This window comes from Scomber scombrus, chromosome 15, assembly GCF_963691925.1.
Source record: "Scomber scombrus chromosome 15, fScoSco1.1, whole genome shotgun sequence".
In the NCBI taxonomy this organism is placed as follows: domain Eukaryota; kingdom Metazoa; phylum Chordata; class Actinopteri; order Scombriformes; family Scombridae; genus Scomber; species Scomber scombrus.
In genome coordinates, this window is record NC_084984.1 from 23,946,868 (window position 1) to 24,004,076 (window position 57,209).

At 38.4% G+C, this 57,209-nt stretch overlaps 1 protein-coding gene across 1 annotated transcript; it reads left to right on the forward strand.

The window, feature by feature from the left end:
• The first annotated feature begins 24,721 nt into the window (after positions 1-24,721).
• On the forward strand, positions 24,722-51,751 carry LOC133995525 (fibroblast growth factor receptor 1-A-like). The gene is made up of 15 exons (XM_062434956.1): positions 24,722-24,875; positions 31,329-31,501; positions 31,588-31,711; positions 33,490-33,680; positions 36,693-36,837; positions 38,070-38,260; positions 38,345-38,490; positions 39,953-40,074; positions 41,124-41,234; positions 43,797-43,987; positions 44,878-45,000; positions 45,110-45,180; positions 46,859-46,996; positions 48,758-48,863; positions 51,496-51,751. The coding sequence occupies exons 1-15, from the start codon at positions 24,761-24,763 to the stop codon at positions 51,571-51,573; spliced, it is 2,025 nt and encodes a 674-aa protein (XP_062290940.1). The 5' UTR covers positions 24,722-24,760; the 3' UTR covers positions 51,574-51,751.
• The last annotated feature ends 5,458 nt before the right edge of the window (positions 51,752-57,209 follow it).

Here is a 57,209-nt window from a genome sequence, read left to right on the forward strand (position 1 = left end):
GTTCAAATGATCCAATGTATATAAACTGTATGGTTTCATTTCAATAAATGTTCAAATGATCCAATGTATATAAACTGTATTGCACACTATGATACGATACAGTATACTCTGTCCCCGTAGGATCTATCATGCAGGACTTTTACTTGTAATGGAGTATTTTTACTGTGTTGGTACTTTTACTGCAGTAAAGGATCTGAGTCCTTCTTACACCTCTGCACGTGTCTTCATTTTGATGAAATCAAACATAATTTTAAGTTGTTATGAAAGACTGTAAATTTCCAAAGAAACAAATCAAACTGTCATGACTTCTCCAACATAAAGTCATCGGTCACATTTGAACTCCTCGATGGATGCGCTCCTGGTTATTATAAGTTTCACAAGACATGACAGCAGCCCACACAGATGTGAGCTCATATGAATAAATGGCTGAATCACCGTCACGCCTGTTCCGCTGAGATCACTGGAACAAGAACATCTGTCTGCCATGTTGAAACTATCATCCTTTAATACTGTCTGTGTTATTAATTTGACGAAGTCGTTGATTATTATAGAAAAGGAAACAGCTCACTGCAACAACAACAACTCCAAATGGAACAACAGAATCTGTGGTTGGTCCGAGCTCTTTAAATATGTTTTATGATGTGAAAATGGTGCGGTTAGGGTTTGGTTATGTTCAGGGAGAGATCGTGGTTTGGGTTAAAATAAGATCGTCCTCATGAATAAGAAAGACATTGAAACATCCGTATAAATTGCAGTGATGGCCCTCTAGCAGGTGTTGCAATTATGATGGGATTAAAGGAGGACATCAGGTGACATTATTATTAAGAGGTTGGAGTGAACAAAATATGGGGTCACCATGACGAGTTAGCAGCTATTGCGTTAGCAGTTCTTACAGTAGCAGCTACTATATTAGCAGCTATAACGTTAGCAGTTATTACATTAGCAGCTTTTATGTAAGCAGTTTTTACATTAGCAGCTAATTACATTAGTAGTTATTAAGTTAGTAGCTATAATGTTAACAGCTTTTACGTTAGCAACTTTTACGTTATCAGTTATAATGTTAGTAGTTATTACGTTAGCAGTTATTATGTTACTAGCTATTACGTTAGTAGCGATTACGTTAGCAGCTATTATGTTAGTAGCTATAATGTTAACAACTTTTACGTTAGCAGCTATTATTTTAGTAGTTATTACGTTAGTAGCTATTACGTTAGCAGCTATTACATTAGTAGCTATTATATTAGCAGTTATTACGTTTGCAGTCATGTTAGCAGCTAAAAATAAAACGTGGGCTTTTTTGTATAGAAGTGAGCGCCCTCTAGGTGAATCGCAGCCAAGTTCGGTATAATGGCGTTTTTGCTGAGATTCTACAATTTACAGTTTCTTTTAGCAGATGCTTTTATTCAATGTGAAATCTGAGAGTTAATACAACACAAGAAGGGAACAACACGAGGAAGTGCCATAGAGTTATGTTTGTTTGTTTTTTGTTGTTTTTGTTCAGTCTATCAAATGCAGAGCAGGGTCGGAGTTTGGTTACTCGTTCCACCTCGATTCTCCCCTTTTTAAACCATACATTCTTCCTTCTTGTCAAACTGTGGTGCCTACATTACCCACAATGCAACTCCATTTGATGCACATGATTGTACAGATTTGGGTGGGTCGTGGTTGGTTTTATGCTCATACATACAAAGAGATTTATTTGTACCATGTTTTTTTTTTTTTACATGAGGTTAGAATAGATCAGAATTTGAATTTTTATAGAAGAATGAAAGATTTTTTCCCTGAAAAGGATAAACGATTATATTTGCTTTGCCCAGAATATTTTTTTAAAAGTCAGTTTAATGCAGAGAAAGAGAGAAAGAGAAGAGGAGGGTTTTATTTTCCCTATTTCCACATTTTCCTACAGTAAGCAGAAACTGTGCGAAACTCAATGTCAGTCTTGTGCAGATCTTCGAAAGTGTGTGTTTCTCAGGAAAACACACACAAACACACACATACACATATACGCGCGCACACACATGCAGCCTCCTCCCTCCATAAAAGAAAGAGAGTTTGAGACAGACACACCGCAAGCTCAGGAATGTGGAGTTTACATGGGCAGCTTTATTTGGCCAGAAGAGAATGTTCCTTCATTCAGCTCCGAAAGCCACATCCACACACACACACACACACACACACACACACACACACACACACACACACACACACACAGACACACAAACACGCACACTGACACACATGCACACACATGCATTAACTGTTTTGTCCGCTAGTTTTCAGCAGAAACAAGAAGTGAACCAAGCAGACACACTTAGCTGTAGACTAGCTGGTGAACATAGTGGAGCATTTAGATATTTCCCTCAGGAGTTGGTAGAGAGTAAAAACAGAGCTAAAAGAGAGAGAATATTTGACTTTACATTCAGCAGGTGGAAGAAACACGACTCCTAATGAATGATATTGTGGATCAGTAACTGCTGGATGTGGAAATAAGTTCAACATATCAACTTAAAACATGATGAGATGTTAAAGCAGCAGTCTCCCACTTCTGGCTTTGAGAGTAACATAAAACAGAGTATAAATAGTTTTAAGCATCACATGGAACCTGCAGCATTTGATGTATTTGGTCCGATAACATTTGGAAAGTCTAGAAGATGCAAGATTAAATTATTTTGTCCCCATTCGAGAGCTAACTGAAAGTCTGTGTGTGCACATGCTCAGTATGAATGAATCCTGCCAACATGGGAATGTTTAGTTTAGTTTGGTCATTAAACTCAAATACACATGTATAAATAAAGTCAATAATCATATGTTAATATTTTATTCATCTCCCTTTGAAATAGTGACAAACCAAAAGGGTTTAATAATAAAAGTGAAAATAAATGTTAATTAAATAAAGCAGTTTCTGACTGAAAAGTTGTAGACTGAAGCATTTGCTTATAAAACAAACCTTCTTTTTTTTTGCATTAGTCTTTCAAATAAATCACAATGTACATAACAAACACAAAATATTTATAATAACTGACTATGTACAAAATGCACATATAATAATACAGTGAAAATATGCACATATTTCCTTAAATATGCATGGTCATATATCCCCAAATGAGATGTCCAAGCTCCTAGAAATAAACAGACGCACACGTGAACATATGCAAGCACACGTTCACCACTGAGTCACAGGTGTGTGTGAGCAGTAACAGACCACACAGCTCGTCCTCGTCCTGAGGAGTATAACATCATCTTCACTTGATTCGAGGCATTTCTGTAAATACATACTATCACTCACACGCATATAGCATTAGTGTGCATGATGGTATTGCCCAACCCTGAACCAGGACCAGGACTGTCATTAGAGAGGAGCTCAGCGGGGTTTCACATCTCCACCAAATTACACACTTTCATTACTGAGCCTCAGAAAGCCTCGAGGATGTCCCTGTGTTCAGCAGCAAAGATACAGAGAGACGCACACAGGAGGTGGGGCTTGATGTAAATTAACTTAGAGGTTAATTCAACTGTAGTTTGCATAAATGGTTTTGGGCTTTACAAAACTGAAGTGGGTCTAAGTGATGGAGGACAAAATTCAATCTTAATACAATTAAAAGTAGATGATCAGCTTCTATTGAGCTTCATCAGTCTGAGTTAGTCATATCAAGTGATATCTGACACATTTAAAGTCTTTTTAGCATCAGATTCCCTCTCAGTGTTTCCCTGTTGAGCTGTGGTGGAAGTATAGTAACAAAAAGACTTTGGTACTAAAAACACTGTAACATTGAAACATAGAAGATGAAGATTTGACTCATTTGGACACTGAAGCTTCATATTAGCTTCAGATCAACTTTTAAATCCACGTTTACACAGAAGGAGGACTGTGGATTTAGTCCTCCATCACTTCCATTGTAAGAGCATTATGAAGGGATTTTCTAATGGTCTGTATGAACAGGAGGATTGATTACAGCAAGAATAACACACTTCATGTTCATTTGGGCTCCTGAAAGTTTGTATCTTATTATTATCATTATTATTAATTTATCACCATTATAAATCAAGTATTGGACAAATTAAAAGTCAGAAGATTACTAAAGGTTTTACAGAACATACTGATGTTTATCAAGTAATGTTCACCATCTTCTTTAATCCTGGTAGCATGCTGGCAATTTCTAATTAGCTCTTAACTTTGGCAGCTTTGGCTAAGCAGGTAGTGTTAGCTAAGTGTTAGACAAAAAAAACTTTTACCTCATGGTGGCGCTAGAGGAAAAGTCAGAGTAACACTAAAGTCAGTAGGATTCATCGTCCCGGGAGCATGAACGTGTGTACTAAATTTCATAGAAATCTAAGAAATAGTAATACGAGTGTTTAAGCTTTAGTGACATCTAGTGGCGAGGATGTAGATTGCAGCTGAATACTCCCTCCAACCCCCTTCCGGAGCATGTAGGAGAATCTATGTGACCGGGAAAACTTGCGAAAGGCCCTAGAAGACGACCTGCTCATTCTGTAGATGTAAATGACTCATTCTAAGCTAATGAAGATTCTTATTTGCATGTGATTAAACACTGATTAAAACTTAACTCATGAATATTTAAATTTCTACACACTGCACCTTTAAAGTCTGGACACCGCAATCCCCTACGGCCAAGCTGCTAACGTGGCTGAAAACTAAATTTGGATGAAATAATGCACAAGACTTAGTTTCTCTGGCTCTTGGTCTCTAAGAGGCACCTCTGTATTTAAATGAGCTGCTGACCACTGATCTTTTCGGGGGGGGGGGGGGGGGGGGGCTCAGGACTGAAAACTAAAGACAGTGGAGCTTTTGCTGGTTTTGTAACTTGACTCTGACAAAGTCTCAGAGACAATCAGTCACATCTTTAAAAAGCTTTTCCATTTTAAGGCAGCAAGTTAACTCTAGTATCTGAAGTCAGCTGTTATTATTCCACTAAAAATGTCATTTACAAACCAAACTTTCCTTCGGAAAAGGTTCAAACGATTGTAATAGCATTAAAACATCTGGTTATATTACTTGGATAAATTGCTTTAAAAAATCCCTTCAAAAATGGCTGCAAGCAAACAAGGATTCCAGGAAAAGTAAGGGTGAGTTATATGGGTCAGTTTCTGCATAGTATCCAGAAAAGGTCTCAAAATACAGAAAATTAAACTACATGAGATGCAAAAGTGAAGAATATGAGACAGGAATCTTTGGCTTTCTTTCTGATTTTGTTAGATTTATTCCTCCTTGTTTTATATATAGTGCATTTTACCCCCCTCCTTCCCCCATCTCTTCTTCCTGCAAAGCGTTTCTTTGCAAAGTTCAATGGAAATAACGTTTTGTTTGTTTATTGGGTGAATCTGATGAGAGGAGCACCTGTGTTTGCTGCTGCAGGAGTTAGAAGAAAAAGTCTTGAGGCCGGGTTTGGTGACGAGGAATGTGCTTTTTTTTTTTTATTGGCCTGGCAAGTCCTGGCTCTGCTCTGCTCTGCTCTGCTCTGTCCAGAGTCTGGGGTTTGGCTCTGGCTCCAGGTTTGGGTGGGTCCAGACTGGTCTGGCTGTGTGGTTTAACAGGGTCAGTAGTTAGCGCTGGGCTGGGGCTGGGGCTGCTGCGGCTTTGGCTCACCGAATCACAGAGACATCTGCTGAACGCTTACAGGGAATGTCCAAAATAATGACTGAATATAACTCTCCTCTGCCTGTGAGGAGCCTGCAGGACTGATCATTGCCTCATACTGATGCTGTTTGAGCTGCTTCCCCACACTGGGAAAATAACTTTAGTATCAGGGAAACAAAAACATATTCAAATTTCCTTCAAATACTTTCCTGGGGTTGTTGAAACTGTCCCCCCATCTGTTCTCGTGAAATAAAAACAGTGCAGGCATGTTTGTGTTTGTAGGTTTTTCTCTCTGCATCCCTTTCCTATGCATTCATTTTAAACTTTATGCATTGTGTATTTTTTTCAGCACAGACTTTGCTACAAGTATAATAAAGTATAAAGCTCCCAGGATTAACATCTAATGGAGAAAGTGTGTTGTTGGGCCTCAATCGACCCTCCCAACACCAGACTGATCCTTTAACCCTTATAATAAGTCTCTCTACCAAATATTCTGAACCACAGATCTATTCTTCATTCATATATACCGAATCATTTTTTGATAAATTGATGATTAATGAAGTCTTTGCAGATTCGCCCTCAAAATAGGTCAGGCAACAAACTTGTACTCGTGTCTAGTTTAATGTGTATTTAATTGTGCTTTGTACCATGTTTTACTTTGCTTATCTTCTTTATCCTGTACTGTATTATATTTATTGTAAAGCTATATTTGGTTAACCTCCTTTTTTATTCTTTTTTTAACTATTTTAATCTCTTACTTTCACAAAACCACTTCTATGGACTGGTGATGCAAATTAGAGTTTGTCTGACAACAGCTACCACAAACTCTTTTTGAAGATTTTTGTGAATAAAACTCGCCCCAAAAACTCAGTGGAACAGATCGCCTTATACAGACATTTTAGGGACGCTGATGAAGATGATGATGATAATGATGAAATCTCAGGAACATCAGCTCCTCAAAAACAGGTGCTGTTCATGAGGGTTACTCCAAGTTTGTGACATTAAGAGACAAAAATCCTCACAGAGAAAACGTCAGTTTTAGGAGAATGTTGCATCATGACATCTCATTGCATTAATTTGCCTGGAGACTTACTTTAACCATAAACTTAACTTTAAACCAATTCTTCACCCTAAAATTTAACGATTTACATTATGGGCCTTGCTTTTTGTTCCCAAAAGGGAGGCAAGTCCCCACAATTTATATACAGACTTATGTCCCCACAACATATGTAAAACAAGCACACTAACACACACAATCAGACAAAGTATGTATTCAGTATTCACAGCCACTCATGAAACAATGTGATGAAATGTGTGTTGTAGTTCACTGTGTGTACTTTCTATACTGTTTATTTCACCCACATTGACACTTCACATATACAGACACATTTAATACTGTATATATATGTGTGTGTGTGTGTGTGTGTGTGTGTGTGTGTGTGTGTCTACTTTATACAGACAGAGGAAAATAAACAGCCTCGACACAAAAACACTTATAGCACCCTATAAATAAGTTATGTGGAAACTGGGTTACTAATGGATGTTGAAAAGAGTTTTGAGTGTAATTTGAGGAAAACAGGAAACAACAGTCCGAGCCGAGCCTCACAGTTCATCCATCACTCTTTACATTTGTTGTGTGTTTACAGCATGAGAATGTTTCACTTCAGAAGATATCTGCTTGATTTGACTCATTTGGTCACCTAAAGTTATTTTCAGATAAACATTCGGAAGCGCTTTTTTCGACGGTCAGTGTGAACAAGAGGAATGATTACAGCAAAACAAACATGTGTCACTGTTCATTCGGGCTCCTGGCTGTTGTCTTAAATATATTCTATATTAATATTCTGTGTCTCTACTGGAATATCTTTGCATGATTTCCAGTTAAAAACTCCTTATTTATCTTCTACTGGTCCTTTATGCAGCCGCTCAGTTCAGCCTCTGTCTGAAACAGGCCGTTTTAGCTCCTGTCTCTTTAAGGGAATCCATGTTGGAGCTGAATCACATCTGAGATATGAGAGTGGAGACACCTTAGCAACCGCCTTAGCAACCAGCTTAGCAACAAAGATTCCGGAATGGATCGTCATTGCTAATGAAGCGTTCAGAGCAGGTTGAAGGCCACATGGAAACACCTTAGGAACCACCTTAGCAACCAAGATTCCGGAATGGATATGCCCCCTTTAACACAAACTTGATCTTTTGCAAAAATTTTAAACCTATCCTCAGCGAAATGCACTTTGGGTTTTGTGGTTTACTTCCACCCTGAAGTCTTTAAGTCCACAGTCTTGTAAATTGAACTTTTTTTTTTTAAACCACAGATATTTTCTAGCACATCTGTTCATATTTAGCTCTGATGATTCAACCAGGAGAGTTTCATGTGGATCCAAACTGTAGAAACTGCTCCCACTTCAGCTGTCTGATGTCCAGGTTGGCAGAAACAGGTTTTTGGTTTGGTGGTTGTACCAAACTTTACAACCTTACTGTGACGTCGATGCCTCAGAAATCTGCACACACTGACTGTTAATAGTTAGTTAACCTTAACAATGTGATCATTTTAACCCAAACTATAATCTTTCCCAAAACTTAATCAAGTTGTTTGATTAACCAAACCAAATTAAACCAAACCAGACTTTCCAATCAGGAAATGTTTATTTGTGTCACACTGGATGATGATTAGAAATTATCTATTTTGCCTGAGAAGAGTTAAATAAACAGTCGAAACTGGAGGAAATTCAGGTTTGTAAATCGTGTCATCACTATGGCAACATGATCAATAAATGATGCGAACATAGAATTTATGTAGACGACATATTTTAACTTTGGGATGTTTAAAAACTTGGCTAAAATGTGAAAAACCTGATGTGACTTTGTGTACATTAGATATCTAAACAAAGCAAAGAAAAAGCTCAAGTTTCAAGTTCAAGCAGGTTTCTTTTTTGTGTCACTCACCTTTTTAAATGTTAGTCTACGGGTCAGTGACAGTTGGCAAGATGATTAATTCAAACATATCTTTAAAAATAGTTTTAAAGCATCATCAGGTTTGTTAAAATGTACATTTAGTATTTTTGTTGGTTTTATATCATTTGAAATGACATTTGCACCATTTTTTTTTTTACCAAAAGTAAGACTGAACGCTCCTGAAAATGTCAAATGAATGATAAATTCCTGATCTCCATGCTTCCCCAGATGTAATGTAATATGTAGAACAATTGTATTCCATTACCTTTATTTAATATAAAAAGTTATAATGTAAGATCATGCCAAACTAGTTGATATGGTGTTTTATTGAGAATTGTTTTTAAGCAAGTTGAATTTTAATTTTTATGGTTACACCACTTAGACATTTTTGCCATAATCCTCTAATATATTCTCTCAAAATGGATTAAAAGCAGAAATTTGATGCTGGGTCCACAAAAAAAGAATGTTATTCATACGTTTATTTTCACATTGTAACCCCTTTAAATTTGATTAAACCACATGGACAAAATAAAACCTAACTGACTCATATATCAGCATTTTTATTCTTCCTCCATCTTCAGACAGGTTGACCGTAGCTCTTCATTAACTAGCAGTAAGAGGTTCAACAGTTGCGTTCAGTAAAGTACAAAGTCCTGTCCTGTGTGTGTTTGTCCTGTAACAGCACAGGTGCAGAAAAGCTCAGTCGGGCCTCTAAAAGCAGAATATAACACACACAAATGTAAAGACAGAATATTGCTTTTTAAGTCCAGACCAGCACACAATCGACCCACATCTCAGGAGGAATCAAACCCACATCCTCAGGCTTGTGGGCAGCAGGATGTTAAAAGTTGTGTATGATTCAATGAAAATATTGGTTTTCCTGTAAATCCTACTCTCCCCTTAATGTTATTAATGTGTGCCAAAAAACACTGTTTCTCTATTAAACCGACGATGGATGGAATAATATTTTCTTTTGCTGCTTTTAGCTTATTCATCACATATAAAATCTACTGCAGCCTGACAAATTTATCTCACTGCCAGCTGACATACAACAGCTTATATGTGCTGTATTTGAGAGATTCAGCAGTAAAAATACACTTATATTAAGTTCACTGGCAGCACACCAACAGTACAGTACATGATCTCTCATAAACCTTATTGATAAGAACTCCAACTTGAGCTCTGAAAGCTCAAGTTGGAGTTCCCATTCAACTGCTCTTATAAAACCCCTTCATATACAGTAAAAACTAACTCATAGCACGAGGCTTTCACAGGAAAATGATGCATATACTGCATGTAAACCAACTTAGAGCTGCAGGAGAGTGAACAACAACAATCATTTGTTAGGGCTGGGCAATATATGGATATTATATTGCTATCGGGATATGAGACTAGATATCATCTTAGAATTTGGATATCGTAATATCATGATATAGCGTAGGTGTTTTTTCCTGGTGTTCTAGCTGTTCTGCCTTTTACCCACTTTGTCATTATACTGCCCTTCCTAGGTGTAACTGACTGGCTAGTTTGGCAAATTGTAATTGGCATAAGAGTGTTTTCCTGGTTTTAACCCTCCTGTTGTCCTCGGGTCAATTCTGACCTGAGAGGACAACAAGTTTAATTTAAATGAAGCTTACTGGTTATAATTTCCATAAATATGTGTAAAACCTGTGGTAATAAATTGGAATGAAGTTGGCTAAAAATGTCTAACACAGAACTGGGTGATAATTTATACTTTATGCTTTATAAACAGTCAAATCAGACCGGGTCAATTTTGGACAGAAGTTGCAGCAAGACAACAGGAGGGTTAAAGGCTGCTTTACAGTAAAATTATGTAATTTTCTGAATTTACCAGATTTTACTAGCTGTTTTATTATTTACCTTTTACCCACTTATCACACAGTATTTATCAAAAATCGCATTGTGAAGGCATCGACAGTCATCCCTACAATATTGATGCAATATCGATATCGAGGTATTTGGTCAAAAATATTGTGATATTTTTATCCATATCACCAAGCCCTATCATTTGTTCATGTGCACATAATGAGGAGTATTGGTGTAAAATAGCTGCTAAACCTGATTTTTAGCCTCAGAGGATGAATCGAGACGACTTTGGTGATCATCTGACTTTCCCCTTTAGCGCCACCTTCAGGTTATTTATCAATCAATCAATCAAACTCAATTTGTAATGCACTTTTCATACATCATAATGTAACGCAAAGTGTACAAATGAAACGCTATCATGAATATCATGAATCTGCAATGAGGAAACACCAGAGGTAGGATAAAAATGTAAATAAATAAATACATTAAGAACCCCCAAATAAAATAAAAGGTAATAAAAGGACAGATTAAAATAAAGTCACTATAAAATAAAATGGATAAAACCAGAAATGTTAGGAGGGGCATTTAAAGACAAAAGATAATAGGAAAATAAAATGACAACTAAGAGTAAAAGTGATTAAATAAAACCAGACGTAAAAAGATGAGTAAACAGAATAGTCCAAGTAGTAAAACAAAAGACTGATTAATAAATAAATAAAAATAATTCAATTTAATTTAATTTAGTTTTAAGTAACATATTTTGACAACTTTAGGATGTTTTGAAATTCCAACAATTTGTGACATTGAGCAGAGTCAACAGGCAAGAGAAAAAGCCTCCGTCCACTTCCTGTTTCAGCCTCCGTCATAGCAGGCAACAGGTGGAGGAACCCGAAGACTCAGCGAGGGAGGAACCCGAAGACTCAGCGAGGGGAAGAATGACTCACCTCCAAATAAAATCTGAATGAATCATTTCAGTTTAAAGACAGAAAACCAGCTGATAAAACAGCATTTTGTTGTGTTTTACTCAAACAAACAATCAGCAGCAACACGTCCACAGCGCGATGTGTGTGTACGACTGATTTAATGCTAATAATAGTTCCAGTTGAAATGTCTCACTGGGAACTCAGATATTCCGACTTCTGAGTATAAATGCAACGACGCACCATTATAGTTTTATAGTCTCTGAGAGTAGTTCTTTGTAAGGCAGACATCAATGAGCATGTGCTTTATTTTGAAGAGTTTGTTCCTTTATTATCCGTCTGTGCCTTTATTTTGAAGTGTGTTCCTTTATTTTGAAGAGTTTGTCCCTTTATTATGAAGAGTTTGTTCCTTTATTTTGAAGTTTGTTCCTTTATTTTGAAAAGTTTGTCCCTTTATTATGAAGAGTTTGTTCCTTTATTATGAAAAGTTTGTTATTTTATTATGAAAAGTGTGTTCCTTTATTATGAAGAGTTTGTGCCTTTATTTTGAAAAGTTTGTTCTTTTATTATGAAGAGTTTGTTCCTTTATTATCCGTCTGTGTCTTTATTTTGAAGAGTTTGTCCCTTTATTTTGAATGGTTTATTCCTTTATTTTGAAAAGTCTATTCCTTTTTTGTTCCTTTATTTTGAAGAGTTTGTGTCTTTATTTTGAAGGGTTTATTCCTTTATTTTGACGAGTCTATTCCTTTTTTGTTCCTTTATTATGAAGAGTTTGTTCCTTTATTATGAAGCATTTTTTCCTTTATTTTGAAGAGTGAGTGACGTGTTATTAGTAGTTTTTAATCAACAACAGAGCAATAATATATATCAGACTTTGATACACACACAGTAACTTGTAAGTAGATCAGTTCCTTGCTGGTTAGACTTTGCACATGAGATTAGTTGCCAAGAGACAAAATATATTAAATAGCCAGACTTTAATAGAGCAACTCACCACTTACTGCTCTGTTTTAATTTATTTTCATATTGTGAGTTTTATCCTCTTGTAGTTGGATTCATATGATGTTTGTGGGCGAACAGGAACTTACACTCGTGTCCTTGCAGTCGCTATGAATTACCTGCATATCAGTCAGCTGAATGAAACATAATAAATGATGTTGAGGTTTGAGATTGGGTGAAAGATCGGGGGCCGTGCAGATGTGTGTGTGTGCGTGTGTGTGTGTGTGTGTGTGTGTGTGTGTGTGTGTGTGTGTGTGTGTGTGTGTGTGTTGAAACGGATCACAACAGTGTCTCTGTGCTGTCTGTCTCTGCTCTGCTGTGCATTGTTCACAGCCTGACACTCTCAAACACACATTATGCCAGTTTGCCAATGAATCCACAATGGAATCCATCTGTTTCTGTTTCTGTGTGTGTGTGTGTGTGTGTGTGTGTGTGTGTGTTTGGGGTAGTGGTGATGTAATCAGGACTAAACAGCTGATTATGATCACAGGAAAGTGATACAGAGACATTCAGAAACTTTCTCTGCTCATTCTCTTCATGCATGTCGAGTTTTTAGGTCACAGACGGATTATTTCTGCAGTTTTAATAAAGTTTTACAAGCAGATATAAAACTAATTCGTTTTTATTTTTAGTAATTGCTGTCTGAGTCTGTTTTTAATTGTTTGCTTCTAATGTAGTTTTTATTTAACAGCAGTGGTGGAAAGCAGAAAACTGTATTTACTCAAGTATTTAAACTTTACTAAAGTATATTGAAGACTTTTTCTCCACTACATTTGCAGATTCAAATTTGAAATTATAGGATTAACAAATAAAATATAACGTTGTTAAAGATTAAAATACATTAAAATTAGCCCCACCTCGACCTGCTACACTGAAATGCTGCTTAAAAATGAAATAAAAATATATTTAAATATATAAATATAAAAATTACAATATAACTCTAAAACAAAGACCATTGTTCAAAATGAGCAATCATATGAAACTATTATTATGTATTTCCTTTCTCTTCTTGGCACTACTAGTCTTCCATAAACTTAATTTTCTAATATCTAACAATCAATCAATCAAACATTATTTATATAGCACCTTTAATACAGACTAGTGTAGTTTAAAGTGCTTTATAGTTATTTCATTGACAAGCTGATAATAAGAAATAACAAAAGACACAATTAAAAAAGAGAAAAATAACAACAATAATAATAGTAATTTAAAAAAAGTAATAAAGCATAGTACAATTGCACGCAAGAGAAAATAAAAATTATAAAAAAAATCATAAAAATTTAAATAAAATATGCAGAAATAAATAATTAATTAGATAAAAATAATTTTAAGAAAAAGAGAGAATAAGAGAAAAGGTTTAAAGTCAGAGTAAAAAAAAGGTTAAAATAGATTAAATAGATAAAAGAAAAGTAAAATAGAAGAAGTTTAATAAAAGCTAGACTAAAACTATGTTAAGAAAGAGACTAAAAGACAAAAGAAATATACAAATAAAACTGATATGTAGATAAAACTATAGAATGATAAAAATAAGAGTGTTAAATAAAGTAGACCAAAAAAACAAAAACAAGCACTATAGAATAAAATTGAAGGCTATAAACTATTACATTTTCAATCAAAAGTCAACAAATCAATGTTTTTTAAGACTTCTCAAAACCTGCAGATATTTTGATTTTAATACGTTTTCTTTGTTTTGTTCTTTGGCACTACTTGTCTTCCATAAACTGCTATGTAAAATTACACAGTTAATTTTCTAATCTCTAACAAATCAATGCTTTTTAAGACTTTTCAAAGCCTGCAGATAGTTTGTTTGTTTATTTTTTAGTTATTAGGTTTTTTGGCACTACTTATCTTCCATACACTGATCTGTAAATAGTGCAGTTAATTATCTAATCTGTAACCAACCTTATTTACTAAATGAAAACAAATCAATGGTTAAGCTGGTCAGACCATGCACAGCAGGAATTTAAAGGAGAGGAAATCCTTTCCCTTCCTGCTGATAGAGGAGGGGGGGGCTGCTCCTGGGGGAGGGAGGTCCGTGCATGAGGGGGGGAGGAGATCCGTGCATGCATGAGAGGGGGAGGAGGTCCGTGCTTGAGGGGGGGGGGGGGGGGGGGGGGGGGGGGGGGTGGCTGCTCCTGGGGGAGGGAGGTCTGTGCGTAACGCTGGACTGCGCCACTCGGAAAATGGAGTCAATGAATCGGTGCCACAGGGTTATTAATCGAGTGGGGGGTTAACTAGTGTGTAGGAGGAAACTCCCACTGTAGGCGTTTCTTCTCTGCCAGTGTACATGGAGACAACACCGACAATGAGCTGCACTTTTCCCACGTTTCTCTCCTCAGACAGGCGAAGCCATTTAAACGCGTTACACACTCAGCTCCACGTCTGCTGCACAAGTTAAAGCTTGCCCCCCCCCCTTTTTTTCTTTTCTTCTTAATTAGGCCACACACACACAGAGAAAAAAGTTGTGTTCAGTAAGTGTTTTTTTTTTATCCAGGTGTTGTCGTTCAGCACCGCAGAAACATCTGGATTTATACGCAAGTCTTTGATTCTTCTACTCGGATACAACATCTGGAGCCACAGACTCAGGTACAGCTGCATGTTCTCCTAAAATCATGTTTTCTCTAGCAGCAGCAGCAGCAGCAGCAGCAGCAGCAGTAGTTGTGCTTCATCCAAACTGTTTGAGTTTGGTGGTTGTTTCTTTGTTGAAGCTGTGAGGCTCAGTTTAGTGTTTTTTATCTTTATTTTACAGTTGTGTAAGAAGTATTCAGATGCTTTTGGAGAGTAAAAATTACAATACTACACTGTCAACCTCCATTACAAGTAAAAACCCTGCACTGAAAGTCTGTTAACTACAAGAAAGTATAAAGAGGCTAAGTAGAAGTATTTGCTTAAAATAGTAAAAGTGACCTAAAACAGGAAAAGGCTGATTTCAGCTCCTTATTATATTATTATATGTTGTAGCACTTGTAGTTTGGGGCAGTTTATTCTGTAATTAAACATCAGATTTTATAAGATGTAAGTATTGTATGTTAATATCATTCTGTAAAGTAACTAAACTCTGTATACACTGTAAAAATACTCAACTTCAAGTCAAAGTACTCCATTCAAAATGTGAAGTATTGATAGTAAAATGTACTTAAAGTGTTAAAAGTAGAGGTGCTCAATGCAGAAAAAGAGTCTTATATTCTTTTATGTTATATCATATAACATTAATAGTACTTTTTCTGTTAGGGTTAATATGGTACTGCTTTATTGGGGAGTTTAATCAATACCAATTAATTATATGTTATGAGCTCATCACGTGTTTCAGTGAAAAATATACATCTGCAAAGTAACTCGTAGCTATTTGTGGAAAATATAGTTCATTCAGATTATTTACTAAAGTGAAAGTAACGATACCACACTGTAAAAATACTCTATTACAAGTAAAAGTACTGCAGAGGAAGTTTAAGTAGGAGTATAATTAGCTAAATGATGTCATAAAGTGTGTTTTATATGTGTAAGCAGTGATGCTCTGATTATGTTACATGTATTTTTCTGTAGTTTTACTTGCGTGTGTGCAAGATTTTTTCACTTTTTTACTTTTTAGAGCTGCAGCAATTAGTTGAAATCACAGAAAATTCATCTTTATTTGTAATTTCTAAGCAAAAAAAACGCCCTGCTCCACACAGATGTGATTTACGATGGTAAACTTGAAGGAATTTTATGTTTTGTTAGTCAGCCAAATAAAAAAAGACGTCATGTTGGGCTTTGGGGAACAATAAAGGATCATTTTCACTATTTTACAAAACAATGAATCGACTTATAAAGAAAAGTACATGTAATTGAATCAATAATGAATATAATAACCAGTTTTAACCCTAACAAGTGAATGTTATGTCTGTTTTTACTTCCCTAAATGATCTGTATACTTCTTCCAACACTGTAAATACCCTACAGATGACATCACTTGTTATTAGTTCAATATAACAGCTGCATCTCGTAGTTAAGGCTCAGTGTGTGTGTTTCATGTCAGCTGTTTAACCCCACAGCTCTGACTTTTAATGAGAGTTTTAACTCTAATTTATAATAATCTGTTGGTTAATCTGAGCCGTTAAGTCAATCGTGCCCATCGCCATCGGTAACAACGTAAAGTATGTAGAGTATGCACACACAAGGAGTCTGATACAAAGGTAGGGGGGTTAACCTGCTTCCTGCTGTGCATTTACCCCCAATAATACCCCATAAAGAAGTAACCCTCCTTCTATATTTGACATGCGTAGCTCCTCTCAGGCCAGAACAGGCTGGAAAAGTTGATCCTCTACTTTGACCTCCCTGTTATTTCTTCCCTCTGGCTTCTTCTCGCCCCTCTACCTCCAGCTCAGCATGGTGTCTCTTCCGGTTTGGCACTCCCCTGTACTGTACTGGATGGTGTGTGTGTGTGTGTGTTTTAGTATGACGATAGTTTTATCAGAGCTGCCAGCCGGCTGCAGAATCTGGTGTGTAGGTGAAGGCTTCGACACGTGAAGTTTTGAGGAAAGTGTTAAAGAGAGAGAGAGAGGTTTGTTATTAGAAACTTACATACAGAGAAAAAAGTCAACAGGAGGCCGGAGGGATGTTGGTAATGTCATATATAACGGTAGTTTTGGTTAAATCGATGACTTCTTGATGATATTACAGCTGAGAGAAATTTAATCAGCAGCTATTTTGATATTGATGAATCGTTTTGTGTCATTTACTTAAAAAATCTCTTATTCAGTTACTTAGATCTGAATATTTTCTAGTTTTTTTCGTCCTCTGTGACTGTAAATTGAATATATTTGAGTTATAGACTGATGGTTGGGATGTTGTTGAGCTTTTGGGAAACACTGATCAACATTTTCTGATATTTTATAAACCAAGCATCTATCGATTGAGAAAACGATCAACAAATGTTCTTAAAAAATGAAAATAATCATTAGTTGCAGCCTGAATTCAGTGTATAAAATGACAGACAATAGTTAAAAATGTAGATTAGTATTCCTTGAAGCCCAAACGAACATATTCAGATGACAGAGATGTTGAGTTTACTGTCACAGAAAACTGGAAACCTAGAAAGTATTCACATCTGAGAAGATGCTGAGAGAGAATTTAAGATGATTTAGTCCTCTTTAATCCTCTATAACAGTAAACTGATTAACTCCATCTGATTAATCACCAACTATTCATATATAACCAATTAAATCAGCAGAGTTCAAACTATTCAGTCAGACAAGAGCTGCAACTATTTACTGATTAGTTGCCGACTATTTTGCCAAACGATGAGCCAGCAAAAAGAACAGCAAAATTCTCTGTTTCAGCTTCTTAAATGTGAATAATTTCTAGTTTCTTTCGTCCTATGTGACAGTAAACTGAATATATTTGAGTTGTGGATAAAACGAGACATTGGAGGATGTCATGTTGGACTTTGGGAAAAAAATGTTCTGACATTTTATAGACTAAAAAAAACTAGTCCATGAATCTAAAAAACAAGTGACAGATTAATCAATAAGGACAATTATTGTTAATTGGAGCGCTAAAGATGATAAACATTTTAACCCTGTAACACCAAGTGAATCATATCTGATCCATGAGTGCTTGCTTATGTGGGAATGTTGGGTCTCTTTAAAATTAAACCTGAAGAGTTCGGTTTAGACCTGCTCTATGTGTAAAGTGCCTTGAGATGACTTTGTTGTGATTTGGCGCTATACAAATAAAAATTGGAGTTCCGGTCCTCTGAAATGAGGCCAACGCGGGAGTAACTTAAAACTGCATTCTATCAAATGGCCACCAGGGGGCGACCGTTTTGGTGTCAAAAGGACTTCCGTCTCTATACAAGTCAATGGAAAATTCAGCAACTTCTCACTTGATTTCTAACCTCAGTAAACGTTTTCAAAATGTGTTTATGGTCTCAATCGCTAGTTTAAAGCCTTCTTCAATGCAGTATGATGTTCATTTGTGAAATGCTGGCCTCCCTGATTTTATATTTGACGATAAATCAGGGTATGCATAATGGCGGCGTGGCTACGTCGTGATTGACAGGTTGATTGATTCACAGGTTCAGGAGCGCGGACAGATAGACTGCAGGAAATAGCCGTGAACTTGTTTCACACCGACAGTTTTCTCCGGAGTTTTGTGGTTATAGTTAGTCGTAACAGCTAAATTGGTTAGCATCACCAGGTTGCCGGTGTAGACTGTGGTAGATCCAGCCCTCGCAACCTCCCCCGCTCCGTCCTCTTGCTCCTCCTGATGCCCATATAAGTACAATCCGTGTTTTTATTTTTCCCGGCATGCACCTGAAATTTTCAAGATGGCGCTGCTCAGATCCGAAACTATTGGCCTCCGAGCAGCAGTCCACAAACCAATGGGTGACGTCACGGATGTTATGGGTGAATGTGACATGTAGTGTAAAAGAGCTTTGAGTGGTGATAACGACTAGAAAAGGGAAAGTAATGTAAGGTAACTTTATTTGTACCTGAAGGTAGATTTGGTTCACAGTTTAAGTGACAAAACAGACAAACAGGTCAGACACAGAAACATAATAACAGTAAAAAGGTAAAGTGCCATCAGTGCGTCATTAATTCAGTTTACACACACAGATAAACCACCAGGGGGCCTTTTATTTTAACGCTGTCAATCAGTGAGACACAATTTAGAGGACTGGATATTTTTTACCAGTTTAGAAACATTGAAATAGTTAGTGATACTTCAATAGGAATAGTTAGTGGATTGATGCAATGTTGAATTACTGAATATTTAGTCGCTTATTTTATGGTAAATTCCTGTTGAAAATGTGTGTATCAGATTAGTTAGCGCAGGTATAGATATGAAGATATATAAACCAAAACGCTGCACATGTATGACATTTTTGCATCTTTTAATCTTTTTGTGAGACTGTAGAGACGCAGCGTTTGTGTACACGCTACAGAGTACAAAGTAATGCAGCAGGAATGTCACATCGTCACATCGCAGCGCATCAAACAGACGGCCCTCATTCATCTTAATGATGTCAGTCTGAACGCTGCCTCAGGCTTGTTCTGTCATGCCCACTTTTAGGAAGTCAGAGCACATTCCCGCTCCGCCAGGGCTGCAAATAACAATTATCCTCATTATTGATTGTGCCAATAGTTTTTTAGGCCATAATATGTCAGAAAATTGTGAAAAATGTCCCAAAAACCCTACGAAAATGTTGAGTTTACTGTCATAGAAAGCTAAAAACTAGAAAATATTCACATTTAAGAAGATGGATGTTTGACTCAAATTAGTCTGTTTGTGAAGGTTTAGTGTTCAGGTCTCATTTTACAGGCGAGGAAACCAACACAGATGAAGTTATGTGGTTCAATTTACAGCAAGAGAGTTTATTTTTCTCAATTAATCAATTAGTTGTCAGGAAATGGTGAGAAATGTCGATCATTGTTTCCCAAAATCCCAATCTGACGTCCTCAAATGTCAAAATTATTCAGTTTAGTGTCATAGAGAGAAAATATTCACATTTAAGAAGCTGGAATCAGAGAATTTGGATGTTTTCTCTTTAAGAAAATGACTCAAAAGATGAATTGATTATCAAAATAGTACAACTCATCAATTGATCGACTAATCGTTGCAGCTCTTTCTGTGGATGTAGATTAGACAGACGACTATTCTGAGAATCAATGCATTGTTTAAGCAGTTTTTTTAACTAAAAAATGCTGTTTTCAGCTTTTCAAATATGATGATTTAATGCGTTTCTTGTCCTATGTGAAAATAAACTGAATCCAAAGGCACCTTCCACTCTGGGAAAGTAATTTTTCACTATTTTATGACATTTTATGGAGGGAAAGATCAATCTATTGAAGAGATGAAAGTTAAAAAATATCAATCAGTGTTTCCTAAAACGCAACATGACGTCCTCAAATGTTTTTATTTTGTCCACAATCCAAAAATATTCATTTTAATGTCATAAAGGACAAAAAACATTTATATAGTTGGCAATGAATCGATAAGTTGACTTATTGCTCTAGTTCTGATTTTACTACTTTTATTAACACTGGAGAAACTATATAATATAAGACATAATGAACTCATGTTTCAAGACAGACGAGGCTTTCCTGTTGTGTAAGATCAAGCTCTTCATGCTTTAGCTGCTGGATGTGAAGCTTGTTTGGAGTCTTTACATCTTCTCTACACGCTGAACGTAAATGTGCATAAAAAGCTGAAAATCATCGTGTAACATAAACAACAGCCTGCAGCTCTGCACAACTGCAGCTTTGATTCTGCTGCAGGACGCCACATCTGAATCTGCTCTCTGTCTGCGACTGTTTGCCGGGTCTGTTTGTGTTTGTGTGTGTGTGTGTGTGTGTGTGTGGGAGGGACGAGACCAACATATAATATGTATTACACACTGCTTTTCAAAGAGCTTTCAGAGAGAAAAAGCTTTTTGTGTCATGTGCAGCAAGCCCATAAAACCTTTCCGTGCTCATGAAGCTCTTAACTGTTAACTGAAGAGACGGCTGGTGTCTGTAGTTTGTCCTCTGTGTGTAGATGTAGGTTGTGTATTAATTATGTCTTCATAAAGCTGACACGCTCCAGAGACGCCACCCTCCACCACACGCTGGTCTGTGCGGAGGGTGAAGCTGAAGGACGGAGTCTGTAATGAAGAGATGTGTCCTCTGTGTGAAGATTCAAGCTGAAGGCTCTGCGACGCCCGAGACAATTTAGAGGCTCAGAGGATGACGAGTGTCCTGCTTTTACTGTCCTGTAATGCTCACTTTATGTCTTCTTCTTGGTGAAGTGAAGTCTTAAGGCTGCAAATATTCAAATTGAGTGATACTTTTCTTCTATAAAACGTCATAAAATAGTGAAAAATTGCTTTCCCAGAGTGCAAATTGATGCTTTCCAAGTCTACCAACAGCTCAATCTCAAACATATTCAGTTTACTGCAAACCTGTGACGATAACTATTTTTATTGGACGATATATTGTCTCAGAAATAATCACGATAAACGCTATAATTGTTATTTGAAGATTATTTTATACCACTGATATAATGATAATATAATAGCATAAAATACACAGACTGTCATTATGGTTGGGGACAGAGTTATTTACCTTTAATTCTTCTCTAATTCGAGCTTCTTAAATGTGAATATTTTCTCTCTATGACAGTAAACTGAATATTTTTGACATTTGAGGATGTCAGATTGGGATTTTGGGAAACACTGATCAACAATTTTCACCATTTCCTGACGACTAATCGATTAATTTAGAAAAATAAAGTGTCTTGCTGTAGATTGTAGCAGTCGGCTTCATCTGTGTTGATTTCCTCACCTGTAAAATAAGAAGTCAACACTAAACCTTCCCAAACAGACTCAGGAGACGACAGCTGCCTGTATGATGAGATTTATGGCGCTTTTCCACTACAGAGTTTCAGCACGACTCGCCTCGGCACGGTTCCTTTTCCATTACAAAAAAGTACCTACTCAACGTGGGCGGGGTCGTCATAGCACGGCTCCGCGAAACTGCCGTGACTTCGTTTTATACGCGACACAAAACACATAAACAATGGAGGACATTGAGGCAGTGGTGTACTTGCTGCTGTATTTGGCTTTTTGTCACACACAAAGCAAGAAAATTGAGCCGTATGGCTGTAACTATGGTTGTAACGCTGCTGCCGGTATTTAAAAATGCCGGGTTTGATTCTTGTGTGTGACGGCTCATGACTCTTCCAGCGACAACTACCAATCAGCGGCCAGCAGTGTGTCGACGTCACATTTTAGTACCGGCTTGGCTCGCTTGGAACCTCACCAGAGCAGGTACTAAAAAAGTATCAGGTACCAGGTACTTTCCCTAGTGGAAACGCAAAAAGAACCGAGGCGAGTCGTGCTGGAACGGTGTAGTAGAAAAGCGCCATTAGATGAATTTGTGACATTGAATCTGACTTGGAGCTCTGAGTTTAAGGCTGCGTTCACACTGCAAACCAAAATCCGATTTTTAGCCAATCTAGATTGGAACCAAATGGCTCTAATGAAGTCTGAACAGTCATAAATCACACGAAATCTGATTTTTGCAAACCAGATGGAAACCACCTTTGGGAGGTAGTTTCAAATCTCATTTGGACAGATGTGTCTGAGTCTGAACAGCTCCAAACACTCAAATGGGATTTGACTGTCCGTGACGTCTCTCTACGTCTCCACGCTACGTCACCAGACCCGCGCTTATTCCAGTTGTTGTTGCTAGTTGATATCAATGGAGGCAATGGAGGACGTCGCAAACATCAGTCCTTGGACAGAGGACCAAACCAAATTCTTAATCTTTGGGGAGATGGCTCCGTTCAAGCAAAGCTCGAGGGTTTGTTGTTGCTGTCGCTGTCGCAATTATATGACATCACACAATACACGCTAGATGACGCCTCCGCTCCGACGACGTTGCCACAACAACCTGTCAGATTGGTCATTAATGTGGCCCAGTCTGAACAGAGCCAAATCCGATTTGGACACTTGCTAAAAACAGTGTGGACAGTCAGGCCTAAAAATTGGATTTGAGAAAGAATCAGATTTGAATCAGATTTGCCTGCAGTCTGAACGCAGCCTGAGGAGAAGACAATCCAGTTTATTCAGTTTTACACAACCATAATCTGAGTAATGTTGTTTTTCGGACTGTTTTTGGACATTTAAACATATTTAAACATGTCATTCTGGACTTCGGGTGGTCGTGATGTGGAATTCCTCACCATGTTCTTACACGTAAAGACCAACAAAAAACATAGACAATAATTCGTAGTTGTGTTTGCCAGAGGAGGAGGATCACCTCACACCTCTGTGATGATTCACATGGAGCAAATGGTGGAGGTGTGTGTGTGTGTTTGCTGAGTGCTAAAAGTTTAACATCAACATGTCTTCACCTCTCAGAGAAACAGCTGCACACGTGTGGAGTCGTGTTAGCGTGGTGGGAGTTGGTCGTTGGATGGAGAGCTGATAATTTTCCCTCCATGCCTGAGTCTGAAATCACTTCCTGTTTACCTCATAGTGCTCTACATTTACCCTCCACCATTGAGTCTGAGTGTCTGAATACCGAGTGTGTAAATATCAGTGTGTAGAATTTAGCAGCATCTAGTGGAACAGATTTGGCAGAAATTACATATAATATTCACCAGTGTGTTTTCGTTGGTGTATAATCCCATTAAAATAAAAATTGTTGTGTTTTCTTTACCTTACAATGAGCCTTTTATATCTACATATGGAGATGGTCCTCTTCCACGGAGCCTGACATATTAATACAGTAGGTGGGGTATTCAATCAGTTGCAATCTACAACCTCACCACTAGATGTCACTATATTCTACACACTGGTCCCTTAAAGAAAACTAGCATCAAGCAACTATTGAGTGAACTATTTAGAGAAGTGAATGAATGAGTAAAGGAGTGTTTTGTTTATGGTTCAATGATGTTTATTAGTGTCTATGTGGTTTAGTCAAATTTAAAGGGGTTAAAATGTGAAAGTAAACGTATGAATAACTTGGACACATTCTTTTTTTGTGGACCCAGCATCAAATTTCTGCTTTTAATCCATTTTGAGAGAATATATTAGAGGATTATGGCAAAAATATCTAAGTGGTGTAACCATAAAAACTTTGTACCAAATAATTCAACTTGCTTAAAAACAGTAAATTCTCAATAAAACACCATATCAACTAGTTTGGCATGATCTTACATCTTACATGATCTTCTATATTAAATAAAGGTAATGGAATACAATTGTTCTAAATATTACATTTCACCTGGGTTACATGGAGATCAGGAAACATTTACATTTTTGTGGTTATACCATTTGACATTTTCAGGAGCATTCAGTCTTACTTTTGGTAAAAAAAAAAAAATGGTGCAAATGGCATTTCAAATTATATAAAACCAAAAAAAATACTAAATGTACATTTTAACAAACCTGATGCTGCTTTTAAAACTAGTTTTTAACATATTTTTGAATTGATCATCTTGCCAAACCTTATTTGTCACTGACCCGTCTACATGAAGTTGGTAGCTGAACATTTAAAATGCTGTTTTTGGGCTGCGTCCACATTAATTCTCCTACTGAGCATGTGCAGAGGACAGCCACAGAAAACCAGTGAAGAAGAAACTGTTTCTTGTTTCTGTTTCCGCTGTGGCTTCCTGACATTTAGTTTATTATTACGAACAGATTACAACAGCTTTATTGTTCTAAGTGAAATAAAATCACCACAAAACAACAACAACAACAACAAAAAAGAAAGTAGCAAATCTTTAATGCTTTAATGGGGATGAATCATCATTATTTCCAGACTCCAGTGAAATGAATAGAAATCATTGGCAGTTAATTGATGTTAAAACTCGTTGTGTGACTGGAAAATGATTATCAGTAAATGTCTCCAACCAATGAGGATAATGAGCATCTTGTCTTCTGTGTTTCCAGTGTGGAAATTCTCCGTACATTGATGTATTAGCTGTTGAGGACGAGATGTCTTCTTCTCCTCGCCACCGCTGCCGCCTGCTGCTGCTCTTCTGGATCCTGCTGGTTCAGTTTCCTCAGGCTCAGTCCAGACCGGCCACCGAGGACACCGACACCGACACCGGTAAGATACTTCTTCACACACTTCCCTTTTGTCCCTTTTGAGACATGTGAGGACGTCATCTTGGATTTTTGGAAATGGTTATCGACATTTTTCACCAATTTCAAACATTTTATAGACCAAACAAGTCAAATCAATGTGAATAGAGAAAATAATCAACATATTAATCGATATTTGACTTGTAGTCGATCAACAGAAGTTAAATCTTTCTTAATGAATCAAAAAGTGTCAAAAATGTTCAAGTTTCAGCTGCTCAAATGTGAAATTCTCTGTTTTAAATCTTTGTAAACTGAATATGGTTTTGGACATTTGGAGACTTTGGAAAAGATTGATGGACTTTTTTTAAAATTTTCTGATATTTTATAGATGAAAATCAATTAGTTGAGATATGACCCATTGAGCCTTGAGCCTTGTTTCCACTGGAGGAACTTTGGGGTAATTTTAGGGGGCCGGGGCCGTTGGTGAGTGTCTCCATAGCAGGAAACTCCCCTAAAGGACAATCTCCCCTGGAACTTTTATGGAGGTTTAACGAGTCCCTGCCGAAAAGCTCCTTGGTGGGGCTTCAGGTTGACTCGTGCTGATTGGGTATACTCAAAGCGGGATGTGGCCATAAACTGTATATAAGAAATGGACTTAACATCCGTGACGTCACCCATTGGTTTGTGGACTGCTGCTCGGAAGCCAATAGTAATCTGGGCCCCCTGGTGGCCTTTTGATAGAATGCAGTTTTAAGTTACTTCCGCGTTGGCATCATTTCAGAGGACCGGAACTCCCCGCCTGGATGTGGCGTCAACAGAAAGCGCTAAAATAAGCAGCATATTTAAAACCCAGCAGAAGAAGAACAGTAGTAGAAAGCGTCTACCTACATGTACACAAACACACAAACCAGAAAAGCGGCAACCAGCTCAGCTCCTTCCATGTTTACCTCCTCGTTGTCGCTTTCTTTGTCGCCTAGGTGACGTCACGGTCAGAGTCTGATGGGTCCTATCCTGGTCCTACTCTGCTATGGAGACACAACGGCCTAGAGGACTAAATTTTACTGGGAACTTCCTTAGTGGAAACGTGGCTTTGGACAGTGTTTCCCTATTGAGCTGTGGTGGAAGTATAGTAACAAAAAGACTTTGGTACTAAAAACACTGCAACGTTGAAACATAGAAGATGAGGATCTGACTCATTTGGATGATTGAAGCTTCATATTAGCTTCAGATCAACTTTTAAATACATATTTCCGCAGATTAAGGATTATGGGTTTTGTAAATACATTATGAACGGATCTTCTAATGGTCAGTATGAACAGGAGGAATTATTACAGCAAGAAAAACACACTTAATGTTAATTTAAACTCCTGATTTGTTGTTATTCTTTTCTTTTAAAAACTCACCTCCTCATCTTCCTCACTATGCTTTTCTTTTTCTTTCCTCATCTTCATCCTCCTTTCTTTCTTTTTCGTTCTTTCTTTCTCTTCTTTCTTTCTTTCTTTCTTTCTTTCTTTCTTTCTTTCTTTCTTTCTTTCTTTCTTTCTTTCTTTCTTTCTTTCTTTCTTTCTTTCTTTCAGACAACTGAAGCTTCATATTAACTTCAGATCAACTTTTAAATCCATGTTTACACAGATGGAGGACTGTGGATTTAGTCCTTTATCACTTCCATTGTAAGTGCATAATGAAGGGATTTTCTAATGGTCAGTATAAACAGGAGCATTTTTAATGCTTTTTCCATGTAAATATTCACCTTACATTAGCAGCTCTTGTGATTTGAACCAGTTTCACTCTTTCAGATGGTGACTTTGATATGAAGTTGATTAACTGTTCAGCCCTATTGTTCAGCACATCCTCCCGCCTGAGACTCTACAGTTACTGGTCCTGCTGGTGTCTTTTTATAAACTGGCGTGCCGTGTTGTTTTGGGGCTTTTCCTCTTCTCTTTTGTTCGAGGTCTCTTTCATGTCTGATCCCCGGCTTCTGCGGTCTTGGTGGGTTTTTTTTTTATTTTTGTTTTTTTTAGACGCCGTATTATATAAATGGTTATAAAACTTTCCAATGAGAGAATTTCTTTAATAGGAAAGTGACTGTTTTTTCTTCTTTTAAAGCTTTGGTTGTTTTTGGGCCTTGTGAAGCATCTGAAACTGGTTAGAGTTGGTTTTTCATGGTGTAACCGAGGCTTGGCTCTCAGAGTGCTGGTTATGGTCTGTATATCCTGTCCAGACACAGTAACACAGTAACAGATGCACACAGTCTCAGACACAAGAAACCCCTTCCAGAAAACACTGTTTGTGTTTATATGCATGTATTTGTATATATATATATTATTTAAATACTTTTTTGTGTGCATGTTTGTTTTATTTTCCTGTTCAGACCATCTGGATCACAGCTGATACGGTTGTTTTTGAGCCTGTAAATTCTTCTTGTTTGCCTCTCAGTCGAAGAACACATCAAATTTAGCCTCGCTGCTGCAAGCCTCTTTTCTTCATAAACAAAGCCTGCTTTCAATTTCCCACCTCTCGCTCGTATTCTCTTCAAAAATGAAGGTTTAGGAAGTAAAAAACACTTCCCTGCCTGCACACTAACAGTCTGCAGCGAGACAGAAGATATTCCTGAACTCTGCTTGTAAATCCAAACTCCTACTTTTTTATAAGCTTTATAAGCTTTTATCATAATGTTTATTTTTGTTTGTTTTTTTAGCAGCAAAACACTCACAAAGATTCCCCAGCTTGAGTCTCAGTTGTTTTTGTGTGGTGGGTTTCTGCTCTTCATCTTTAGGGACTGAGGACAAATCATTATTGAGGGTTAAAGAAGGTCAGAAAAAAGGAGGATAGTCTCCTAACTCCAGATTTATTGTGAAAAAACAAATTAAATTGGCTTTATTTTTCTTTGTGATAATCATTAGCTAATAGGAGCAACATGTCAGCTGCAGAAACACAGAAAACATGTGTTGTTTTTAAGAGATTTAAAGACGATCTCGACACGCAATCATAATCGCCTTCATAAAAACAGTTAAAAGTCGTATATATATATATATATAAAGTTAAAGAATAATATAATCCAGTTTGACGTCGCCTTGTTATTTAACTAACAGGAAATAAAACATGTGGCTGTTTAATGCTGAGGTTACTGATCAGGTAATTAGAGCTGATTGGCAGAAAATTAACAGCTTATCAATCAATTAAGTAAATAATCAGCATAATTTGACGCTGTAGTTTGTTGGCAGTTATTAATATCACTTCAGATATGAATACTGGCAATTAATTGATAAGTCAGTCAACAGAAAATGAATCTGCAGCCATTTATGATAATCAATTGATCATTTAAGTCATTTTTAAAGCAAAAATAGTAAAACATGATTTGGTTCTGTCCTGTTATTACAAATCAAATCATTAGAGAGTTTAAGCTTCTTTTACTGGTTTTTAAAGCTCTAAATGTTTTTTGGGGACTCTCTGTCATTTTACAATCCTTCACGAGCTCTCAGATCATCTACTGCCGAGTTTTTAAATACACAAAAGAAAAATTTAAATTATACTCCAAAATAGTCTTCCTAAAGCTATAAAAGTTGCAGGCTCTGTTGAACATTTCTAAACCGCTTATCCTTAACTTATTTTTACTTAATGTCTAATTTTATTTATTTATTTGTATGTTTGCTGTTGTTTTATTGTATTGTATTATTTATATTTTTCTCTGTAAAACACTTTAAGCTACATCCCTTGTATGCAAGGTCCTCTATAAATAAGGTTTATCGTTATTGTTATTATCAAATATGAGGATTTGCTGTATTATATTTGTGTAATCTTAATATCTTTAAGACATATCCAATAATTCTGAGAAAATGTGACTTGTTTTTGTTTGATCTCATTCAATAGAGAAATGAAGGTTTATTTAAAATTCCTTTTAGTTATTAATTGTTAGTTGCACTCAAACTTTCATTTTATTTTCATATATTAGAGAGCACGGTTTTTTCCATGTTGAGGGGAGTTTCCAAAGAATGTATAAATAACTCTGGGAAGTTGAGCCCCCCCCCCTCACTCTAATAATTTTCCGGCGGTCCCTGAGCGAGCACAGACTGCAGGGATGTGTGTTAATGGCCGGAGCCGATAGGGAGGAGGTCTGTGAAGTCTCGGAAGTGGTTGGGCGCAACACTGTGCTGTGGCGACAGCTCCTGTCTGCGCGGCTGTTCAGTAGGAAGGATTAAAGAGCCCCTCCAGACACCAAGAAAGACGGGACAATAATGCCTGTCTGATACTGTTCCCACTAAAAAAAAAGTATTAGTGAGTTTAAATCCTTTTAAAATGACATCATGTCCTTCTGCTTCATTAAAAACATCCAGAATATCTGAATATTTTTTCATTCATGAAGTTTTCCTGATGGACAGCAGATGTCTCCTCCTTCATTGTAAAGTCTGTTCTCAGTGTTTGATTCATGGATGTATTATATAAGAGCTGATAGAGCGCCGCCACTCAGCCTATCAGCTGATTTATTTCCCCTGCGGCCCAGAAATCAGGAGTCCTCGAACTGCAGACAAGCTGATTTACTAAAGGTCTTTGTATGTAAAAGCGTGTAAACTTGACATCACCCACAAAAAAACGTGCAGCTGATCTACTAACACAGCGCACTGAGATAACACACGCTGTCCATTTAGTACTTTTACCATTATCAATGTAATATGGGGCGTTTTAACCCCAGTGTGCAAAATACAGGGAGGAGAAAATGTAAATATGTTAATTTAGCACACGCATTGTGATTTACCAAACCTGAAGGTAATGTTGGTGACGGTAACTGTGTCTATAATTAATACGTTTGTAGGGCAGGTATTAACCAGCTGTTACTATGGAGATGAGGAGACAGAAGCATTGACGCAGGCATTGACTTTGTGACTAATTATCTCCTATATAGAGTTTTTTCTGGTAATGTTTTGTTTACTGTAACTCAATATATTTGTATAACTTCTTCCACTAGAACCTGTAATTCCATGGGATCATATTTCTGCTCGTCCAAACTCTCCATTAAGACACAAAACCCTCATATAAATACTGCTGTCTGCACCTGTTGTTTTTTACAGTTATTCTTATGAGGCTTTTCCACTACACAGTTCTAAGCACTACTCGGCTCGACTCTGGTTTTATTGTGTTTCCATCAGGGATAGTACCTGGTACCTGGTACTTTTTTAGTATCTGCTCTGCCGAGGTTCCAAGCGAGCCGAGCCGATACTAAATGTGACGTCATCAGACTGCCGGCCCCTGATTGGTCAGAGAGTCACTGGAAGAGTCATGAGCCGTCCCACACAAGAATCAAACCCGGCATTTTTAAATACCAACAACAGCGTTACAGCGATTCGTTTCTCTTCTCTTGCTTTGTGTGTGACAGAAAGCCTCATACAGCAGCAAGAACACCATCGCCTCCATGTCCTCCATTGTTTATGTGTTTGGAAAACGAAGTCACGGCAGTTTCTTGCAGCCGTGCTATGACGACCCCGCCCACGTTGAGTAGGTACTATAGTAATAGAAAAGGTTCCTGGTACCAAACCGAGTCGAGCCGAGTAGTGCTGGAACTGTATAGTGGAAAAGCACCATTAGTAGATCACTTGCAAAACACACCTTAACCAAACATGCACACACAATGTAGTACCCTGTATTTGGGATCTTAGTGAATCAGGCTTTTTCTATTATGAATTTTCGACCCATGGAGGTTTTATATTTGTCAAACTTTCTTCAAGAAAAGTCGATTTTAAAATCTGTGACGCCATCACAATTTGAAGTCTGTGGGCCGAGTGGGAGAAACACTACTGAGCATGTGCAGTGGGCTGAATAACACCGAAGCCAAGTAGTTCTTACAGGACTGAATGGGGGCCATCTATCAGCCCAGCTCTTATAATACATCCATGGTCTGTGAAATACTGAGATACAGAGAGGTTTATCTGTGTTTTTTGAGGCTTGAATACTGGATCACGATTGGCTCCAATCTGGTTGTGATGTCATAAATCCTCCTCGAAGACCCGCCCCCTTAAAATCTGACTTTCAAACATCTCAGAGAAACTTTCCTCCTTCAGTAGATGAATAAAAAACCAACTGTACAAACATCATTCTGCACAGAGAAGCTTTTTCTTGTCTTTTTTTAAAAAACATACTTTTGAGTGGAAGGAAACTTTACAGCCTCATTCAGGAACATCTGAGACTCACACACACGAGCCCAGTGTTTAAACATCTTGTTTCTTTTTGTAGCTGACGCAGTTAAATCCTCTGAAGACGAAGAAGACGATGAGTCATCCTCAGAGGAAAATAAACTCTCCAACGAATTGTCAACAAGCAACGAAAAGCTCCAACGTAAGCCTCAAATATTTGTTCTCTCTCTCTCTCTCTCTCTCTCTCTCTCTCTCTCTCTCTCTCTCTCTCTCGCCTTGCTTCAGTTTGTGGTTCGTTGGTTTGTTGAAAGCACGAAGACGAATGATTGTAATCACGATGTTTACCTCGTTAGCGTTGGCGCCTCAGTGGCTAACGCCGGAGAAGATGGAGAAGCGGTCTGTCGTCGTTCCTGCCAGCAAGACCATAAAGTTTCGGTGCCAAGCGTCAGGAAACCCCGTCCCCTCCCTGCGCTGGTACAAGAACGGCAAAGAGTTCAGGAAGGATCAGAGGATCGGAGGGTTCAAGGTGAGTGATTGACGTTTCTCTGTTAGAGACATGAGAGGAGAGAAGAGTTTGTCTCATTGGTGGATGATCTCTGTTGAATCCTTCAGATCAGAGACCACATGTGGACTCTCATCATGGAGTCAGTGGTCCCGTCTGATAAAGGCAACTACACCTGTGTGGTGGAGAATGAATACGGGAGCCTGAAACACACCTATCAGCTGGATGTCGTAGGTAAGAAAAACACAAAAACACATATATCTGCATTTTAGACACATTAAGCTGTTTGATTTTACACTAAAGTTGCAAAAAAATGAGCTGAAACTCAATGCAGCTGAAACTCTTTTAGCTCTGTTTTTACTCTCTACCAACTCCTGAGGGAAAAATCTTAATGCTCCACTATGTTCACCAGCTAGTCTACAGATAACTGTGTCTGTTTGTTTCTCTGAAAACGACGCTATATTATTTCAAATTTTCGAGAAAAAACTTTCTGAGATTAAAGTTGTCAATTTACGGGGGGAAAAAATTGATATTCTCTGACATTATAAATTCTCAAATGTATGCAAAAAAAGAAGGTGTTTTGTTCTGCCGAGCAGTCACACAGCCTCACTTTGCGACACTGCAGAGATTTCCCTTGTCGTGCATTATGCTGCCATGGAATAACTGATCAAACTGTACTTTTTAGTTGGGTTTAGTTATAAGTAGATACTTGTTATATTAGCCCAGAATCACCAGATCATCCTCAGCATCCGGACTTTGAAAAGACATTGGGCCAGATGCAAGAGCATGTTAGTATTTCTTTCTTAAATTCGTTGTATTTTTTTCATGAGGTGGACCTTTACGAGTGTGCCACGTTGGATTCATCAAACATTCGTATAACCAGGAAACAGTCGAAAATGAACTTCGTACACATGATGAATCCCACCTGTTCTAAATGAACGTAAATTCACGATAATCGTAAATAAACTCGTAAATTTGTGAGTTTTTTGCTTGTAGATTTCATAGACTGTATATAAGAAATGGACGTAACATCCGTGACGTCACCCATTGGTTTGTGGACTGCTGCTCGGAGGCCAGTCGTTTCAGATCTGAGCAGCGCCATCTTGAAAATTTCAGGTGCATGCCGGGAAGAATAAAAACATGGATTATACTTATATGGGCATCAGTAGGGGCAAGAGGACGGAGCAGGAGAGGTTGCGAGGGCTGGATCTACCACAGTCTACACCGGCAACCTGGTGATGCTAACCAAGTTAGCTGTTACAACTAACTATAACCACAAAACTCCGGAGAAAACTGTTGGTGTGAAACAAGTTCACGGCTATTTCCTGCAATCTATCTGTCCGCGCTCCTGAACCTGTGAATCAATCAACCTGTCAATCACGATGTAGCCACGCCCTAATGCATACCCTGCTTTATCATCAAATATTAAATCAGTGAGGGCAAAATTTCACAAATGAACATCATACTGCATTGAAGAAGGCTTTAAACTAGCGATTGAGACCATAAACACATTTTGAAAACATTTACTGAGGTTAGAAATCAAGTGAGAAGTTGGTGAATTCTCCATTGACTTGTATAGAGACGGAAGTCCTTTTGACACCAAAACGGTCACCCCCTGGTGGCCTTTTGATAGAATGCAGTTTTAAGTTACTTCCGCGTTGGCCTCATTTCAGAGGACTGGAACTCCCCGCCTGGTAGATTTACAACTTTAATCACAGAATTTCTGAGATTAAAGTGAGAGAAAAAAACAGCAAAAAAAAAAGGTGTTTTGTTCTGCCGAGCAGTCACATAGCCTCACTTTGCAACACTGCAGAGACGTTGCTTGTTGTGCATTATGCTGTCGTGGAAAAACTGATCACATTGTGCTTTTCAGTTGGGTTTAGTAATAAGTACATACTTGTTGTTTTAGCCCAGAATCACCATATTTCTTTATTTATTCACACATGTGGCCCTAATACGCCATCTTAGCTTCTCTCTCCTCTCTGGTTAAGTTAAAACCTTTCATGTTTCAGAGCACTCTCCTCACAGACCCATCCTGCAGGCGGGTCTGCCGGCCAACCAAACGGCCGTAGTCGGCAGTAACGTGGAGTTTGTGTGTCGAGTGTTCAGCCACCCGCAGCCTCACATCCAGTGGCTCAAACACATCACCGTCAACGGCAGCCGGGTCGGACCGGACGGACACCCGTATGTCCGTGTGCTGAAGGTATTTAACCTGTTTGAGTATAATTAACTGGTTTGTTTCTATAGAAGTTTGAGAATGGACGAACTGACTGTTTTATTCAGAGCTCCAACTAACGATTATTTTCATCATCAGTTAATCTGTTGATTGTTTTTTCTTGATTAACTGATTAGTTGTCTGTCTCTATAATGTCAGAAAATGGTGAAAAATGTTAATCAGTCTTTGTCAAAGTCCAAGAAGATGTCCTTAAAATGTCTTAAAAACAATGACTTCAAACAATTAATTGATTATCAGTAGTAGTACTAATGTTTTTTTTTAAAAAGATGAGTCCAAATGATTACTTGATCATAAGAATACTTATATACTTATATTGGATAACGAACAGATTACGATTTTTAAAAAATGATTCAGTCCTCTTAAATCCTCTATAACAGTAAACTGATGAATCACCAAATATTCATATATAATCAATTAAATCAGCAGAGTTCAAACTAGTCAGTCAGACAAGAGCTGAAGCAATGAATTGATTAGTTGCCGACTATTCTGCAAAGTGGTGAATAGTTTTGAGTCATTTTTTAAGAAAAAAAAACATCAAAATTCTCTGATTCAGCTTCTTAAATGTGAATATTTTCTGGTTTCTTTCATCCTGTGTGACAGTAAACTGAAGATCTTTGTTAGAGTTTTTAAAAAAGACTAGAAAAGGTTCCTTACTTCATCCTTACACCCTTTTCCAACATTGACCTGTTATTATTTTGTTGTTTATTTACAGTTTGCTGTCATTTTCTATTTTGTTACGTTTCACTGCCTGTATGTTTTATTTTGTTATTTTAAATGTTCATGTAAATAAACTAAACTAAACATTTGAGGACGTCATCGTGGGCTTTGGGAAACAATTGGCCCACATTTTAACCCTCCTGTTGTTCTCGAGTCAAGGAAGGAAGGAAGGGAGTAAGAAGGAAGGAAAGGAGGGAGGAAGGAAGGAAGGGAGGAAGCAGGAGGAAGGAAAGGAGAGAGGGAGGAAGGAAGGAAGGAAGGGAGGAAGAAGGAAGTAAAGGAGGGAGGAAGGAAGAAGGAAGTAGGAAGGAAGGAAATGAGGGAGGAAAGGAAAGAAGGAAGGGAGGAAGGAAAGGAGGGAGGAAGGGAGGAAAGGAAAGAAGGAAGGGAGGGAGGAAAGAAGGAAGGAGGGAGAGAGGGAGAAAGGAAAAGAGGAAGGAAGGAAAGAAGGACAGAGGAAAGAAGGAAGGGAAGAAGGTTGATGGAGGAAGGAAGGGAGGAAAGAGAGAGGAAGGAAAGAAAGAGAAAAGGAGGGAGGGTGGAAGTACAGACGGAAGGAAGGAAGGGAGGAAAGAAGGAACAGTCAAAAAAGACGAGGTCAATTTGACCCGGGAGGACGACACGAAGGTATAAGATCAAACAACTAATCGTTTAATTGAGATAATAATCAGAAGATGAATCTGTTAGTTTTTAGCCTTCAACCAAACTGGGAGAAGTTGGACTCTATGAACCAACTCAGAGGTTGGTGCTGTATATAAACTGGCAGCGTGTTGAACTCTGCTGGGATTTGTTGACATTTACGCGACGTGAAGCGTGTTTCCTCAGTCGGTCTCAGCTCTGCTTTGATTTGTGTTTAACACAGCAGAGAGAAACCACATCAGTGATGAGCTGCCGGTCCTGATGAAAGACGCTCAGACTCTGTGGTTTGTTGTTTCTGGCTCGTCTCCAGCACCCTCGCACGTATCATTACATTCATCCTCCAATCACAAAGAAAAGGCTGGATATAATAAACCGTCTGCTGATTGGATGAAAAAAGAGAGGCTTTAAAAAAAAAAAACCTCATCTGTTACTTGCTCCTTTCTTCACCGTGAAAACGTCGCGAGCCACGTAGTCGAGGTGGAAGACGCCTCTGAGCTCATCTGTGTTCACTCCTATTTTAAAACTTTGTAGACGTGCATTGTTTTAAAATCACCGACATGATGAAAAAGTGATGCATTGTAGTTTGTTTGCATTTGTTTTGTCTATAAAATGTCAAATTATAGAGAAAAAATGTCTGTTATTACATCTTAAAGCTCAAGGTGACGTCTGCAAGTCTCTTGTTTTATCTGACCAACAATCCAAAAATACTCACTTTACTTCATTGTCATGAATAATATATATATTTAAAACTTGCAAATTTGCAATTTAAATCATAGAGAGTCATTGGGGGATAATGTTTTGCTTTTGTGACTGCAAATGAAAGTTCATATGAAGTTACCATATATGGTTCCTCGCCAGTCTAGGGCAAAATATTTACCAAAAAGTCTATATTTATAAAGTCCACAGGAGGCTTTTTTGGATGTTTACAAAAGTTACCAAGAAAAATCACTCACCTGATGAAGGGTTAAATGACTAAAAGGATTATTTGATTGTTAAAATAGTAATTTTTTCAGTGTGAGGCTGTATTTTAGTCTGAACAGCTGTTAACGTTTTGTAGATTTTGGTCTTTTTTTAGGATATAATAACAATAATAAGTATCCCTCCTATAGTAAGACATACAAGAGTCAATGAGGTTTTTTTGTGTCTATGTGGTTTAGTTTAAATTTAAAGGGTTAAATGTGAAAATAAACGTATGAATCAAATTCATCAAATTTCTGCTTTTAATCCATTTTGAGAGAATATATTAGAGGATTATGGCAAAAATGTCTAAGTGGTGTAACCATAAAAACTAATTTGGGGAATCATGTCAATCAAGTAATTATTTGTGTAAGTCCACTTAAATGTATGTATATTTATCATTCTTTTGTGGTTACACCATTTGACATTTTCAGGAGCATTCAGTCTTACTTTTGGTAAAAAATTGTGCAAATGTCATTTCAAATGATATAAAACCAACAAAACAGAAACATAAAAACTGAGGTGTTACAAGGTTTCCATCATTATCCAATCAGAATAAGATAAAAGTTGTTTGGTGGGACATTAGCTTCAGTGTCTCAGGCTCCTGGAGGTATTAATTCAGCCTCGATCGGATCCCTCACATTATTTCTCTTCTCTGTTTGTCAGACTGCAGGTTTGAACACGACGGATAAAGAAACAGACGTTTTGACTCTGAGGAATGTGACGCTGGAGGATTCAGGAGAGTACACCTGCCTGGCCGGAAACTCCATCGGCTTCTCATATCACTCCGCCTGGCTGGCTGTGGTCAACGGTGCGTTCAAGATCCTCCGAAACTACAGTTTGTATCAGACCTGAATGCGTTGCCATCTCAATTTTTTTAAATTTAGCACCGGCAAATTTTAAGAAAGCTTTAGAAGCTTTGTTTCTTCATGTAGTCATACAGCATACATGTAAATCATAGACTGTATATAAGAAATGGACGTAACATCCGTGACGTCACCCATTGGTTTGTTGACTGCTGCTCAGAGGCCAATAGTTTTGGATCTGAGCAGCGCCATCTTGAAAATTTCAGGCGCATGCCGGGAAAAATAAAAACACGGATTCTACTTATATGGGCATGAGGAGGGGCAAGAGGACGTAGCGGGGGAGGTTGCGAGGGCTGGATCTACCACAGTCTACACCGGCAACCTGGTGATGCTAACCAAGTTAGCTGTTACAACTATAACCACAAAACACCGGAGAAAACTGTCGGTGTGAAACAAGTTCACGGCTATTTCCTGCAGTCTATCTGTCCGCGCTCCTGAACCTGTGAACCTGTGAACCAATCAACCTGTCAATCACGACGTAGCCACGCCCTAATGCATACCCTGCTTTATCGTCAAATATAAAATCAGGGAGGCCAGCATTTCACAAATGAAAATCATACTGCATTGAAGAAGGCTTTAAACTAGCGATTGAGACCATAAACACATTTTGAAACGTTTACTGAGGTTAGAAATCAAGTGAGAAGTTGGTGAATTCTCCATTGACTTGTATAGAGACGGAAGTCTTTTTGACACCAAAACGGTCGCCCCCTGGTGGCCTTTTGATAGAATTCAGTTTTAAGTTACTTCCGCGTTGGCCTCATTTCAGAGGACCGGAGCTCCCCGCCTGATGTAAATCTGCTATCTGGTGAAATCTTGCTTAATATGTATATAATCTGGATTATAAACACTATAATTTATTTTAATTATTTTACTGATACCAGGTACATTAATAGTTTTCAAATAAATCATATTTTTGAACAAACAAGTTTAAAAGTCTGGAGAAAACTGTAATTTTGACACAGGTAAGGATGTTGTAAAGTATGAAAAAATCATAATAGAAAGGTGGTAAAAAAAACATTTAAGGTGGTTTTATTGTTAGTTTGACAAAGAAAGTGGAATTTGTATAAAATGATGTGTATTTTCAAAAATATGACCAAAGAACATAAAAGTGCCCGTAGTCTAAGAACCACCCATATGTGTGAACTAATAAAAACCTCTCTCTCTCTCTCTCTCTCAGACCCGCCTCCCGCCCCGCTGCCTTCACAGACATACCTGGAAATCTTCATCTACTGCCTGGGCTTCTTCATCATCATCATCCTCACCGCCACCGCCATCATCTGCAGACTTTGCTGCACGCCGAAGAAGAGCGACTTCCACAGCCAGCTAGCGGTGCAGAAACTAGCCAAAAGCATTCCTCTGAGGAGACAGGTGAGGCGTCTCTTTCTCCCTCCTCCCTCTGTCACATGTGTCTGAGTATAAAAACACTCACAGCTGCTCTGCCGCCGTCTACAGGTGTCGGTGGAGTCATCGTCTTCGCTGCAGTCCAGGATGTGTCTGATGCGTCAGTCTCGTCTCTCCAGCGCCGGCACCACCATCCTGGCAGGAGTGTCGGAGTACGAGCTGCCCTACGATCCTCTGTGGGAGCTGCCGAGAGACAGGTAGACAGAGTTCAGCTGTTTTTCATGGATACTGACATGATTTATAAGGGAGATAATTTCTTATAAAGCAACATTTATCTCCCATTTGAAAATGTATTCATTAGTTCATGTAGATTTTGGAATATAAAATAAACATATTTGATGAATAAAGTGGGTTTAATTGGTACTGTGACTCCATTTAAGCCCATGTGTGCTCCAAATAAGCCCACATCATGATTTATTTACTAAATATAATAAAAAAAATATTGATTTTAAAGAATTAAAATAAATAATAAAACATGTTAAATATTAAAACATGAGTAAAAAACCTCCTGAGCAAAATCTTAAAGGTGTGACTTCAGATGTAACCTCCTTTGTAATCATCATTTTCATCAGTAACTGGAACAGATTACATTTATTTTCTACTTAACCCTCCTGTTGTCCTCGAGTCAAGGAAGGAAGGGAGGAAGAAGGAAGGAAAGGGGGAAGGGAGGAAGTAGGAAGGAAAAGAGGGAGGAAGGAAGGAAAGAAGGAAGGAAAGATGGAAGGAAGGAGGGAGGGAAGGAAGGAAGAAAATGAGGGAGGAAGGGAGGAAAGGAAAGAAGGAAGAAGGAAGGAATGAAGGAAGAAGGAAGAAAAGGTGAGAGGGAGGAAGGAAGGGAGGAAAGAAGGAAGGATGGAATGAAGGAAGGAAGGAAAGATGGAAGGAAGAAAAGGAGGGAGGAAGGAAGGAGGGAAGGAAAGAAGGAAGGAAGGAAGGACAGACGGAAGGATGGGAGGAAAGAAGGAACAGTCAAAACAGACGGGGTCAATTTGACCCGGGAGGCCGACACAAAGGTTAAACACCAGCATATTGATTAGTGCAGTTTTAAACATTACCTCCTTTGTAATCATCATTTTCATCAGTAACTGGAACAGATACATTTATTTTCTACTTAACCCTCCTGTTGTCCTCGAGTCAAGGAAGGAAGGGAGGAAGAAGGAAGGAAAGGGGGAAGGGAGGAAGTAGGAAGGAAAAGAGGGAGGAAGAAGGAAAGGAAGGAAGGGAGGAAGAAGGAAGGAAAAGAGGGAGGAAGGAAGGAGGGAAGGAAAGGAGGGAGGAAGGAAGCAGGGAAGGAAGGAAGCAGGGAAGGAAGGAAAGGACAGAGGGAGGGAGGAAGAAAGAAGGAAAGGAGGGAGGAATGAAGGGAGGAAAGGAGGGAGGAAGAAGGAAGGAAAGGAGGGAAGGAAGGAAGGAAAGGAGGAAGGAAGGGAGAAAAGGAAAGAAGGAAGGGAGGAAGGACAGAGGAAAGAAGGAAGGGTGGAAGGTAGGGGGAGGAAAGAAAGAGAGAAGAAGGAAGGGAGGAAAGAGAGAGGAAGGAAAGAAAGGGAGAAGAAGGGAGGGAGGAAAGAAGGAATAGTAAAAACAGACAGGGTCAACGGGAGGGAGGACGACACAAAGGTTAAATTACATAATGCTTTATCTACTGTGTGTTTCTCTCAGGCTGACTCTGGGGAAACCTCTGGGAGAAGGCTGCTTCGGTCAGGTGATGCTGGCCGAGGCCGTCGGCGTCGATAAAAACAAACCCACACGCCTCTCCAAGGTAGCCGTGAAGATGCTTAAAGGTGAGACTGAAACATCTTGACGACTTAATTCAAGCTGCAATCAATGATAAACTTCATTATCAATTAGTTTGCCAATTAAATGATTAAATACGTCCATCATGGTTTCCAGAAGTGTGGAAAAAACTCAATTATAATCAGTTAACAGTGATGTAAACATGTGTTTTAGTGAAATGAATAGTTAATAGTTTTAATAAGATAGTATTTATGAGGATTTCTTTTTATGATGTAGCAGTGAAGACTGATGGCTCTAATGGTTATACAATAAACCCCACAGTTCCATAAAGTTCTGCTCATTTTCACTTTACATTAAATAACATTTAACCACCAAAAAGAAATGCAAAAACTTAAATTGACTAAAGAAACCCAAAAACTACCAAAAACAGACATAAAAATGACTAAAAAGAGACATAAATTGACTAAATAATCCTAAAAACCACCAAAATGAGATGCAAAAAAAACTATAAGAGACACAAATTGACTAAAGAAACCTAAAGACTACAAAAAATGACTAAAAACAACCTACAGTTAGTTTGAGTGACAGCTGCCATCTAGTTACCATGGTAACTTAGAGATGGAGTGACTAAAGAGACAAGCTACCAAAAAGAGACATTTCAATCATTATTGCTATGTTATATTTTCATGTCTTAGGTAAAATAGGACATGATATTGTGTGATAGGAGCTGTTTAGTGTTGTAAAAGCTAAAAAATACACTCTCTCTGCTCTCTAACAATTATTTTTAATATTGATTATAGTGCAGATTATTTTTCCATTAACTGAATAATGTAAAATGCCAAAGAGTATATCCAAAAGTTACAATCACTCATCATTAATTGATTATTGTAATAGTTGCTGATAGCTCTTCTCTTGATCCACTTAATGAGTGATTGATTTATTATTATTATTCTTACTATTTAATTATTTATCTTTGCCTGTTTGTTTCATGTAAAGTTCGTTTTTCTTTGTCTCATGAACTCAGTGTTGGGTTCAGGTTAGGGTGTCGACATGTTGTACTTTTGTAAGTGTCATCCTAACTTCCTGTTGTGTGCAGCGGACGCCACAGAGAAGGATCTGTCTGATCTGATCTCTGAGATGGAGATGATGAAGATGATCGGCAAACACAAGAACATCATCAACCTGCTGGGCGCCTGCACGCAGGACGGTGAGTGTGAGGAGGAGGAGGAGTGAGGAAGATGAGTTTTGATCAGTTTTAATAATTTGTAAACAAATGTTCGATGCAGGTTTTCAGCTCAATAAATGGAAGTTGCCATAAGGCCTTTTCCATAAAGGGCTCTAAAATGTAAATTACACTCAACAATCACAATGAAAAAGATGTAAAAAAACTCAACATATTAAGGTTTTTAATTAAAGTGTTAAAGGTTGGCTAAAGCAGAATCAGACCTGTTTGCATTTTTAATGACAGGACTTTAAGTGTTTTTAATTCATGTTTTAAACTGCATGCACTTTCTTTCTTTCTTTCTGTCACTAAAACTAAGTAAAATGTATTAATACAACGCTTTTCATAGACATGCGTCACAAAGTGCTTTACATAGTCAAGATAAAACATACAAAAAAGGTGATACAACTTTAAAATCTGTGCAATATCAATATCAGACTCAGGTATATTCATTCAACACCAATATTACTCTAATTCATAATGTTACTATTTTGATTTTATTGCTTGTGTACTTACTATTTATTGTTCTTTATTCTTTTTATTGATGCTCTTTCTATTTTTACTGTCCACTTTGCTGCTGTAATGCTGTAAATTTCCCCACTGTGGGATTTATAAAGGAATATCATATCTTATCTGTATGCTTAGAATAACAATAATGTAAGAAGTTAAAGAAATGAAAGTAAATGCTGACGCTTGGTGCCTACAAGTTACCCAAACACCTGGTTTAACAGATGTTTTTAGCTGTTTTTTAAATGCATAGAATCATTTCAGTTCAGTTCAGTTCAGTTCAGTTGCTTTTATTGTCTCCTAAGGGAAACTTGACTTGCAGACAGGTTAAAAAATAGACAACTATCAAAAAACATAATCACATGTAAAAACAAGACAGACAAATCACAAGCAACAATCAAGTCTGGCTGAATCGAAACCACTAAGAAGAGAATTTAAGACTGTGAATCAGTATTGTGCAAATTTAGCAGAGTTATCGCTCTGGGGACAAAGGAGTTTCTGGTCCTGTTACATTTATAAAAAGGAACTCTAAATCTCCGGCCCGAAGGGAGAGTCTCAAAATTGCAGTGGAGGGGCTGGCTCGCACAGTCTAGTATAGACCATAGACTGTATATAAGAAATGGATGTAACATCCGTGACGTCACTCATTGGTTTGTGGACTGCTGCTCGGAGGCCAATAGTATCGGATCTGAGCAGCGCCATAAAAAAATAAAAACACGGATTCTACTTATATGGGCATCAGGAGGGGCATGAGGCGCCCTCCTGAACCTGTGAATCAATCAACCTGTCAATCATGACGTAGCCACGCCCTAATGCATACCCTGCTTTATCGTCAAATATAAAATCAGGGAGGCCAACATTTCACAAATTAACATCATACTGCATTGAAGAAGGCTTTAAACTAGCGATTGAGACCATAAGCACATTTTGAAGGTTAGAAATATAGGGGGAAGTTGGTTAATTCTCCATTGACTTGTATAGAGATGGAAGTCCTTTTGACACCAAAACGGTCGCCCCCTGGTGGCCTTTTGATAGAATGCAGTTTTAAGTTACTTCCGCGTTGGCCTCAATTCAGAGGACCGGAAATCCCCGCCTGCTAGAGACCTAGCTTTATTGAGGACCTGCTTCTCAAAGATGGCTGTCAGAGAAGTCTGCAGGGTTCCAATAAGCTTACCTGCTACCTTCACATTGTGGCCCATTTGGTTTTTTATCCCTGACACAAATGCTACCAAACCAGGCGATAAAAGAAAAAGTAAGCACAGATTCAGTAAAAGACTTATAAAAAAGAGTCATCAGTTTCTTGTCCACATTAAAAGAATTCAGCTTTCTCAAGAAGTACAAACGTTGTTGTCCCCTTGGTCAGTGAATTCAATTTGACTCACTTTAATGTATGTGGGGAGGGTTGAGCAGGTTTGGGTTCTTCTAAGGTCAATAACCATGTCCTTAGTCTTAGAGGGATTGAGAAGGAGGAATGACTTGTCACACCACTGTACAAACTCATCTCACCCATGTTGAGACTCGTTTTTATGGAGACTGTAGATTGTAACGGTGTCACAACATATCAAAACCTCTCTGTTTCCGGTTTAATCCCAGTATATGTTTTTAACCACATGTCTTAAAGCTTGTTTAATCATGTTTGTATCACCTTAGAAATATTGAAGAATCTAATTTATTGCAACAGACTTTTTTTCTCTCATGTTAAAGGATTACAGACTGAGCCTTTAAACCAGAACTAAAGAAGCCCGATCACACCACATCTGTTTTAGCCTCTTTATACTGGATCCATGTAAATGCATAAAAGCATCAGTAGACTGTAACGGTGCAAGCAGAGCATTTCAGAGTTAAGGCGCAACAGCCTCAAATAAAAGGTCTAAAAGATGAACTAGGGATAGAAGTTGGAAACCAGCAATAGTTATAATCTCTGTATGCAGAACGTGGTGTGCTTCTATGTTAACTTGCTTTGTCCCTCTCAAATAAACTGTATAAAATGAAAATAAAATAAAAAGATGTGTGACTGATCGTCTCCTTTGTGTCTCCCAGGTCCTCTGTACGTGGTGGTGGAGTACGCCTCTCAGGGGAATCTGAGGGAGTTCCTCCGCGCTCGCCGACCCGCCGGGTTGGAGTACTGGAGCGGCCCGAGGCAGGTGACTCAGGACAGTCTGGAGATCAGAGAGCTGGTGTCCGCTGCGTACCAGGTGTCCAGAGGAATGGCGTACCTGGCCTCCAGGAAGGTCAGTGTTTACATCAGGCGGGGAGTTCCGGTCCTCTGAAATGAGGCCAACGCGGAAGTAACTGCAGTAAAACTGCATTATATCAAAAGGCCACCAGGGGGCGACCGTTTTGGTGTCAAAAGGACTTCTGTCTCTATACAAGTCAATGGAGAATTCACCAACTTCTCGCTTGATTTCTAACCTCAGTAAAGCCTTCTTCAATGCAGTATGATGTTCATTTGTGAAATGTTGGCCTCCCTGATTTTATATTTGATGATAAAGCAGGGTATGCATTAGGGCGTGACTACGTCGTGATTGACAGGTTGATTGGTTCACAGGTTCAGGAGCGCGGACAGATAGACTGCAGGAAAGAGCCGTGAACTTGTTTCACACCAACAGTTTTCTTCTGAGTTTTGGGGTTATAGTTGTAACAGCTAACTTGGTTAGCATCACCAGGTTGCCGGTGTAGACTGTGGTAGATCCAGCCCTCGCAACCTCCCCCTCTCCATCCTATTGCTCTTCCTGATGCCCATATAAGTAGAATCCGTGTTTTTATTTTTCCCGGCATGCACCTGAAATTTTCAAGATGCCGCTGCTCAGATCCGATACTATTGGCTTCCGAGCAGCAGTCCACAAACCAATGGGTGACGCGACGGATGTTACATCCATTTCTTATATACAGTCTATGGTTTCAGCTCATTTTTTTCTGTCTATTTGCAACTTTAGTGTCAAATTAAACAGCTTAATGCAAAGATGTGCGTCCATCAAACGGCAAACAGACACAGTTAGCTAGAGTTAGTTAATCTGCTGATATTGACACATCAGAAGTGGATGGAAACAAACATTAATGTACATTTTCTTCAAGACTGTGAATGTGTTGTGAACTCTGTGTTTTCCTCTCTGCTGTTCAGTGTATTCACAGAGATCTGGCGGCGAGGAACGTGCTGGTCACTGAAGATAACGTGATGAAGATAGCCGACTTCGGTCTGGCCCGAGACATCCACCACATCGACTACTACAAGAAGACCACTAATGTGAGACCAGACACTCTGCTGCAGGATAGAAAAATCTATAAAAAAAATATGAGCTGATTTAATATTGTTCTACTGAGAGTTGGTGGCTGATGTTTTAATCTTCCTGCAGGGTCGACTGCCAGTGAAGTGGATGGCGCCTGAAGCTTTATTCGACCGAATCTACACGCACCAAAGTGACGTGTGAGTCTTTAAAACTTATTGTGTGTATTTTTGTGCAGAAAGTTGTATTTCCTTAACACACACACACACATTTATTATTTATCTTTAGATGATTTTATTGTCATTGCACATAAAAATTCAACAAAACTGTAGCACTCCGATCTCAGCAACATACATAAAAATAAGAATATATGTATAAAAATATATGCATGTATATATAACAGAATAAATAAATATAAATACATGTATGTATAAATAGTAAGGTGCATCAGCTTATTATTTTCCTCATTAATTGATTTATAATTGTATCTATAAAATGCCCAGTGATGGAAGAAGGCTCAGATCCTTTACTGAAGTATCTATATAACAATGTAGAATTATTTGAGTATAAATATTCAAGATCCCACTTAAATAAAAGTTCATTAGTTTTATCAGCTAAAGTAAATGCTATAATAAGTGCTTAAAGTATTAAAAGTAAAAGTAATCGTTTTGCAGAATATCAGCCAAGTAAAAAAAGTTCTGTCCCTTAAACTTTGATTCATTTCTCTCAACTTTTAAAGTTTTTTTGTGTGAAATATTGTACAATTTTACGCCTTTGTGGCTCGAACAACTCAAAAAAACATCTGTGACGTGAAAAGAAGCCACGCGCCAAAAAGTTTGTGAACTACTGGTTCAATCTTTAACTTCACCTTTGTATTTTTTTCTTTCCGTAATCAACGTTCGTATTACTTCTAATAAAACTGAATATTTGTTATTGGATGCCAGCTCAAACCTGTCACAAGGTATCAAATCTGTCCGTGTCCTGTTTAATCCCAGTTTATGTTTTTAACCACGTCTTATCGTTCTGTTTAATCATGTTTTTATCACCTCAGAAATATTGAAACAGAAATGTGCTTTTATCTTCTTGCGCCTGAATTATTGCAACAGACTTTTTTCTCTCATGTTAAAGGATTACAGACTGAGCCTTTAAACCAGAACTAAAGAGGCCCGATCACACCACATTTGTTTTAGCCTCTTTATACTGGATCCATGTTTGTTTTGATTTTAACCCTCCTGTTGTCCTCGAGTCAAGGAAGGAAGGGAGGAAGAAGGAAGGAAAGGAGGAAGGAAGGGAGGAAGAAGGAAGGAAAGGAGGAAAGAAGGAAGGAAAGGAGGGAGGAAGGGAGGAAAGGAAAGGAAAGAAGGAAGGGATGAAGGAAAGAAGGAAGGTAGGAGGGAGGGAGGGAGAAAGGAAAAGAGGTAGGAAGGAAAGGAGGACATAGGAAAGAAGGAAGGGGGGAATGTAGGGGGGAGGAAAGAAAGAGAGAAGGAGGGAGGGAGGGAGGGAGGGAGGAAAGAAGGAAGAAAGGAAGGAAGGAGGAAGGAAGGACAGAAGGAAGGAAGAAAAGGGGATGGAGGGAGGAAAGAAGGAAGGGAGGAAAGAGAGGAAGGAAAGAAAGAGAGAAGGAGGGAGGGGAGGAAAGAAGGAACAGTCAAAACAGACGGGGTCAATTTGACCCGGGAGGACGACACATAGGTTAGGATCTAGCTTAAGATCCTCCAGCCTGAAAACTAAAGAGATAAGCCCCGAAATGAAAAATACTGAAAACCTGGCTCATCTGAACTGCTGATTTCTGCTTTGAAGACTCTGTGAGACCTTCAGGTACATATTCGATGTCTGAGAGTCTTTGTGTTTGTCTCCTTTGTCAAACTGCTGCAGTTGGTCATTCGGAGTCTTACTTTGGGAAATCTTCACGCTTGGCGGGTCTCCTTACCCCGGAGTCCCTGTGGAGGAGCTGTTCAAGCTGCTAAAGGAGGGACATCGCATGGAAAAACCCTCGGCCTGCACCCAGGAGCTGTGAGTCCTCGTCACAGTCACTAAATCTGTGTTTAAGCTCTGAATAACATTTAACCCTTCTGTTGTCCTTGAGTCAAGGAAGGAAGGGAGGAAGAAGGAAGGAAAGGAGGGAGAGAGGGAGGGAGGGAGGAGAGGAGGGAGGGAGGGAGGGAGGGAGGAAGGAAGGAAAGGAGGGAGGAAGGAAGGAAGGAAAGGAGGGAGAAAGGATGGAAGGGAGGAAGAAGGATGGAAAGGAGGGAGGAAGGAAGGATGGAAGGGAGGAAGGAAGAAGGAAGGAAAGGAGGGAGGAAGGATGGAAGGAAGGAAAGGAGAAAGGAGGGAGGAAGGAAGGAAGGAAAGGAGGGAGGAAGGAAGCATGGAAGGGAGGAAGAAGGAAGGGAGGAAGAAGGAAGGATGGAAGGGAGAAAGAAGGAAGGAAGGGAGGAAGACGGAAGGATGGAAGGGAGGAAGAAGGAAGGAGGGAAGGAAAGGAGGGAGGACAGAGACAGGAAGGAAAGAAAGATAGAAGGGGGAGGGAGGAAAGAAGGAATGAAGGGAGGAAAGAGAGAGGAAGGAAAGAAAAGGAGAAGGAAGGAAGGGAGGAAAGAAGGAACAGTCAAAACAGACGGGGTCAATTTGACCCGGGAGGACGACACAAAGGTTAAGTGTCTCACAGCCAACCTTGAATATACTGAGCTGTAAAAGGCAGAATGATCAGTTTACTGCAGTGTTTTTATATTAAATCAGTTCAAGTATGTTAGGATTTCATATTTCTTGTATTTCTCAAAACAATGTTCTTACCTTCACAGATGTATTTTTAATTATGTGGTGAACTTTAGAACATAAATTAAGAAAAATTGAGTTAAATTTGTTTAGATTATATTAAAGGTATAAAGGAAGAGGCCTGAAGAAGAGTTAAAGAACATCTAACTCATAAAACTGTCAAATAAGTAATTTATGTCACTAAATTAAGATCTTTTTAATGAAATATTGCAATTAATGATTATTTGTATTATTAATTAATGTTGATTTTTTTTATTTTTTGGTTTTTCTTGATTAACCCATTAGATGTTTGGTTCATAAAATGGTGAAAAATGTCTTAACCTTTGTGTCGTCCTCCCGGGTCAAATTGACCCTGTCTGTTTTGACTGTTCCTTCTTTCCTCCCTTCCTTCCTTCTGTCCTTCCTCTCTCTTTCCTCCCTTCCTTCTTTCCTTCCTTCCTCACTTCCTCTTTTCCTTTCTCCCTCCCTCCCTCCTACCTTCCTTCCTCCCTTCCTTCTTTCCTTTACTTTCCTCCCTCCTTTCCTTCCTTCTTCCTCCCTTCCTTGCTTCTTCCTCCCTTCCATCCTTCCTTCCTCCCTCCCTTCCTTCTTTCCTCTGTCCTTCTTTCCTTCCTTCCTCCCTTCCTTCCTATTTTCCTTTCTCCGTCCCTGCCTCCTTCCTTCTTTCCTCCCTCCTACCTTCTCTCCTTTCCTCCCTTCCTTCCTTCCTCGCTCCTTTCCTTCCTACTTCCTCCCTTCCTTGCTTCTTCCTCCCTCCCTTCCATCCTTCCTTCCTCCCTCCCTTCCTTCCTTCTTCCTTCCTTGACTTGAGGACAACAGGAGGGTTAAAGAAAGAAATCAGAGAATTCAGGCATTTCTTGATGATACAAAAAGTGAAATCTAAATTTTTGTTTCTGTCGACTAATCAATAAATCTGCTGATCGCTGCAGGTTTATTCTGCAGGTTTCTACACAGGATCTGTCTTCTAATAAATCCTTATACCACTGTGTGTTTCTTCAGGTACCTGATGATGAGAGACTGCTGGCACGCTGTCCCGTCTCGCAGACCAACTTTCCAACAGCTGGTAGAAGATTTAGACCGCACGCTGTCTCTCATGGCTAACCAGGTAATGGACTGTTTAGTAAGACTTTTAACCACATTAGCAGCTTATGTTTGTCTGTCCAATGCTGTGCTCTAGATTCAAATATCCCAACAGTTGTCATATTGTCACATCCTGGTGTAGTTCATGTTTTATTTTTGTTAGTTTTACATCCTGTGTTTCCCCTGCCTTAGTTGATTACCTCATGTGTTTCACCTGTCTTGTTTCACTCACCTGTGTCCTGTTTAGTTATTACCCCATCATGTCTATATAGGTTTTGGGTTTCAGTTCAGTCTTTATCTGAGTCTCTGTGTTGTTTTGCACTGTGTGTTTTTGCCAGTGTTCATTCGGCCTGTGTTCTGCTGTTGAGTTTCTACTGAGTTAGTTATTAAAGTTCGTGTAGGTCTATACTCTGCGTATATTGGCTGCTTTTGGGTCCACCTGCTCAGCAAACCGTGACAGTTATCTGTTCAGACATTCATGATCCCCAGAGGATGAATCCTGCTGACTTTGGTGATCCACTGACTTTTTTCTTTAACGCCACCATGATGACCTCATGGTGGCGTTGCATACGCTTTGTTTAAGTTTTATAATATCTGTTCACTGCATTCACAAAGTTCCTGTCAAACATTCTTGATTCCTACTGGATTCATTTTAATAACTTTGGTGATCATCTGATTATTTATTTAGTCTCAGCAGTTCATGAAACAGTCACCAAATGTAATCGATAGACTCGGGCTAAATTAACTAATTTATTGTCTTCTTGTCTTCTTGTCTATCTTTTGTTCACTTTCAGCAAGGGCTACTAAATAAAGAAATAAAGACCCAATATGCTGACAAAATTTTTTAAAAGCTTGGCAGAAATATTGTAACGAACTGGGCCACGTTACTGTTATGTGTGTTATTAAAAAAGAGAGATTAAGCCCAGATACTTAAGTCACTCCGTTCATTTCTCTCCTGACAGTCTTGTTCAGTCAGTCATACTTTCGATAGTTTTGATACTACTTGTTGTTGATTAATTTCGGTCAATACCTTAAAGGTGTCGAGTACCGATAGGCAGCTCTAATGGACGTGATTGTTCCACTTTTTCGTGACAATATATTTCAGTTGGAAATATCTTTCATGCCTTAACTACAGTATGTTTTTCTGTCAGGTAGGACTCAAACTTTTACAACTCACTGTTAAAACATAATGTTCTGGTTAGTGTTAGATGAAGATCACGGCTTGGGTAAAATGATTACGTACACAGTAATGTTAATTCCTTAAAGTTAAAGCAACTTCATCGTCATGGTGACCCAAAAAAAGTCCCAACTTGTGGTTTGAGGCAAACAGCAAAGTCCAGTTTTTGCAGCTTATCTATAAACATCCACCCAACACTTTACCTCCAAACACTTTATATAGACCTCAAAGATGGTGTCTGCAGGCACGAAATACACTTCCAATTTAAATACTTCAGTTTGATAATCGTGCTGAGTGTCACGAAAAAAATGAAGAAAATTCATGTCCACGTACACGAATTTATAGATGAAATTTTGTGACTATTTCACGAACTGTAGCAATACCAAGTTATCAACATTTTAAAGGACCAGTCTATGAGATTTACTGGCATAAATGGAAAATAATATTCATAAGTTTGTTTTAATTAGTGTACGATCAACTTAAATAAGAATCATTGTGTTTTCGTTACCTTAGAATAAGCCTTAGCGGGATTGAGTCCAGGTTCCTTTAATTTGTCCAACACACACACAGCAAAACTATACTGTAACTAACTGTACTTTGTTTTTAGGGCTTTAACTAATCTTAATAAAATTGTATTAATATCTCAGTTATTTTATTACTCTGACTCATTTTGTCTATAAAGTGGTGAAACATGTCGGATCACTGTTTCCCAAAGCCAAAGACGAAACTTTAAATGTCTTCTTTCCCCAAACCAACAGTCCAACAACCCAAATAATCAAACTTCTCCCAGTTTGTTCAGTTTGGTTTAAACTAACTAACAATTATTGATTTAATTTTCAGATTATTTTCTCAATTTATCGATTTGTTTTGACTATAAAAAATTTCTGAAAATGGAAAAAAATGTTGATCAATGTTCCCCAAAGACCAAAAAAACGTCCTCAGATGTCTTAGAAACCAGATAATATTCACATTTAAGATGCTGGTACCTAAAAAAAATGGACTCAAAATGATTAATTAATAATCAAAATAATCTGTTTTTAATTTAATAGTTAGCAGCTAATCAATTAATCGACTTATCGTTGCAGCTCTGGAGCTAACACAGTGCTGCAGTTATTAAAAACTGGTTTATTTTCTCTTTTATAGTCATTTTCTTAATAGATTTTATCCTGTTATATTGACTAATGAAAGGTTGTGATAGATTTGGTGTCTGAAACTTGATGTTGCTGCTTCTCTTGGCCAGATATTTAATCTCAGTGAAGTTTTTCCTAGTAAAATAAATATTAAATAAAAAAATAACATCTGGAATAACAGAGTGAACGTCTCTTCAGTGTTTTTGGAGAAGCTCAGGGATGAAAAGTTCCTGTGTGAATTTTGCTTTTCTTCTTTTCTAACATTTTTTAGAGGCTCACTGGAGTAAAATATGTTGAAATAAAATATATCTGAACATGAATAATAATAATAATTCTCTCTTCCTCCTCAGGAGTACCTGGACCTGGCCGTTCCTCTGGTCCAGTATTCTCCCATCGGCTCGTTGGCCTCTACAACATACTCCACATAAGCGCAGTGGGACGTTTTCCCTTCCTGGATCACCTGCATCCCGGTTTCCTCTGCTGCACGGCGGCGGTCTCAGACGACGACGACGAGGAGCTGAAGACAAGCTGCTTCACCGTCGTCCATCACAGCAGCCTGATGTGAGGAACAGCTGGACTCAGACTCCCCAGCTCGGCCTCAGGAAGCAGCTCATTCATAAAGAGACGACGGGTGTAAAAAAAAAAATAAAAATAAAAAAAGACTGGGTTCACAGCGACAGACTGTGAGAGACAAGACACTTTAGTTCATCCTGCGCTGCATCCGTCGCATTAGCGCTTTGGTTTGTTGTTAATAATAATAAATAATAATAAAATAATGTTCTCAGTGTGAATATTGTACATAATAGTTTGTGTTATATGGAAGATCAAACTGGAAAAGAGATAAAAAGAGGACTGGACTTTTTTTTTTAAAACAATGATTGAATAGATTATTTGTGTATTCATTTATTTCTCAGTTTATATTATATTGTGTATTTTTTTTGGATCCTCCACAGTTATATAAAGCTGCCAAAGATCATGTCAGTGTTGCACTTATCCTCCAGCAGAACATGCTTCTAGTTGAATGTGTATAATAATAATAATAATAATAATAATAATAACTGATTAACAGTATTAAAATCCTTTTTAAATTTGTAAATTGGATTTATTTCATGATTAAATGTTTTTATGTATCATCAACCTTAACCCTCCTGTTGTCCTTGAGTCAAGGAAGGAAGGGAGGAAGGAAAGGAAGAAGGAAGGAAGGTAGGAGGGAGGGAGGTAGGAAGGAGGGAGGGAGGGAGGAAAGAAGTAAGGAGGGAGGGAGAAAGGAAAAGAGGAAGGAAGGGGGAGGAGAGAAGGAGGGTGGGAGGGAGGGAGGAATGAAGGAAAGAAAGAGGGAGGGAAGGAGGAAAGAAGGAGGGAGGCATGAAGGAAGAAAGGGGGATGGAGGAAGGAAGGGAGGAAAGAAAGAAAAGGAGGGAGGGAGGAATTTAGGAAAGAAGAAAGGGGGATGGAGGAAGGAAAGAAGGAATGGAGGAAAGAGAGGAAGGAAAGAAAAAGGGAGGGAGGAAGGACAGTTGGAAGGAAGGGAGGAAAGAAGGAACAGTCAAAACAGACAGGGTCAATTTGACCCGGGAGGACGACACAAAGGATAAAGGACGAGTCTTAAACCAAACAGTCAGGAGCCCGAATGAACATTAAAGCAGTTTTTCTTATAGAGACACAAAATGAATAAATATGAACATTTAAATGCCCAGAATCTTATATTCCTGAACACAGACTCTCTCCTTTATCTATTCATATTCACACATTTATTTTACTGTTTAAAACCATACAGACAAAACACTCAGTTATGACTAGAGCTTCGACTAATAGTCACTTAACTATTTTAATAATCGATTAATCAATTTGAGGACTTGGACTTTTTCTCTTGGGTTTTTCATACGACTTCAATTACGAGATTTCACCAAAATAATTATTTATATATGAGCAACTAGCCTGCACATACCCAAGTATAATGTCAATCAGTAAATGAATAAAGATAAATACACGAGTGGGGGTGAAAATAAATAAATAATAGTAATAAATAAGTAAGTAAGTAAATAAATAGAATAACAGATGAGGACAGTATTACAGGCTGTACTATTTACATACAATAAGAATGGCTTCCAGGTCTTTTCAGAAGATTTGGGGAATGTTTTAAATAAAAAATGCCAAAACGTTACTCGGGTTCAAAATCTACTTTAAAGACTTTAATAGTTTTATTTCATATTGAGCTCATTTGCTGTAAAGTTGTGTTTTTATCAGACTGTGAACAGTAAACAGTAAACTGAATGACAGGTTGTGTAATTACATCATTGGAGAACTGTAAGACTTCTTATTTTCTTTAATAATCATAATAATAGTGATTGATCAGTGTGGAGCAGCAATGACTGGTTATACCGAACTACTGTAATAATCGATTCATCATTTTGAGTCTTATTTTTAACCCTCCTGTTGTCCTCGAGTCAAGGAAGGAATGGCGGAAGAAGAAAGGAAAGGAGGGATGAAGGAAGGAAAGGAGGGAGGGAGGGAGGGAGGAGGGAAGGAAGGTAGGAAAAGAGGGAGGAAAGAAGGAAGGAAGGAGGGAGGGAAGGAAAGGAGGGAGGAAGGTAGGAAGGATGGAAGGAGAGAGGGAGGAAAGAAGGACTGAAGGAAGGGAGGAAGGAAAGAAGGGAGGGAGGAAAGAAGGACAGAAGGAAGGGAGGAAGGAAAGGAAAGGAAGGAACAGTCAAAACATACGGGGTCAATTTGACCCGGGGGGACGACACAAAGGTTAAAGAAGAAAGCCTGAATTAAATGTGAATATTTGTGTTATATTTGAGCAGTTGAGGACATCATTTTTGATTTTTTTGGACTGGATCGACTTTCTTTTTTTCTTTTTTTTTAACCATTTTCTGACGTTTTAAAGAACAAACAACTAATCGATTGAGAAAATGATCAACAGATTAATTGATAATTAAAACAAGTTGTAGCCCTAAAACTTACTCAACTTCAATGCAATTAAACTAAAATGGCATAAAATAGTAGAAAAACATGCATATTAATATTTCCTGAAGCCCAAGCGAACATATTCAGATGACTCGTTTAGTATAAAACACAAAGATGTTGAGTTTACCGACGCTGGAAACTGGAAAACCAGCAAATATTCACATCTGAGAAGCTGCTCGGAGATCATTTTTGACATTTTTTGCCATTAAAAAATGATTTAACCCTCTTTTATTTCTCTGTGACAGTAAACTGGATATCTTTTGGGAAAACGCTGACAGACATTTTTCACCATTTTCTGACATTTTATAGACCAAATAATTGATTAATGAGGAGATGTTAATGTATAATGCAGCCATAGTTGAAATCAAGTGTCCAGAAAATGAATGTAAGGCAATGTAAAGTCCTCAGAAGTGATGGAAACATGTATGTGTGTGTGACCCTGCAGAGGAAGTCGCAGAGAGCCTCCAGCAGGAACCCTCCTTGTTTTTGTGTGTGTGTGTGTGTGTGTGTGTGTGTGTGTGTGTGTGTGTGTGTGTGTGTGTGTGTGTGTGTGTGTGTGTGTTGGACAGAGAGGGATGAGTTGTGGGGGGAAGACGCTGTTCACCATCCATCACACACACACAGTTTGTCTCTGTGGAGCCTGCAGCAGCGTTTTCTTCCCACAGAGAGGAAACGGAGAGGAAACGCTCTGTTACAGACGACCGGAGGCTTCATGCATCATGTAGTTGTGTCTGTCTGACATGTTATTCTGTGTGTGTGTGTGCGTGCAGCTCCGGGCTGACATCACAAACAAATACCTGCTGTTCAGAGTGTTTTGTTACAGGCTTGTTACACTTTGCTCTCTCCCTCATCTCTCTCCTTCTTGTTTTCTACGATAACACCATCAATCCACACTGAGAGGGCTGAAAGTCTCAATCTTTTCCTGGGAAAGTTTGCACATGTTCAGACCCTCCATAAACATCTCTCTTTAAGATGTTGAGCTTTTTAACACATAGAACCCAATTTAAAGGATGAGTGTGTCTTAAACCAGCAGTCAGGTGTCCATACTGTATGAACAGTTAAGAGATTTTTTCCTCTCTGTAATCATTCCTCCTGTTCATACTGACTATTAAAATATCTCCTTCAAATGTGCTTTCAATGTAAAGTGATGCATTTAAAGTAGATGATCAGCTTCTATTGAGCTTCATCAGTCTGAGTTAGTCATATCAAGTGATATCTGACACATTTACAGTCTTTTTAGCATCAGATTCCCTCTTAGTGTTTCCCTGTTGAGCTGTGGTGGAAGTATAGTAACAAAAAGACGTTGCTACTAAAAACACTGTAACGTTGAAACATAGAAGATGAAGACTCATTTGGACGCTGAAGTGGCTGTGGATTTAGTCCTCCATCACTTCCATTGTAAGTGCATTATGAAGAGATCTTCTAATGGTCAGTATGAACAGGAGGAATCATTACAGACACATTAACACACTTAATGTTCATCTGGGCTCCTGAATGTTGGTTTAAGACACACATGAAACACTGTGAACATGTCCTATTACAATAAAAGTACTGCAGTATTATGAGTGATGTAGTATGCAGTATTACAGTAAAAGTACTGCAGTATTATGAGTGATGTAGTATGCAGTATTACAGTAAAAGTACTGCAGTATTTCTAGAAAAGCCTCACAGAGTCTCAGAGACGATTCAAATCTTGTTTTCTTCGTCTTTCTTTTAATTTTTCAACTTTAATTTTAAGGGTGGTTCACTTTATTCTGTTTATTTCTATTTGAGTCACAGTTTGCTCGCCTGCTTCTTTGCACACTCAGGAGCTGTGTGTGTTTTCTCAGAGTTAACAGCTCTAATTCCTGGAAATGAGGGCCGTAAAAACATCTGTGACACCTCAGCAGATATGAGCCTGCTGAGGATGAGTCTGTGCTGCTCAGCCGGTCGGAGGTTAATGAGGCGTGACGCGGAGGTGAGGAGCCATTATGGGTCATTAGCAGGTGAGACAGATGGCAGAGTGAGAACCATCACTGTGTCATTTAACCCTCCTGTTGTCCTCGAGTCAAGGAAGGAAGGGAGGAAGAAGGAAGGACGGATGGAATAAAAGGAAGAAGGAAGAAGGGAGGAAGAAGGAAGGAAAAGAGGGAGGAAGGAAGGGAGGAAAAGGGAAGGCAAGGAGGGAGGGAGGGAGGGAGGAAGGAAGGGAGGAAGAAGCAAGGAAAAGAGGGAGGAAGGAAGGAAAGGACGAAGGAAAGGAGAGAGGAAGGAAGGAAGGAAGGTAGGAGGGAGGAATGAAGGACGGAAAGAAGGACAGAAGGAAGGAAGGAAAGAAAGAGAGAAGGAGGGAGGGAAGAAGGACAGACGGAAGGAAGGAAGGAAAGAAGGGAGGAAAGAATGAACAGTCAAAACATACTGGGTCAATTTGACCTGGGAGGACGAGACGAAAGTGTTTTAATGATCCATCCTCATCCTCACACAGCTGCACACCTTCATCCTTTACGTGAATCTGATAATTTAACATGTGGAACTGAATAAATACTGAGTTACCTTTTAAATAAATATCAGAATAAAGGAGGAAAATGAAAGTTAAGAAGAAAAACTGATCACTGAAGAATGGTTTTTACAGGCAGGATCTCCACCTGGTGGCTGCTCTGTGAACTGCAGGAAGGAAGTGGAGCATTCAAAGGACAAGCTGACACAAGGAGAGAGTTTTTAAAATAAAAATTCAATTAATTAAGTATTTTTTAATTGGTTAATTCATTCATTTCATTCAGCTACTTATCTGGATCCAGGTCATATTAATTGATTCATTCTATTATAAGGAATTATATATAAATGTATTTTTAATTAATAATTGTGTCAGCTGGTTTCTCGTCGTTTAAAGAAAATATTCAGTTTTTCAACTTAAAACAACAGTCAAGAGTCCATAAGATCATTAAAGCTGAAGAAAGAAAGAAAGAAAGAAAGAAAGAAAGAAAGAAAGAAAAAAGAGGAAGAAAGAACAAGTAGTGGGAGGAAGAGGACGTTGAAAGAAAGAAAGAAAGAAAAAGGGGAGAAAAGTAAGAAAGAACAAGGAGTAGGAGGAGAATTAAAGAAAGAGACAGAAAGG

Excerpts from the sequence above, each read along its gene's own strand:
- LOC133995525 (XM_062434956.1), top strand. The coding sequence starts at position 24,761 with ATGTCTTCTTCTCCTCGCCACCGCTGCCGCCTGCTGCTGCTCTTCTGG. Across the intron at positions 41,235-43,796 it reads GGGCGCCTGCACGCAGGACG|GTCCTCTGTACGTGGTGGTG; the intron begins GTGAGTGTGAGG and ends TGTGTCTCCCAG. Across the intron at positions 45,181-46,858 it reads TACACGCACCAAAGTGACGT|TTGGTCATTCGGAGTCTTAC; the intron begins GTGAGTCTTTAA and ends AAACTGCTGCAG.